Genomic DNA, 72,089 nt, shown 5'->3' on the forward strand with positions numbered 1-72,089 from the left:
TATTGTTAGTGTGTACTGTAGAGAGACAAGTCACCCGTTTGACATCGTGCCGTGCCACTGCCACCAAGTTTTCCGCCTGCATGAAAACCGGATTGTCATCTCTTTTCAACTTCAGCCTGTCTGGCTTCAACTGTGAAGGCCTGTGTCTCCTGTTCACCCTCACTGTGCCACAAGCTCCAATTCCTCTGCTCTGTAGCTCCATGAACAATTCTGGTTATGTATAAAAATTGTCCATATACACAACATGACCCAAATGTTCATAGCCCTGAAGCAGCTCCGGCACAACCTGACTTGTCAAGGGACAGTTTTATCTTTGAAAGAAATACTTTCCTGTATATGTAATTACTTTCAAGCAGAAACCAGTGTTTGCTTCTGCCAGTACAAAATCCTTTATGCCATACTTTGTGGGCTTGTCTGGCATATATTGGCAGAAATAAAGCGTCTCTTTTTATTTCATCATAGATTCATGCGCAGACAAATCACGGCCAGGCTGATAAAATTGTTTATATGTTGGTTCCACAATGTCAAGCAGGGACTTTATACATGGGGTTATAGCCTGGCTCACCCCTTGGGATTTGCTTCTAGTTATCACAGAAGTGAATAAAACTTTGCAGCAGCACATACCTATTACGCGGCATAACCTGTCCAAAGCCACAAGGGGACAAAGCACATTTGGACCCATGCTCCCTGAAGTTATATCACCTGTCTAGTCCCATCTCTATTTGTAATGCCACAAAGCCCTTCATCTCGTCTTTTGTTATGGGTTTCCACATTGAAAAACGAGAATGTGGTGCAAAGCGCAGTCCGCGATTCAAAAAATTGCTGCTGCATACCTCATCTGACAGTAGCTGAAAAGCAGCATCAGGAAAGAGCAGCCTGAAGTAATCCAGCGACTGGTAATCCTCCCACATGAACCTGGTGTCCGATCAGCTGATGCCAATTCCTCACTCTCTTGCTCGATCTCCTGATCACTGTCAACAAAATAAGATTCTTAAAAATCAGAGTCTGACTTGGCGATAATGCGCAGAACATCGTCTGCTGAGTATTTTCTTTTCTGCACTTGCTTCACTCCCTTGTGAGATGTCGATGCTATCTTGCCTTTGTTTACATTTCGTAACTCGTGCATACGCAAGGATTAGATGCCGAGTCAATGAGTCTAACATTCCTCCAAGCAGAGAGGGAATGCTTGTGACGTAACAGCTGATTGTCACCCTCTACCCCTGGATGTCGACATGCGCCCTCAACCCCTCCTGTCGACTAAAGTCGACATCCGCCCTTAGAGTTAAAATATTTTTTTATACAATGCACAGTTTTCATGACAGTGGAATAGGTTATCCTTAGCCAGTCTACTGCAGTAATTGCAGTGGAAAATGTGGTTAACATCCACTCATACAAGGGAAAAAAATACAGATGAATACCGTGAAACCGGTATAATTTTGAAAAATACCGTGATATAGAATTTTGGTCATACCGCCCAGCACTAGTTATAGTACTAATGACAAAATTTTGACATTAAATGTATAATGTGTGAAGACTGAAGTCCAAATATCAAATAAACACTTTCACAAAAGGTACACGTATAAAAAAACAAGTGTGCCTTTTTTCAAGAATACAGTATAACCGAAGAAAAAGAAATTGGGTTAGGGTACGATGCTGACATGACCGCTTGGGTGGTGCAGCAGTAAGAACTGCTTACTCATAATCAAGAGGTTGCGGTTTCGATTCCGGTCGCTTCCCAGAATTATCTCTTTGAATAGTGAGCTGCTCTTATTGTTACTATTATATAATAAATACATACATTTGATTGGAGCCTGTAACAGCTGGCGTAAATTTATGGTACTTGGAAAGGTTAGCGTTTTTTTTTTTTTCAGTTTTATTCTCTGTCATGTTCACGCTCCCCCCCGATCTGCACTGCTAGTTTTCAAGTAAAGATGTGCTATAACAGAGGTGAACTCAGATGAGGATGAGGGCTCTGTATCTGAGAAAGAGAACAGAAGCCCTCCCTGAAAGAAACGTCCACTCATTCTTAAGAACAGCGCAGCTACACCAGGCGTGAAAGTGAAAGATGGCACTGTTTGGATGCAGCAACATGTTGGCTGTCATCCTGCCAGTCAGTCACCACACGCATATCCTTCAACAAAACAGCAGGGCTTACAGAGCTCGCTAAGGTATCGTGCAAAGTTCAGTTTACGAGAAACATTTACATGTTTGATCAACATGGGAGTGGAGAGTCACTCGCATACTGAAGTGTCTATAGCTGCAGGTGGAAGCTGCTGTTACATTTTTCGTAACTGATCTTTTCCTGAATAAGGAGTGACATTGCAGATGTACTTTGTTAGCATACCGCTCTACAGTCTACTTGTGACTTTATGCTGTCGGAAGATAAGTAAATAAATATAGTTAAACAACATTCAAAGTGGCATTTATATAAATAACATATAAATGCTTTTCATTTATCCCATTTTCATGGGAAAGCAGGCTGCTTGCTGCTTGTGCTGATCAACACATTTACAAAACAAAAGATGCTAACGGAGAGGTGCGAAGGAATTTAAGGTGGCCCAGGATTACGAGTTTTTTTCATAGGCTTCAGGAATTCTCCTGTTTAAAAAAAAAAAAAAAGCTTATCAACAAAAATGTTTAGCTTACTTAGAGGACATACATGGCAGGTGAAATCTGAGCCTACAGTTTGGAAGTTAAATAGCTAAAATAAAAGAATAAATTTCATTATGTGAATAACCTGTTTTATTAATCAAATCCATATAGAGCTTTATTAACTTCATACAGTTTTCTATTTCTTTTTTTTGCTTTGTATTTATGTATTTATTTTAAACAAGTACAGTTGGTCAAAAAGGTACAGATGTGCAGGTTTGAATAAAATAACAAGTGCTCCAGAGAAAGAACGAGGAACTGTATTGATAATTTGAACTAAAGAGAACATTTCTCACCACCATTTAAATTTTCAGTGAATGGTTATTTATAGAACAGTTTGCCTCTTTGTGAAAAGCCAAATTTTATCAGAGAATTTCCTTTAACACATTTTATAGAACTGTCCAAAGTATAGGACTGACTTCTAGGTCACGTTTTATATTAAACTGAAAGGTTGTTTGTACATCCATCCATTTAAACCTGATTTTTTAGTACCGTACCACAGTAGTTCTAATGTATTTTGAATCTTGTAGATTCACTTGGATGTACTTGTCAACCAAATAAATAATACTTGACATATTTTCTTATTGCTGGTTTAATGGACCTCCCTAATGTAAAATAATAAATACAAAAGATTGTAAAAGATTCTGTTGGATACAAGGCTTTGATGTCAGTGTTTTTTGTTGACTGCAAACTGGTCATTGCAGAGAATGGGGAATCCGAAGGAATGGATTTGATCCATTAATGGCAGGCTCATTCATAACTCATGCATAGTTTTGCAGTGTATGCATCATATAAAATTTCTCTTAATTCTAGTTTGTCATATAAAATGCCTTTTTATATGAAGTTGTAGGCATTAATAGTGTTTTCAATACTGTTTCTTGCATATTTTTTGCCCATTACACAAATGCCATCTATAGTTGTTTTTCTTTTACTTTCTAATCTTTTACAGTGGTAAAAACAATGGTTCTATAATTTTAATATAAGACACAAATAAACAGAATGTCAAGAGTTGTGTTTTTCTTTCTTGACCAGGTCTGATTCCATCAAGTATCCGTGCATTTAGCTAATTAAAGAAAAATGAAAAGAAAATGCTAAACTCTGTTGCCAAGAAACAGAAATGCCTTCAGGGCAGTCTGAGATGAACAACCCCATCTCATCTGTCATTCATTACTATAGATAATATGCCACAAAGCATATTAAATATAGTCACTAGTGCTACCACGGATCAGTCTGCCAAGTATCCCTTTATTTTAAGCAGGCTGATTCTGAATCACTGCAGTCACAAAGTAGTTTAGATTTTCCTTGCGCCAAAGGTTTAAAAAAGTTATATGTATAAATACAGATAAATAAAATACTAAACATCACTCTTATTTGTGTCTGTCTTTGTGCATGTTTGTTTTAGTGTAAAATATTTTCTTTTAGGTTCTACCAGTTAAACTACTTTGTTACTAATTTTCTTTTAATTTGAAAGATCAGTTTACTGTAATCTTTGTAGACCTGGTTAAAATGTGATCATTCATCCATTTGTATGCTGATGTCCTCTTGGAAAAAGTCATGGGAGGTCAGAACAACAGCAGTAGTAACAGTGGAGGACTCAGGCCTGGGTGCAGTACGAGTCCATTGCTTGCCAGGCACACATTCTTATTTATACAAGGACAATTGTAGTCACCAATGGACCTAGCAGAATGTCTGTGAAGTGTAGGTGGAAAAACCAAGTCTTTTTGCAAGTAATGGTGGAATGCTCTAGCAGGAGTCTAGTTTCCTATGTACTGAAACAATTGTCTTGTTAACCATTATAGAATGTTTACAATCTTAGGCAATAAGCACACTACAATTTTGAGTTGGTGAGCATGTCAGGCTTGAACGACTACAGTTATGGTCTTACATTTGTCAGGTTAAACAACTAAGACTTGAAGATTACATGACTGCCTTAAGACTTTTCAGCATAGTTTTAACTTTCCTAAGTATTGTGAGCCTGGCACATTTTGACAGCCAATTAATATGTTGTCTGACCACACCAGTAGGAATGTCCTTTCAGTTTGGTGAGTTCAGCTGCAGTCTTCGACTAAATGGTAAATGGCAGGCTAAGTATGAAAAACATAAGACAGACATGCCCTTCTTTTGTATCCCACTTTATTTTTGTAGCTATATTATGTACATTGTACTTCCGGCTGAGCAATGTTTGGTTGTCAGCTTTTGCACACATAACAGTCCATGTCTACAACTTAAGTCAAAATAAAAGTCGTTGATTTTGCCGAGATGAGTCACAAATAACAGCAACTACGACTGAGTGTGACGTGTAGTCTGTAGTGCTGCCCTGATTTTAAATAAATAATTGCACCCTGTGTAGGTGCAGGCTTCAAGCAGGTATCAGGGTGCGTAAGTGTGTTTCGCTCTATGGTTATTGGAGGCATTGGCTGGCCATGCCGCATATATGTGCAAAGACAGGCACATCTGTCAGGTGCTGCGGTGGAAGCTTCTCCTCATACCTGCAGACAGTTAGACAGCAGATATAAAAAGAGCCGGCATGGGTCATAGGGGAAGAGAGAACAGAAGAAGGAACAAGACAGAAGAGAAATGGCATCGGAGGTTAAAGGAGAAAGAATCGAGAACATAAAAGTGAAGACCTGTGAGAGCAGGCTCAGGCAGGGCGAGCCGACCAGATAGGGAGGAAAGACAGCACGATCATGAGCCCTGTGAAGGAGTGTAGATTTTGGACTCTAGGGGCTGGTTCACCCCACTAATCATTTGGGTGGTGTGGGGCGGGCATAGCGGGAGACCTCCCCAGGGAGGTATGACTTGCGGGTGTGTGAAGGATGACGGGAAGATGGCCGACCCCAAGCAGTCTGGCAGGACCAATTGGAGGCAGCCAAGACGGGGATCAGGTACTGAAGGCGCAGCTGCTGAGTCCCTGCCTGCTGTGCAAGTAATGGGTGAGCTGGGGAGACGAAGAAAGAGATGAGTTGGGATCATCCTGTAGTAAAAAGAACATTAAGAATCTGATGACTGTGTGTTTTTAACCTCTGGTTGTAATGGATTTATTGATTATAACTTTTTAATCTGCACCAGTGCCTTCATTTTATTGGATTATTTATTTATTATGGATTACACACTGCACTATGAAAACTGTTGTTTTGGACTTGGTTGTTAATAAAAGCACCTGTTCACTTATACTCCTTCCCCTTGCCCCTTGCTTTGTGTATTGTGTCCTCATTCGCTGGCTCATCCTGGTCGTAACCATTGACGGTGTCGGGTTCATGAGGCTCCCAAACAAGAGTGGGAGCGTGAAACCGACCTGCACCGTCACATTGAGTTACTGGGGATGTTACACCCACAACTTATTCTCATAGGCATGTTTGGCAACTGCCCATGACTTGTTAAGTTTATACAAAATAAAGGCTATAACAGTATCTAGAAACGTCTTGTACTGTGATGCTGGCTTTATGAGCATTGATAATACTGAGTGAGAATGATGATTTTTCTTTGGTTCTTCAAATGTGAGTGATTTTCATTTATGGTTGTCATCAGCATTGGAACAATATGAGGGTAAGTTGTTAGATTAGACAACAAAAGCATGAAATTCTTGCATTTAAGATTGAAAGAAACTGAAACCAATCAGAAGTGGTCTGTAATAGAAACATTTTAATGCTAAACCCATAGATCTGTCCAATCATTGTACAGTATTAATCTATGCAGAAACTCAGTTTAGGCTTTAAACATTCATAGAGAAACATCTCTTTATATTTTTTATGATCTTTTATGCAGGTTGAAGAAACAACTAGAGAGAGAGAGGAGCGACTGAAAGGTTGGACATCATTCCTTGAAAGTGACGTTAAAGAATCTAGTACAGATAGTTCCCATACGTCTAAAGTAGAAACCCCGGCTGCACCCATGAAAAGTGAAGAATTACCTAGCAACAAGAAGGATCCATCATTATTAAAAGGTTCAGATCTGGACAATGGTAACAAAGAAGAAAAAGCACAAGGAAATGGTGAAAATATTTTGTTAACACATGGTGCAGATTCTACAGATAGCAGTCTGGCTGGGAGTGATGATGAACCAGATGAGGAAACATCTTAAGACCTAAAGGAATATTTAAGAAGGATTATTAGTACTTGACTTGAAGAAAAAGGTGATAGAAATGTCTTAAGGAGATTGTTGTTCTTAATTTAATATTGCAAAGCAATGGACTGCTAAACTAGGAAAACCGTTGCAGTAAAAGTGAAGCCTAAAGTAAGCTGCGGAACAGAAATGAACTTCTCTGTTTCTGTGGATGTTATTTCTTTTGCTGTTAATGAGCAAATTGATCATTGTAGTTAACATTGTAATGTTATCAATTGGAGTTTGAGTTGTATTTTATACATTTCTAAAAGTGTCAGTGGGAATTGAAATATATTTCCTGTGTCTAAGGAGGCTATTGAAAAGACCACATCAGTCTTTCTTTTTGATCATTGGTAAGTATCATAAACTAGAAGTCAAAGAAACTATTTTCTTTTTGAATTAACCTGATTCAACAAAGTTTTGAGTATATAGTTATACTATTTAATTTTTTTTTTGTTGTTTTAATATGTCTATTATAAATCTACATGCTGGGTTATATCAAAAAATGGAACATAAATGAATAACTTCTAACATCACTTCTAGGTCATGTTTGACAAAGGCTTAGTAAATAATACATCATGAAATACCATAGTGTTTTCTAACTTTTATGGTAGCTATTAAAAACTTAGCCAGTACTTGAATTAATTTTTTTTCCATTGTTAGATTATTTTCACAGTGTTGTAACAGTGCATTAGATTTACAAAATGCTTTATATATCTAATGTTTTGCATATTTTAAAAATTTGTGCTCAACAAATTAGCTAGACCAGTATAGTGGTGCAGTTCTTAGAGCTGTTGCTTCACAGTGTTAGGTGACTGGCTTCAAATCCCCTCTTGGACATTATTTATGTCAAATGTACATGTTATCCTCATGTGTACATTGTTTTTCCCTGGGTATTTCAATTTCCTTTTCATATGCTTAAAGGTGCATAATACATTAATTGCCCTACAATTTTCAGATTTGAGCGAGTATATGAGAGCATATCCTTATGCTGTACATGTACCCTGTCCTTGATCGTCTCCTGAATTGTTTGTGATGCTTCTTTGCATAGGTTTTAGTGGTGGTGATGCTAAGATGCACACACATAGTCGCAGGTTTGAGTCAATATATATACCAGTCATATGTAGTTTATTTATGTTGTGAGCACATTTTTGCTTAACACTCATGCATTGGGTTTATGTGCACACAGGTAATTGGATTCATGTGAATAACCTGATGAGGGCAGAAACCTGGTTTCTTAATAATCCATGTTTACATGTGCAAGTAATCCTCTGGAGTTCTGCTCTGGAAAAAAATTGCAAAGTAATTGAACTGCCCAAAAAGAGTTAAATGTCATTCTTGGCCACTGTGAATCCGAAAATAAGCTTGATGCCTGTGATAATGCACAGACCACAAAATCCCTTAACAGTAACCTGGTTATGGGTTTACCTCTTGCAATCAGGTTTTTCAGAGACCAATAACCCAATTTCTTTCATCAGAATAAGCAGTTTGCAGTGTCTTGAATTTATTCCTCTTTCCAGAGTTGTATTTTTCAGTGCTTGAATTCTTTTCCTCCATATTGCTAGTAGTGCAGTGGCAACATTTTTGCACTAGGTCAGAGTTGCATGGCTCGAGGCGTTTTTTTTCTCTTCTCTAATGTAACCAACACTTCCTGAACAGTGTTTACTGCATAACACCAATATGGTTCTATGCTTGTAAAATTACATGTATGTGGAGTGGATATTTTTAAATGAAAATCTATACTGATATTTTCAGAAGAGCACAATAAGAATTTTTTGGCAGCAACAATTACAACTTTTGTTGGATAAATCAATCTTGCATCCTTGAGAGTGACAGAATAGTTGACTGCCTTGAATGAGAAAGTATTTCAAGACTTGAAGACCATGATTATCATTTATAAAGTCCAAGTTTTATATGGATCACTTCAGACAGTCTCTTCATTTAATAAAAAAGCAGTTCATTTATGCAATTAGATAATTAAATTGTGATAGTAGCATTTTTTATTTTTAAAATTATTAGTTCTTTCTTATTAGATCTTTGAAGCTCCTAATATACAGTTTCTTCTTCCTGCAACCCAAAGATCTGCATGGTAGGGTTAAATGATGCTTTGGCCCTGTATGAGTGCATGTGAGGGCAGGCATAAGTGCACCCTGAAATGTACTGGTGTCCCATCCTAGGCATATCCATACCCTACACCTGATGCAGCTGAGATAGGCTGGATTATGCTTGTTTCATTATGAGTGGATTTTATTGAAAGTGAAATATAGGGATAAATAAACACACATATGAATGAGCATAATAAATGTTGAAAGTCAATAGTTGCAGATAACAAATAAGCAGGAGAACAAGGGTTGGTATTTTTTTTAATCAATACATTTTTCACCTTTATATTCCAAGGTAACTGTTTCTTTATGTTGATATTCTGAAAGTGATCTTAAAACATTGAAAATTATTTAAAATTTTGTTTTTATTTTAACCAAGCTTTAATGTTAATATTTTCAGCTGCAGGAATGTGGCAGAATTCTGCATACTGTATATACTGTATGCATTGCACAGAGCTGCAGTGAGAAAGTTTTGCACAAGTTAGAATTGTCAGACACCGTAAAGGAGAGTCTTTCTACTGTGGTGGGAGATGCACCGAGATTTAAGGAGAGCCAGGATTTACCAGTATGGAACCAGACTACAGCATTATATTGCTGAATATGTATAAGCTCCAGATAATGATTTTTCAGGGTAAAAAGCTACTATTATCGTGGTATTAAAGAAAAAAAAACTCATACACACTTAATCTATTACAGGATTTCAAGGGGCTAGAGTTTATCCTGGCAGGAACCAGCCCTGTATAAGTTATGAATTCATTACAGATGCTTTGAGTATTTATTAGTAAAATACTAATATTGATACAAGATTTTAAAATTCTAATACCCTGAATTTTTTCCACTTATGTAGTGACATGTAAAGGATATGCAGAGAGTGAATGGCCAAATATCCATTTTTTATACACATAAAAAGATTGAGATAATCAACTATCAATTTTAGTATGTTAAAAAATTAACTATTAGCCCCCAAAATATGCAGTTTAAAGTGGAAAGAAGAATACAACTTAAGAATACTACTCGGGTACTTTTTTTTATGTGTCCTTGCTCATATACATTTTAATACTTTTTCAGATTCTGCTCAACACATCCATATTGTCAGTGTGAAAAGCAGTTATTGAAGCATTACTCAGTCAGACAGCCAGGAGTAATTTTAGAAAATGTCTTCCATCTTTGCATATTTCTTGCCAAGAAGGATTTTGACAAGTCTTTATAGCAAGTTACCTCAAGATTGTTTGGATTTGTCCACTGCACTTTTATGTCTTGTCACAGATTCATTCATTTTTAGAATTTAGTACCATGAGTTGAAACAGATGCAGAATAGACGTTTGCATTTATTGTCAAATTATTAAAATGTCTACCAATGGCACTAGTATATTTTTGTTGCCCATGATGTTCCACCAAGTAGTATTTATCTTCAATTATTGCTAATGGAACAACAGAATAAGGAATTTTAATTAGCATTGTGGATTTCACAAAATTGTTTTTTTTTTTTTTTTTTTAAATGTATACATATAGTACAGTGTTTTTCTCTTCTGTGGTTACTTCTGTTACTGCACATTTATGATGGCAAGTTTCAGATCTTTAACCAAAATCCAATATTAGACAAAAGGACATGCAAGTGAATGAATCACACACTTCTTTTACTTCTGTCATTTCTTGAAATACCAAAGTTATCCATCACCACTAGCACTGTATAACAACTGCACCCTAATAACTGATTGCACCATCTTTAGCTGAAGTTTCTTAAACTATAAGCTTACCGTAAGCTTTGAAGTCAGTCTTTCAAATCAGTGTGGAGGAATTTTAGCCTCCCAGATTCTCCTTGAAGAACTACTTTAAATTAGAAACACTGGTGAAGTGTCTGAGCATGAACTGGTACAGAGCACGTCTATTGGATTTAGGTTTGCACTTCAACTAGGGTAACCAAAACTTAAAATTTTGCCTTTTTCTAGGCATTTTTCTGTTGGCTTGCTTTTGAATTTTGGATTATTGTCTTCTGGTTTGACCTAATTACGGTAAAACCTCAGGTTGGTTTCTTTACTTATTGTAAGTCAAACTCCTCACGCTAACATCACTATGTTTGACTTTTGATTTGATATTCTTAATGTAGTGTGATGTGTTTGTTTCATGGTAAGGCTTAATGGGACTCATGTTATCCAACGAATTCCACATTGATCTGATCTGTACAAAAGCATTTTTTCAGAAATGCTTTGGAGTTACCCAGGTGCTACCTGGCAAATGAGAGATGAGCATTTAAGATCTTAGCAGTGATTTTCATTTTGCTTCTTTCCAGTTAAATCTTTCTGATTATGGAGTCATGGACATTGACATTTGCTGAAGCAAGACATGCATTAAGATCTTTGGATATATTTTGGAATCCTTCAAGAATATCTTGGAAGATTTTACTTTTTGCCATTTGAATTAGTTTGGCTGGCCGACCACTCTTGGGAAGATTTGGTGCTGTTCCCAGTGTGTTTCATTTAAAGATTGTGCCTGTCACTATGGTTTGGAGGATTCCTAGAGCCTTAGAACTAACTAACTGATGCTTGATGAATTTTTGGACTGGCCACCCTGACTCTGGTGAAGTTTATATTAAGCATAAATGTCTGTAATCAATCAGCTTATTCAATGTATCCCTTTCACTAGAGTCATTTATATGGGGACAGTTAGTTTCTCACACAGAGTAAGCTGGTGTTCGATTGGGTGCCCTTTGTCTAAAATTAGATTTGGTGGAAGACCAGAACATACCTGGTGTGAAAAATTAGCAGTAATCAGGAAGAAGCAAATACTTCTTCACAGAGCTGTACTTCTACTGTGTATCTCAGACGTAAAAGTCTAGCAGTGTTAAGTGAGGAAGTTTCTTGTTCTAATTGTGTATCGCTGCAGATTGTCTGAATAGATGTTGGAAACCCACACAACATGCAGATCCTACACAAAGGGATGTGAATGTGAGGTGGCCATGTCTCCATGAAAAATACCTCATTGCTTGTTGTTTATAACCAGAATCTGCCAATGAACTGGGGATGTGCAAGATGGCAGACACTATGGGAGTTGTGTCCTGCTCAGGGCACACAGCAAGCATTGGCATTTGAGAAACTGTGCCATTCTGCCACTGGATACATTTTTCGCTAAGCAGAAAGCCAGCTATGAATTTCAAACTAAACTTGTTCTGTAAATATTAACAGTGTGATGTAGCAACACTACCAGCTGCTCCACCATGCCTCTTCTGATTAGAAATATATAAAAAAAATCAAGTAATTCAATTAAGATTTCTGAATTTCACGGTTAGTCCATTTTAGTAATTTGTCTTTTCTTTTGCTCATCCATTTACATTAATTTTATAGACCTACAGATATTATATATCTTGTTTCAGTGCACTTTGAATATTCAATTCCACATAAGCACGGCCCATTTTCTTCAATTATATACACTTACAATTTTTATAATGCACATTAAATTGCTTAGTGCAGAAAACCATTTAGCGAGATCTATGTATGGCTAAAAAGTATAAGGAAGTCCTAAAAGCGAAGCCCACAATAGATGTTTTCATAAGGTTCCTTAGAGAAATCATGCTGAAGAGAAAGGGGATCGTTTTTTTGGATATTTTGAAAGTGCTGCAAATAGAAACAGGTAACAAAGAGCTTCTTGTAATAAAAGTATTAAACATGATGGAATATTATTATTAAGACTCTTAACTGAAGGTCTATTTGCTCTTCTTAATGCAGTACGTTTCTTCTACGCTTTGCTCACCGGTTGCTCTTGCTGACTTGGACATTCCTCACGTGGTAATGGCTCTGCCATTATTATAAATTTAATTCGGTACTTTTTATGTTTTTTTATGTTTATAAGCTCTGTAAGGTTTGAGGCCTTTTATTTCCTTGTATGTATACACAATTAAGAATGCTAACAATTCTAAACATCTCAAACTTGTCAAAATGCTATTACTATAGTTACGGCTACAGAAAACACAAATAACCTGAGCTGTTCTTCGGAAGCACTTGTGTGTGAAGTCTAATGACGAGTCAGCCTTGTTATCAGCCCATGCTTGGTCTGAGAAAATGATCCTTTTTAATTCTGATGCAAATAGGACTCACTCAGAATTTCATTCAAAACATTTCCTGAAATCCCACATGCATTTTAGCATCTTGCTTAAAATGGTTACATTTTTATGCAGTTTGCACATCACACTGTTAGATCCACAAATGATGCCCTCACCTTGATCTTAGATACTGTATGGGCCCACCTAGACAACAGGAAAGGGAATTGTGTATGAATGCTATTTATGGACTATAGTTCTGCATTTAACACAATAAACCCTTCTAAGCTCATCATCATGCTGAGGGACTTGCGTCTGAGCACTTCATTGTGCAGCTGCGTTTCTAACATCTTGACAGGCAGACTCTACTGTGCTCCCTCTATACATATGATGGCATGGCTGCACGTGACTCTAACATCATCAAGTTTGCTGGTGATTCAGCTGTTGGTGGGCCGAATCTCTAATAACAATGAGCAGGCTTACATCTATGTAATGAAGTCTCTGACACACTTGTGTCAGGTCAACAGTCTACTCCTGAATGTCAGCAAGACAAAGGAGCTGATTTTGAACTTTGGGGGAGAAAACTGCAGAGACACTCCCACCCCCCTCCATGGTGAGGATGAACAGTTTTTAGATACCTTGGTGTCCACAAAAACAGAGGATCTGACCTGTCCAAGCACATCAGCAACTTAGTGAAGAAGGGCAGACAACGTCCTTACCACCTCAAGGATTTCAGGCTGCCTCCCAATTATTTCTACGCTTCCACCATTGAAAATATCCTGACAGGAAGTACTACTGCCTGATTTGGGGAACACTGCAAGACTGCTACAGTCAGCTGAACACATCGCTGGATGTGCAATCTCAGGCATCCGGGTCATCTACACCAAGTGACGTTGGACCAGGACAGAGAAAATTACCAGGAATCCCAGCCATCCCAACAATGGCCTCTTCTCTGTGCTGTGTTTAGGCAGCAGTGCCAGAGGAGGATCTTCTTTCTACAGTCCATCTGCATCCTAAATGAGGGACAGTGCCTAGCACTCATGATGTCCAATTGTTATCTCTCTTACATTAAGTTATGCAGTTATTTATTTAGTTATTATTTATCACATACTTTATATGGCGGTGCAGTGGTAACACTGCTGCCTCACAGTAAAAAGACCCGGGTTTGCATACTGTGTCCTCCCTGTGTGGAGTTCACATGCTCCCCCTGTGTCTGTATGGGTTTCCACCCACTGTCCAAAGACATGCAGGTCAAGTGAATTGGCACTACTAAACTGGCCCTAATGTGTGTGGTGTGTGCAAGCGTGTTTGCCCTGTGATGGATTGGCACCCTGGCCAGGGTTTGTTCCTGCCTTGTGTCCCATGCAATCTGGCATAGGCTTCAGCCCTGGTGTGGATTAAGTGGGGTAGAAAAAGGCATGACTTACTTTAGAATTTTATTATAATACATACTGTTGAACTCATTTATCATTATTTTTATTGATATAAGTCATGTACAGTATATGTTATTGTCCTTTTACTTTCTTCTTAAATACAGTCTTGTAGTTTAGCAACTAAGCATTTCACTACATATTGTACTGTATGTATAATGTTTATTTGTCAAATAAAAACGGACTTTTCACATTGTCATATTTGTGAATACACGGTATCTATCTATCTATCTATCTATCTATCTATCTATCTATCTATCTATCTATCTATCTATCTAGATATTTCCAATTAACTATCCAACACAATCTTTCATTATTTTTACATTCGTTTATTTTCTGTGTCTTAAGTCAATAATCTGATATTTCAGGTGAAGAGGATAAAAGTTTCACAATTATTTAGGTAATACATGTAGCCACATGTCGCATATTGAAATGGCACATGGAAGTAGAAATTTCCCTGACACGTGACAGTAGTGACCTTATAAATCTATCTAAATAGCTGTCTTGTATAATACTACTGGTACATAATAATAGACACTGATTTCGCCATCATCCCGCAATAAAAAAAAAAAAAAAAAGATTGTGCATCTTGGTTTAAAATCCTGTACTACAGAGTTTTCATGTTTTCCTAGAATCTGTGTTTTTTTTTTTTCTTTGTCCTCACGTTTTCCTCCACCGGGAGCAGAAATGTGCAGATTAGTTTCTTTATTCTATATTGCGACATAACAGTTATTGAAAACTCCAGGAGGTACTTTTAATAAGCACAACAGTTAAGTATGTGTGTATTTGCATGTGGTTATGCATACTACTCTTCTGCATGGCAGCACAGTACATGGATGTTGCATTTGTATGTGGTGGAGAGCACTTCCATTCTTGAATAAAGAAAGCCTCATGATTTTTTTAAAGGTCACTTTTTATATAAATGTAAGTATTAGTAAATCTTAATATAATAATATAGACCCGTTTCCATGCATATATTTACTAAGACATGTGTAGTTGTGGTGGCACGGTGGCGCAGTGGGTAGCGCTGCTGCCTCGCAGTTGGGAGACCTTCCCGGGTCCTCCCTGCGTGGAGTTTGCATGTTCTCCCCGTGTCTGCGTGGGTTTCCTCCGGGCGCTCCGGTTTCCTCCCACAGTCCAAAGACATGCAGGTTAGGTGAATTGGCGATTCTTAATTGGCCCTAGTGTGTGCTTGGTGTGTAGGTGTGTTTGTGTGTGTCCTGCGGTGGGTTGGCACCCTGCCCGTGATTGGTTCCCTGCCTTGTGCCCTGGGATTGGCTCCAGCAGACCCCCGTGACCCTGTGTTCGGATTCAGCGGGTTGGAAAATGGATGGATGGATGTGTAGTTGTGCAGTTCTGATTGTATACAGTAACTTCAGAAACAACAAAAATCACTGAAACTTCACAGATTTGTATACTCTTTAAAAGGGACGAAATTCCCCCTAAATAATAATTAAAAGGGGGATATTCTATACAATGGTTTTACCAACAAACACCATCCCAAACACCTTTATATGTAAAGTACATGGTCAAAAAGAGATGGCTTTATTTGAACAGAGTTATACATTTATTAAGCATAACGGGGAACTTGAACCTTATCAAGTTTCCAGTCTACCTCCAGTGTATGGAGACATATTGCATTTACTGCTGACATTCAAAACAAATCCAGAATGGTTAACATCTTATTGGTATTTAGTTGCATACAGATGAATGTATTGGTGCAGTCGTTAATAATCTATCTATCTATCTATCTATCTATCTATCTATCTATCTATCTATCTATCTATCTATCTATCTATCTATCTATCTATCTATCTATGTGTGATGTGTGTTCAGCACTGTTTTTTTTCTTTTTGCAACTTTGTATGTGGCAGAAATGTATAGCAGTTTTTTTAATGCATGCCGAATAATGTCAGTTGTTCCTTTGCTTATAAATAAAACCCTGAGATAAATATAAAAGATTATCAGGTCATTCGAACGGAATACTATGTTGAACCGAAGGTGTTAAAAGAGCTACAGTATGTATTCTTGGTTTTTTCTCGTGATTCCATTAAAGACAAACTGACTCTTTCACGGAGATTTACCCAACTCCAGCGCTTAAGGCGTGACTCCGGTTTGTCTTGACACCGCCGCAGCCAGACCGACCTGTCCGAGTGCATTCTGTTCATACCTGTCTGCAGGTTGAGGGGTGGAGCTTTGGTGAGCGAAGATAGCAGATTGGCTCGGAGAGAAAGGAATCGGCGTGCTCTTGCTTCCCGTCCAATAGAAAATGAGCTTTCGGATGCTCTCCAAACTGTCCTGAGAAACTAGAAATTCGACAGGTAGTGTTCAGAGGAAGACGCTTAACCGAGTTTGTACCTAATGTCGCAGGATGGCTAACGACGTTATGGGACAAATTTCAGCAGTGTGAGCAGAGAGAAGAAAGATTACCAGATAAGACTCGAGTAAGCGCATGTAAGTTCATATTTTGTCACTTTGTTAGCTATTAGGATTTAGGTGATATAAAGGCTGACTACCACGTTCAGCTGGTATCTTTCATTTGTTAAAATAAATAAATAAACATTTTCTATACTTTCTTTCAGAAGCTCAGTTACTAAAGAAAATTCGATTAAAATGACACGGTAAGTGAAGCGCGAGAAAATAAACGTGTACTGAAAATGCTTTGCAACGATCTAGTAGTGTAACCAGTATATTTAACTGGGCTTGAGGAAACACCAGTTCTTGCGACGGGACTGTAAATCACGACATGCCTAAAAAGAGAACAAGCATAATTTGCGATGAGACTTGTCGTTTGATTGACTTTTGCGTAGTGCGGTAAAGCCCGCATTTAAACTAATCTAACATCCTGGAAAAAATAAGCACAGTAAATTTCCTGTTGGTAATACACTATGGAGTCAAACCCATCACGAATATTGCACCTTGTTATACAAGCCTAGCGACTTTTCAGATTTACTTTTAGTCTTAAGCGTTATAGTGTTGAATGAATAAAATGACAATTACGGCAAGAATGAGTGTAAAGCAGGAGTCCGTCCCAGCCGGGACGCCTGGTTATTCTGGCGACACAATCGCACCACTCAAGCTAACACGCATTTTTTTTTAGGAAACCGGAGTGACCGATAGACACTACAAGAACACATGGAGAATGGGAAAATTCCACACAAGCATCGACCTATCAAGGAATCGAATCCGTGTTCCATTAGCACTTTGGCTGTATAGTCAATAAAAGTGTCGTCTATTTTACATTTAAATATTCGGAGTCAGATTGTTTCATATTTCCATATTTGTAATAATAACAACTCAGAGGAAATAAGATCCATCCACTTCTCCACAGATTTCACAGTCATTTAACCAAAGATTAAGGCGGCCGTGTATCAGATGTGCTAAGGCGTACTGCAGAATTCTTTATTAAAACAGTAAACCCATTATCTGCTGAAAATTTGGAAATGCTTATCCATCCACTTTGCCAATCCAGAATTGCCTTAGGACGAATCATTAAGAAGGGAAAACCCACCCTTGACGGGGCAGCAGGGGATCTGAACGGAGACATACCGTAATTTACACACATGAACTCTGACATTCACCCGGTACAGAGCCTCGTCACCACCTATACTCTGTCCTAAAACACGACCTTCGTTTTGCTGTGAAGGCTGCACGACCATTCTTCAAGATGTAAATGATCATTCACTGCTGCGAAACGGCTGTTTTATTATACTGCAATGTAGAATGACATTTCTTATTTCAATACTTAGTTCGACTACCATACATCAAGAACTTTTACCTCCTATATGGAGTAATTTGACAAAATTGTGTTGTGTCCTTTTGACTTGCGCTGGTTATCATCTTTTCTTATTCTCACTTATTTGAAAACATTATGAAACCAGTTATGTTTTTAATTGCACAATATCAGCTTGACAGATCAGCTTTTATCATTATTTCCAAATTTCTTTTTAAATTTCAACTTATTTTCAAAGTAACAGTAAAAACAAATTTAATAATCATAATATTATTAAAAAATATCCCATCCAGATTATGAGGGTCAACCAAGCAGATGGCTTGATTTTAGTAATTGTAACATTTATTTATTTCACCATGCTTAATTCTAAACACATATTAGTACTGTCAGGTTCTTCTAATTTAGCAGAAGTAAAAATTTCAACATAAACAAGTATACATGTCATTTACAACAATCTTATAAGTATTATAGACAATGTAACCATTAAAAAATATAATAAAGCACCCTTTTGCAATGACTCATCAGAGGCAGTGTGCTACAGTGATTAATATTGCTGCCTGACAGCTCCGGGGTGGTAGCTTCAGTTCTTGCCCTGAAGTTTACATGTTTTCTCTGTAGGTGTGCTCTTTGCTTCCTAGTTTTTCCTTCCACATTCTGAAGGTGTGCATGTAAACTGGTGGCTCAAAACTGGAGTGGGTAATTGTATTTGAGTGCCCTCTGCAATTGACTGGTGCCAGTTGCATGACTGTTTACTGCTGTGCATTCATTATGACTGGGATAGTCTTTCCACAACACTTTAATTTAAAAATGTGGGTTCCGAAAAAGGATGGATGTCATTTAAATGGGCTAATGGGGGAGAAAATATATTATGAATATGAAAGGGGGAAAGCAATATTAGCAATCTCATGCATATTTTGTTTTCAAAGACACTTGGTCTAATCATTGACCAGAGCTAACATGGAGTGCCCACCTCATTACATACACATTGAAGTTACCAATCAGTCTAACATATACATCTGAATATGAAAAGTAAAATACACACAAACACAGAGAGAACATGCAAACAGACAGGGTTTCAGCCCAGTCTCGTAATATTGTCAGGTAGACATATTAGCCACTATGCCATAAGACAAATATGACATGTCATTGTAATGTTTTAGCAGAGAAAAATTACAAACTCTGCAATTTGGATTTGTGTCCAACTGATGTGGGTACATAAAGTGACATGCACTTGGACTGTCACTATAAATCTGGAATAATATTTCAAACTTTTATGGAATAGTACAAAAACCTAATAGATGGATAGATGACAGCATCAGTTAAAATGACATAATGTTACTAATAATTTAATAAATATGATATGAAATGTTTTACTTAATTTGTACAGTTCTAAACTCAGACAAGAGTGAAATATGAATGATCTCTATAATTTCTTTGTCATACTGAATGGTAAAAACTATAACCTTTTCTGGCATAAACGGATTTATGGAAGTTGGTGAATTAGCAGAGTGTTTATCAACTTGCATTCTACATTACTGGAATGCTTCTTCAATTAAAGTTAAATATTTAAATAATCGTTGGGGTGACTGGGTCAGCAGACCCTCCATAGTAAGAGAAGGCTGTGTAAGCATCGGGTCCAGATAAGGCCTTGACATCTAGCTTGAGGGAGCCATAAGTCAAAATTTTAGCACATTTCCATAAAAGCTGTAAAATGATCTCTGATTCAGCTTTGAGGAGGTACAGTAGTTTGAACTCCATTTTTCATTCCACTTTATTAGCAAGTGGATGGCTCTAGTAACATTTTGTACTTCATTCTGTTGTTCTGTGCACAAACGGGGCTTGAAATGGGCTGATACACACCAGTACTTAGTATTGGCATTTCTGCACTTTTCACAGCAGTCTTTGTTTCTTATTGGCAGTGTTTCTTAGCTTATTAACATGCATCCCAGATATTTTGGTGCCTGCACTAATCTCAGATGAAATGTAGTGGTACAAACTCTAAGAGGGACCACATATGTTAGCATATTTCTGGGCTTAAAACTCTCAGGGTCTCCCCACCCTGCTCTCCAATTGAACTGAAGTATATATCAGCAGTCAAAATTCTAAGAGGACCAAATCTCCCCCTCTAACACTCACAGTATGTGTCTCCACTTCTGGTATGGTGCAAGAAAGCAAAACAAATCTAAATTGCAAACATTAAGATACCTTCTGGACATATGTAAGGGTAAATATAGTTATGATATTATTTAGCAGATGACAGGCACTACCATACAGAACATGAGCCTATAACCCCTGAAGGTGGAGGAGTATGAAATGTTACCCTCTCTGATCCAGCTTTAGAGGGAGCGAACAATGACTTTGTGACAGAAAGAATATAATGAAATAAGACCAGATAGTACAAGGAGAGCTTGGAACAGAGAACCAAACTTCATTGAAAGACTGTTGCAGTCAGGGTACGAGGAGCCTGTTCATTCATATATTAACAGAAGAAGATTGATATTTACTGGCTTCATGTGAAGACTGCTTGTACTCCCTTCTGTATGTGCTTCGATTTACAGTCACATGTGCATTTGGAAAAGGAGAAAAGGCCTAGGTTCTGAAATTTATATCTTGAGGTCATCCTGAAAGACGTGCAGGTTAGGTCAATGAGTGTGTCTTTATTGGTTCATTATGTGTGTTACGGTGTGCCTGCCTATGACTTACACCCTGTCAATGGTTCAAATTCAGGTTTATTGTCAGAGAGCCACTGGGTTAGGCTGTGGACACCAACTCTAAATTAGATTTAGCATGTTTGAAAATATATGTGTATATTTATTTTCAGTTTATATATTTTAAAAGATTATTTTGAATGCAGGGACACTATTTTTTTTGTCTTTGGTATCTTGAGGCCACCTAAAGCACAAATGCAAGTTGCCCGTTTTGAATACCTGAATAGAGCTCTCCCAATGCAATCGTGTCATACTGAAGTTATGGAAATGGAACACAATGCTTTACATTGCAATAATCGTTATATACAGCACACAGTCCCAATTGTGGCTTTATGCTGTGCTTGCTTAGGCTGGGACAGATGTCCTCAAAGTGAGTGAAAATGATGAGTGGCATGTGATTTGCTTCATACTGACTTGCATGCTTAATATCATACTTTTCAAAGAGTGTTACTTTTTACAGTGTGAATGTACCAAATGAAAATTCTATGGAAGATTATTTTCTTTGTTTTCATCCCCGGAACAGTAGCATCAGTATACTTGAGTAACCGACAGAGACTTCATAAAGAGTTACTGTGATGGAGGAAGACCTGCGACCATCTCCTAGTGGAGTTGAACAACTGGCAGACGCCAGTGGACAGTCCCGCAGTGTCCTCTTCACCTATTTCCAGGGAGACATCAATAGTGTGGTGGATGAACATTTCTCCCGTGCGCTCAACAAAGTCAACAAGCCCAAAGACCTCAGTATCAAGGGCAAGAACAGCAAGATGCCAGGAAAGGAAAGTACAAGTATGTGACATTTTCTCCTCTCCTTCTTTTCACTGAGCGGAAAATAATAATAGAGTGATGGTTCTTAATTGACCTCCTTCTGGCCCTAAATGTGTTTCTAAAGATTTTGAGGCGTTTTTCTAAACATAGTTCTGTCCTTTCACATTATTTATCATAGCTTTAGAAAAAACAAAGAATTTACTTATAATATTTGGTTTTACATTTAAACACATATTTTCAACAGGAAGAGGGGAAAACAGCAGTGTCAAACAGAATAATTTATTTAGGAATAAGGTGTTGAAAAGGGAACATTCCTTCTTTTTTGATGTATGGCTCCTTCGGACACTCTACAGCAGGGGTGTCAAACGCCAGGCCTGGTGGGCCGCAGTTGCTGCAGGTTTTCATTCTCACCCTTTTCCTAATCAGTGACCAGTTTTCACTGCTAATTAACTCCTCTTCCCTTCATTTTAATAGCTCTGTTTTTAAGGAGTCAATCCTCTGAATTGATTCTTTTCTTCATTAAATGGCAGCCAAATAGAAATGAGACATGAGACGAGCCGACAGATGACCAGCTTAATTGGAACTTCAAACTCCAACCAATTCCACTCTAACCAGTTTCTTAATGAGAAGCCCATTCTTGCTGTTAATTAAATTCGTTATTTAATTTTGTGGCCTATTGCTGCTCTCATTCTGCCACAGCAGACATTTCCAAAACTGTTGATTTTCTGTTTTTCTAAGAACACCGACCAAAATGTTTTAGTGACCTGAGAAGAATCAACCTTGCTGAGACCTCCACCTTTCTTTATTTTCAGATATAGTGCAATGAGCACAGGTAAGCTGGCCATGTGGTGGCTTGTTTTGGGTCTCATTATTGTTTGGCTGCTAATTAAGTAAAAAGAAACAAATAAGGGGCCTGAGTCGAGTGAATTAAAACAAAAGGAGTCAATTAGCAGCAAAACTAGTCACTAATGAAGAAGATGGTTAGAATGAAAACCTGTGGTCACTGCGGCCCTCCAGGACCAGAGTTTGACACCCCTGCTCTACAGGATCAGTATCATTATTATAAAATGTTTATATATCTGCTCCTTGTCTAAAAAGATATGTTTTGGCTTATATACCCCCACCTTCTTCATGATCTTCCTTTCCGTTAAATGGAGTTGCCCTGATGGAAGTGTCTATCTCTTTTCTTTACTGCATTCTGTTTCTGGTCATTTCCTGATTACATCCTACGTCTTGCAAATCGTCCTCTAGTGCATTTTTCCCTCTGTGTTTCTCTTCTTCTTTTAACTGGCAACTCTCATCTCTATTACACTTCTTAGCACACTGCTTTTCTCTTGTCCTTAAACATGTCTGATTGGAGTTTCCTCTCCATTATTTTCAACAGTATCCATTTTACTTTTAGGTTTCCCCTAATATGCCAATTTTGTACCTAATTTTGTTTTGTTCACTCCTGCATAACAATTGCAGAATTTTCAGCTCTTGATCTTCCATTCTTTCAATCTATCGTCTAGTAGTCCCCAAAGTGTCTGCACTAGGCAACATTTTTGGTCTCAGTTCTGTCTTGTATATTTATTTTTCTTTTGTCTTTGCAGCTATTCTTTTGTCACAGATTATTCTGCTACACTTTGTTCATTTTTGTACCCTGCTTGGATTGTCTAATTTCTTCCACTAATTCTCTGCCCCTTTTAATCATTGATCTTAAGTACCAAAAGACCTCCACTCTAGAGGCTAGAACCTCCACCTTCCATATCATCTGCTCCAAACTTCACTTTTCTGTTCTTCTTTTCACCAGTGTAGGAGCAGAATGTATATCAATTTACTGATATGGTTCCCTTCATCCTAGGCTTTTCTAATCTACAGCATCTCTCCACTTCCAGTTTCTCCCATGTACCTTTGCATAACTCAACATCATCAAAAATTAGCACGAATTTCCTTAAATTAGTTGAGGAGCTCAAAATGTTTTAGTAATATCTAATATCTACATTTTTGAAATTAGGAAGTAATGCAATGTCACATTCAAAAGCGGGAGAGTTATTGAAGGGTTACACTTTAACATTCTGATTCTTATTTAATTTATTATGCAAATATAATAAACAATATGGCCTTTGCTGTCCTCCTCTGAGTATGACAGCGAAATACAGAAATCTGATAGACTTGTGGAACCAAAAATAGGTCTCTGTCTTAAAAATAAATCAAGTGAGAGCATAATGTCAAAATTTCAGCCACTAATAGTGACATGATAAATTATAGACATTTTTATTACATTTAAAGCACTTTTCGGGTTTTGGAGGAAAAATACAGATGATCAAATATTCAAGCAACAGGTATGAAAACAATATGGATACAGACACAAGCGTCCATAAAAATGAGTGCGAATATCAAAAACTGCCCCTTTAAAGACTAGAACTAATTTAAATGGGGTTCATTGTTATTCTTATGATTTTTCTTATAAAAATCAAAAAAATACAATAAAATCGACTTCTTTGAATTGGTAAGTTTTTTTTGTCTGCACTAATACATTTTTAATGAGTCAGTTGGATATAGAGAATTTTCAAGTGTTCAAGGAAGTTGTCCTATTGTAGTTTTTCTTATTACTGGGCCAGACATTTAGCGTCAGTTACAGTATCTTTTGTTTCTGTGATGTGTAACACCTTCTAGAGCATAAGACAGTCAAAAGAAAAATATGTAAAAAATGTAAATAAGAAAAACATCAAATGATACTTTATCTTCTAGGTGACCCCTCAGTACCTGTCCCTTGGAGCTTCCCTGTACAATCTTGGATAGATAATTCTTATCCACCTCCCAGCTCTTCTCGAATTCACTTTTCTTCTCCAGCCAATCTGCATCCACATTCAGAAGGGTTGCCCAGCACTCCTAATCAACCCCCAGGCCTATGGGCCTTGCCTGGCAGGAGTAGCAGCAACAGTACCTTTGGAGTCCCACCAAGTGTGTATGCACAGGCCATTGGGCAAGACCACCCCGCGGGAGTCTCTGAGCGACAGTACGCTAGCTCCTTCCTCAATCTTCTTCATAGTGAGAAGGTGCCAGTGGCAAACAATCTCGACGCAGCTTCTAAGTCACAGGTTTTACCATCCTGGGAAGGAAACAAACCATCTGCTCTTGGGTCTGGCTTGACCCTTGATTCAGGTAGTAATAAATATTTTATTGTTCTGGGGGGAAATCTGCTAATGCTATAAAATATGCATCTCAGATAAGTGGTTCTTTACTGTTATAGTATTTGCTGAATTTATAAGCAACAATCTGTAGAATTGTATCTGATATGCCCAAATTTTTTGCATTTGAAAACTGATAAATGGCTGCGTTTTTCAAAATAATGTAAAACAGTAAAGTTATGGTATGTATTTGAGTTATAATTTGATTTTTTTGTTTGTGTGAGTGTAGGAATGAATGTGTGAATGTTGGAAAGTAGTACACTGTCAAGGGATGTATCCTGCCTTATGTCAGATGCTGCCAGGATTCTCGGTCAGAGTACGTGGGTTTGAGTTCTTTTATATCTAATTTGATACTTTCTGCAGTCCGACAGAAGGATTCCTTAATGATTATCACTCATGATATATTTACTTTCTTCTGATAATGTTTTGTCTTTCGCACTTAAAATTTCTAACTTTTGTGGAAGGTAAGTGCATTCTTGGTCAAGAAAGCTTTTAAAATTACAAGTTACATATAAATATATTTGGAGCTTTGTAATATTTCTTTGAACAAAAAGTACTGTAATGATGTTATAAATGGAGTTTTATTAAAAAAAATATAACCAGCTAGTTGATAAGCAATCAATCACAAGTTAATGTTGCCCCATTAATATCATAGAATATTACAATTCAATATCAATTATTTTAAATGAGCCATACAATAAAAATAAAACAAGAAAAATGCAGAAAATTGAGGAGATGCACCAATGGGAGATAGCTAGCAGGACCATGAAAGTGTTCTGATAGATTTCAAAAAGCAAGTGTGGAAAGGAGCTATACGAGTTGAGGACAGCAGTAATATAAGAAGAATCACAAACAAGAAGAGAGCATTTAATCTGTCAAGCATGGTTGTTTTCTAATACCCAAGTAGTCCCAATATCTATTTCTGGTATTATTATAACATTACCAAATGAGAATCACAGCAATATTGATAAACAAAAAGTGTTTTAGAAAAAAAAAAGATTTTACAGATCAAGCCCAACTACAATATTAAAGAACAAACATGGTACAAAAAATAATCAAGGTAGGAGCAGCAACGGTGAAATAACTTCTGCTGAGAAATTCAAAACTTGGTTTATGAACAATAGGAACGTAAATGTCGGATGTTAATTATGTGATTAAATTTAGAGGTCTGCATTAATAGAGACCACTTAACTAACTTTTTTACATTCATTATCATATATAATCTAATCTAACATATGAAGCAAAGCTGAAGTGGAGTGAAACCAGGTAATTACAAATGTACATTATTTTATATAAAATACTTATTCTATTGTATGAGTAAACAGTTTTATATGCCAGCTGGTTTCTAGTTCATTATTCTGTTTCTTGCCTGCCAGTCAAATAATCCCATAAAAAGCATGACTTCTTCTATTTTTGTGTAAACTGTTTCTTAAAACCTTAACTTTTTTTTTCAATATTTTTAAAGTGTCCACTTTGTTATAAACATACACCATTACAATTGATTCTCAATTAGCTGCTTCTCTATAAGATTCATTGTTATCTACACCAAAGCATTCATTGTAAGAATTTAATATATCAAAATCTTATACAATGAATGCCTTGTGCACAAAAAGCCCAGACAACAATAAACAACAGCGCTCATTTGTTTAGAAACGTAGAGAACTGTTAGGTGTTCCTGAATCTACAGAGTAAATTCAAGGACTAGGAAACATGATGCATAATAAATAGTAATGTTTATTTAAAGGCATCAGCTAAGGCAAGCAAAAAAATGGAAGGTCAAGAGCAGGGTTCTCCTTGATTATGGATGGTTAGCCCAGCATATGTCTTAAAGCTCAGCACAACAGGACATGCTAAACACGTACCCAATATGGACTGGCAGACAGCTCTCTGTCAAATGCGGGTCAAGGTTTCAGTGCTGGTCTAGATGGAGACTAAATAAGCACCATTTGAGACAACTGAGTAGTGTGTTGCTGCTGGTTATAGTGCACCCTGTGCTATTGTACTTACTTACCATTAAAATAGAAACTTAAATGATTTTAAAGTCTTCTAAATAGCTAAACTAGTTTCCAGTACTTATTTCATATTTAACAGTAAATCAATAGTAAGTAGCAACAGAAACATATAGAGTGCTATTCATCCGTCCACCTAGCCATTTGTTTTTACCCCACTCTTTCAGGAAATCCCAGCTTTTTTGAAAAGCCACTAGATGGATATCAAGAAACATAGTTGGTAGACTTCCCATCTCCTTTTAATGCCCCTCAGTCCTACCTTACTGTAGAGCAGATTATACAAAACTTGAATTTAGGTTTTGACAGAAAGGACACTAAGACTGAAAGGGAATATTTACTTATTTGACGCATTGTCCTTGTAACCGAATCTTTACAGGACTGTGTCCTTTCCCCTTTTTATGATTCAATCCACATAGAGGTTCTCCTCACAAATATAAGAATAATTACATTTAAAAATATGATAAAGATTCACTGAGAATACTTTATGAGAATTACATATCTCATGATGTAGGGTTCAAGGATAATATTAACTAGTATGAGAAATGTTTTCTATTGTGAGAAAAACTAAAGAAATGATAATCGATTTTATATGTGACATCATACTCCCACAAGTAACAGTCATTGGATTGTTGAACATTGTTAAATGAAACAGACACCAAGAAGAGGAAGCAACACATTAAGTGTCTACAGAAACAGAACCAGTTTTGACTTTATTCTAGACTTCTGACGCTTTCAATAGAATTTATATTGAGCAGATTTAAACTTATACATTGCTAGCTTGGTTTGGAAATCTTAAATACAAAAAGAAGAAAGCTGTGAGAGTGAGCTGCGCAATTGTAAGCAACCAAGAGACAACAAAGTACAAGTAGTGCAGAAGGCCCTTTAATTGTGATTGCACTTTTTGCCATTAAAGTTAGGTGTTAAAGACCTAAAATAAAAATGAATGGGTTCAAAACTTTCATCCAAACAGCTGTTACCCTTCTTTAAAATATTTATTTTATTAGGTAAGTGCAGGAGTCACTTCTGGTTTTGGAGAATTGATTTGTGTTGATAATTAAAAAGCTTTTGTTTGAGTTTTCAAGGAAATTTATTCCTGGATCTGAAACTCATTCTTATCAGTGATAACTTCCAAAATTTTATTGTAAGCTGGTTAATTGTTAAGAAGGAAATATTCTAGTTAAGAGATAAAAACTTTACAGTGATTGAGATCATCAGCATCTCTCTGTTTTATACAGTGTGATTCACACTTACGTTAAAACATGGATGTACACTGAATATAGGGAGTATTTGGAGATAAGAGTAAAATCCTGAGGAGGCCACAAACTAAATACATACAGTACATAAAGATAAAAAAAACACCTTTCAAGGTAAACAATATAAACATATACATAAAAATAAAATTAATTATGAATATAAACAGCTGGTACTCCAGCTCCCTTCCACAGTCCAAAGACATGCAGATTAGGTGCATTGGCGATTCTAAATTGTCCCTTGTGTGTGCTTGGTGTGTGTGTGTGCCCTGTGGTGGGCTGGCGCCCTGCCCAGGGTTTGTTCCCTGTCTTGCACCCTGTGTTGGCTGGGATTGGCTCCAGCAGACCCCCGTGACCCTGTAGTTAGGATATAGCAGGTTTGATAATGGATGGTTGGATATAAACAGCTGATAAAGAATTATATTAAAAACAAGTCACAGAAAAAACATGTGCCTGTCATGTCAGGGTCACTTGCTGCTTCCTCTACATGTCAGGACTCACTAAGAAGTATTTTGTTTTTTTCTTGTTTATTTTCTATTTTAGCCATTGCTTTAGTTCTTTGTTTCTGTTGCTACGATGCCACTCACTGGTTGGTGTGTGGTCTACAGGCATACATCAGTATTTGTAGCTTTTCCATACCTCTAGCCCTGCCCTGTTATGGTTCATTCTGCTTGCACCACCACCTTGGCTGTGTTTCAGTTTTTGCACTATAGAGGTTGACACCAGAAGGTCATGTTGGGTGGACGACTGTCTCTCAGGGTGCACTCAGCCTGCTGGAGCCCCACATTAAATATTTACACTAAAACAACATTCTCATCTAACAAGTAATGTGCAGAAGCAATTTAAAATATTTTAAAATGTTTGGGATATATCATATAAACTACTCAACTATGTTCAAGCTCAGTGCTGTTATGGCTAGTGAGCTCACATCTGGAATACTGTGTGGAGTTCTGGTCAGCACAATGTTTAAAAGACTGAAACACCAGAAGCTGTCAGAGGAAGAGCAGCCAAGTGTACACCTGGAAGGAGGGACATGCCTTACCCAGACAAGCAAAAGGAGGCTGCATGTAGACCTACTCCAGCTCTCCAAGAAACATTCAAAAAACAAATCTGGCAAATTTTTCCACATAAATAATGAAATATTTCCTCAAGGACAGTGGCAAAATGCACTGAAGATGAAAATCAGTCAGAAAGTCTTCACACAATAGGAATTTTGTAACAAATTACAGTTAGGTAGTCAAATAAATCTGAAGGAGAGAGTGGTCCGCTTTTGTTAAGCTTTTGTGTCAACTTTCCAACATTTTGTATGTTCTTTTTGGGCTTTTTCCAATTCAACGGAATGCTGCCAGGTTAATTGTTGACTGAAATGTAGAATTTTCTGTGTACACTGTTATAGACTGACATGCCATCCGAGTGTTTTTGAGAGTGGCATGCATTATGGCCAGTATGTAGAGTAGTCTAGACCCACCACCGTTCACTCTGTATTTAAGATGTTATGAAATAAGGGATTCATGGATTGCTTACTACATTTCATCTCAGGGCTTATAATTCCTCAAGATGGTAGTTTTACTTTTTTCCTCATCACATGATCTTTGTAGTTTTGTAGTTTTTCACTGAAACATTTTTTTCTGAAAGTCTTCATTGCCATATGTCATCACAAATATTCATCTCCACATAGCCTTGATAGAAGTAAAGCATACTAATTTTGAAGTTGTGTTTATAAAGGATTCATCAAGTTCATTTTAAGGTGAAATTAAATTAATTCTGAACTGCTATTACAAGAAATCCTTAAGATTATTCATTGTGCTTGAGCATTCAAGGTGTTACCTTTGAGAAATTCTGTGTTAGTTATTGAACAATGGTTTAAATAACTTTTTGAAAATTTAATCTTACAGTGCATCCGGAAAGTATTCACAGCGCATCACTTTTTCCACATTTTGTTATGTTACAGCCTTATTCCAAAATGGATTAAATTCATTTTTTTCCTCAGAATTCTACACACAACACCCCATAATGACAACGTGAAAAAAGTTTACTTGAGGTTTTTGCAAATTTATTAAAAATTAAAAAATTGAGAAAGCACATGTACATAAGTATTCACAGCCTTTGCCATGAAGCTCAAATTGAGCTCAGGTGCATCCTGTTTCCCCCGATCATCCTTGAGATGTTTCTGCAGCTTAATTGGAGTCCACCTGTGGTAAATTCAGTTGATTGGACATGATTTGGAAAGGCACACACCTGTCTATATAAGGTCCCACAGTTGACAGTTCATGTCAGAGCACAAACCAAGCATGAAGTCAAAGGAATTGTCTGTAGACCTCCGAGACAGGATTGTCTCGAGGCACAAATCTGGGGAAAGTTACAGAAAATTTTTTGCTGCTTTGAAGGTCCCAATGAGCACAGTGGCCTCCATCATCCGTAAGTGGAAAAGGTTCGAAACCACCAGGACTCTTCCTAGAGCTGGCCGGCCATCTAAACTGAGCGATCGGGGGAGAAGGGCCTTAGTCAGGGAGGTGACCAAGAACCCGATGGTCACTCTGTCAGAGCTCCAGAGGTCCTCTGTGGAGAGAGGAGAACCTTCCAGAAGGACAACCATCTCTGCAGCAATCCACCAATCAGGCCTGTATGGTAGAGTGGCCAGACGGAAGCCACTCCTTAGTAAAAGGCACATGGCAGCCCGCCTGGAGTTTGCTAAAAGGCACCTGAAGGACTCTCAGACCATGAGAAAGAAAATTCTCTGGTCTGATGAGACAAAGATTGAACTCTTTGGTGTGAATGCCAGGCGTCACGTTTGGAGGAAACCTGGTACCATCCCTACAGTGAAGCATGGTGGTGGCAGCATCATGCTATGGGGATGTTTTTCAGCGGCAGGAACTGGGAGACTAGTCAGGATAAAGGGAAAGATGACTGCAGCAATGTACAGCGACATCCTGGATGAAAACCTGCTCCAGAGTGCTCTTGACCTCAGACTGGGGCGATGGTTCATCTTTCAGCAGGACAACGACCCTAAGCACACAGCCAAGACATCAAAGGAGTGGCTTCAGGACAACTCTGTGAATGTCCTTGAGTGGCCCAGCCACAGCCCAGACTTGAATCCGATTGAACATCTCTGGAGAGATCTTAAAATGGCTGTGCACCGACGCTTCCCATCCAACCTGATGGAGCTTGAGAGGTGCTGCAAAGAGGAATGGGCGAAACTGGCCAAGGATAGGTGTGCCAAGCTTGTGGCCTCATATTCAACAAGACTTGAGGCTGTAATTGCTGCCAAAGGTGCATCGACAAAGTATTGAGCAAAGGCTGTGAATACTTATGTACATGGGATTTCTCAGTTTTTTTATTTTTAATAAATTTGCAAAAACCTCAAGTAAACTTTTTTCATGTTGTCATTATGGGGTGTTGTGTGCAGAATTCTGAGGAAAAAAATGAATTTAATCCATTTTGGAATAAGGCTGTAACATAACAAAATGTGGAAAAAGTGATGCGCTATGAATACTTTCCGGATGCACTGTAGATGGGTTATTTCTTAATAGTAAATACTATTATTGATGTACTAAGTTATAGCTAATTTATCCAGACTGAATAACCTGTGTTTGAGATACCTTACTATATTAACTCTATTGATGCTTTCCTTAAAAGAATTATTTAACAAATGTATTAATTTTTTTAGCTCAACCATGAAATAGTCACATATATTTTAAAATAATATGTCCTTTATTGTAGAATTGCATTCCATGCTTAAATCAGATCAAGTAAAGGCAATTCCAACAGTAACCTATCCTGGATGGGCCTGAGGTCCACTGCATTAAGTTAGCTTTGCCAGTAGTCTTAACAGAATGTCTTTGACCTATAGAAGGATATTTCTTTAAGAAGAACCCACTCCAATGCACAAAACTCCACAAACAAGGCACTCCAGACTGCAATCAATACAAGGATCCACATGTACAGTAGCTCCAATACTTTTCTATGCAATATCACATCCTGTTTTAGAATTTTTGGTGATGTCTGTTGCTTTTTGTATAAACTGATAAGGTGACAGCAACCAAAAATCCAAACTGTTTTAGCATTTTCTGCAAATGAAAAAATTGAGCTAAAAGATTAAAATATGATTGATGCCTAACACAAAAAATGTGCTAAAAGTTTTAGCAATATTTCTGCCTGTAGCCAATGCCAAAAATGTCATGGGGTCAATGCCTGAACCTAAGAGTGACAAGAGAATGACGTTTAAAAGCCACAGAGACTGAGCTTTGGAAGCAGACAGTCACCTCCCAACCTCAGACTCAAAATGGCTTTAAATCTAAATTGTTGTTCCCAAACTCCGAGTTATGAAACTCCCAAACCAGTCTCAAGGATGTCAGGTCAGACAGACCTCTAGTCCATTCCTACGTTTCTTAAGAAGTATTCTTAAATCAGCACTGAGAGCCAGCCTTACCTGATGAAGTTTCTAGAGACCTTGATGAAGGCCAGACATTTTCTTTTACTTGAGGTCATGGGAAGAAACAAATTTACAGTGTATCCCTTGAGATATCATTAAACACAGAAATTTCAGAATTATATTTGTAATGATGGTTACATGGTATACTGCTCGCTGGAAGCTGCTTTCTGCCCTCAGTGACCAGGAAATAGGATTGTTAGTTTTAGTAAATGTTGCTAGGCCCTTAAATGAGTGGCTGTTAAATCCACTGCATAACATAAAGATTAGCTGAATTTGTTCTACAGTTGATGTGGAGCTTCATCCAGATGGTGTGTTAAGGATAAGACCCATAATATTAACATGTTAAGTTTGAGCAGAAAGATCTAATATACATATTTTATGTTGTTTTTTCTTTTGTTTTTCAGGAATACACTCTCAAGACAAGGGCAAAAATATTTATTGGTACTGAGTTTAGAAGTATGCTTTTTATCAAAACTGAAAATCCTAAAATTCATCTAATATGTACCATTCTACAATATAGAATTCAGTCAATGGTTGTGAATCATTCTGCACAACTGTTTCCTGTACTGAGTATCGAATTTTGGAATGTTCTTGCACCCCTGTGCATTTAGCACATTTTGAACTCACAGCCTTTGTGGAACTGGCTCTACGGCAAGAAAACTGTGAATTTCTTTTGATATAGAGATCAAACACTAGGAAATGATTTTACTGGAACATCTGGATATAGAACAAAATTATGGAGCTCAGCAGCAAGATGTAGCTCAAAACAACACTGTCACCAAAATGCTTGGTTGTCAAGCAAGAGTCTTGTCACTAGTGGTGAGAATGGCCTGAAACTAAATGCACTGTTTCTGACAACAAGACTTAATTTTAATTGTATAAGTATAAATTACTGGTGTAATCAGTTTTTCTTTAATTTCTTGGAAAAAAAATCTGTTTCTGATCAAAAGACAATTGCAACCTCATGAGGCTGCATATAACCAAGTACAATATTGTGAAATGTAATTTGGGAAGAAGCTATCTGAAGTAGTAACGTGTGTATGGTACCTTATGTGTATTTAGCATGTGCTTGTAAATAAAAATGCATTTAAATTTGTATTCATATACTGTATACTGTATTAGCTGTTCGAATTACCCAAGAGCCTTTAAGTTCAATATGTATATCTTGATTTTTATTTTTTATTATTATTGTTGGTATTATTGGTTTGAAATTATTTGTTGAAACATTAAATGCTCTATATGCACTTAACAGCTTCTGTTGTCCAAATGTATGTTGCCTTTAAGGTGTTTTGTTTAGGAGCCATAAATAGTTGTACTCTTGTTATAACCAGCGTTTTAGAAGATGCTATCCTTACTCTAGACTCGAGCACAATAGAGCAATGTAAAGATGGCGGTGACACGGAGAGACAATTTACATTCTGTATGTGGTCAGGAAATATATTCAAGCCCCTGGAAAATGAATTTATGTTACGCACATAATGTAGAACAGGGAGCCTGGAGGGCTACCATTGCTGCAAGTTTTCAGTCTAACCTTTTTCTTTATTAGTGACCAGCTTTGTCTGCTAATTAACGTGTTTTACTTTAATTATAACTGATTTACTATTTAATTATTTCTTTTTTCCTTAATTTACAGCCCAACAATAATGAGATATAAAACGAGCCAACACATGACTAGCTAATCTGTGTTTATCTGGCAATATTTGATCATAAAAAAAAGGCGAAGGTCTCGATAATGTTTATTGGCTCAGGTCCACGAAACATTTTGACAGACTGCTTAGAAAAAAGAAAAATCAACAGTTTTAAAAATGTCTGCTGTGGCAGAATAAGAACACCAATAAGCTATGGAATTACAACATACATAATGGGATAATTAACAACAAGAATAGGATTGTAATTAAATAACTGGTTGGAGCAAAACTGATTGGAGTTTGAGGCCCCGCTGGTCATCAGTTGGGTCACTTCACAACTCATCTTTGTTTGGCTGCCATTTAAAGAAATAAGAACCAATTCACAAGACCAAGTCTTAAAAAACAAGATAAATAAAATGAAGGGGGAAAAAAGTTAATTAACTAATGAAGAAAATGGCAGGAAGGAAAACATGCAGCCACAATAGCCCTTCAGGATAGGAGTTGGACCCCCCTGATGTGGAGTGAAACGCATACACTATAAATCCCATGTTGGTACTGCTTCTTCACAGCTCCAGGAGACTGGGTACAATTTGTGGCCTGGTCACTGCCTGTGTCTGTCCATGTCAGAGAGGATTTCATTTTTTTTTTCTCTAACGTATCCAAGATGTGAAGATTACATTGATTGGTGACTCTAAACTGGGCTCAGTGTGTGTGTGAGTGTGAACTCTGTAATGGACTGGTACCAGTTAGACTCTAGCTCCCCATGACCATCATTGGGTTAAGGGTGTTTGAAAGTGTGTATATGAACAGATGTGAGACAAAATACTGTGATTGTTCTATGACTGATTTTTATAAACTGTTTATATAATAGAAGTTGACTCTTTAAAACTATGCAGTTCTTCAAATATACCAACACATGTTTTATAGACAGCAATCTGCCTGAACACATTGCCACAACAGGAAGATGAGATGCATATACCAAAAATATCACAGGATTGCCTTTCTCTTCATGAGAAATTGTTTTGTAAAGATATATCAGCTTCATATTATTAATTGATACAACCAAAAATTGACATTAAATCAAAAAAGACTCCAACTGGCCTTCCTAGAATAATGAAAGTTTATGATATTTTCACGACAATTAAGTGACGAGGCAGTGTTGCTACAAAGGCACCAAATTAAAGCACAGCTTTAGTTAAATTGAGGAGAAAGTTGGAACGAAATCAGCAGTCATCAGTGTCAAGAAAACAGGACCTTAAGTGGGGTGACCTGTTTTTATTTTCTATGTTGTTTCTATGTTGTTAACTATACAAAATACTTCATTAAACTGGGAGCCCACTTAAAGGCAGGACATGGCTCTGATTAATTCATTTGTTGGAATGAAAACTAGGAGACTGAACACTACTGCAAAACTGAGTTTGGGAGAGGCTGCACTTTCTGAACCGCCTTATTCCAGTTCAGGACTGGAGCCCACCACCACAGAATTAAGTGAATAGCAGGAGTCCCCCGAGGTAGGCTACTTTCCTTTGAGTGGCACACTCATCTATACTGGGCCAGTTTGGAGTCACCAGGTTTTCTATCCAGTACATCTATGGTATTTAGAAGGAAACCAAAATATTTTGACTTAAAAAAACACAAAAACAGATGTGTAGGATTAAGAGGTGCAGATTCCGCACAGGCAAAGATTAGGGTGGAGAGTTAAACCCTCAGCCCAAGTGCCGCTTCTCAGCACTGCAAAACATTTTTCCATTGTGCTGCTTTAATAGCATTCAGTTTATACAAATGTATGTTTTGTTTGAATGCATGGTGTCCTGAAGATGGTTTAGCTAGTGGAATCATCCAAATAATTAATCAGGGATAGGAGTCAGTCTTGACTTATTGGCAATTCATTTAAATGTTTAATTGTGTAGCAATAGGAAAATACCTTAAATGTGGCACTGGTTTGAGAAGTGGGACTTTTCCTTGTCAAAAGTAAATAATATGCAGGAAACTGATCATCCTAAATAGACGTACTGGTAGCCACTGAGGTGTATAGTCACTCCTTCCATGACTTTACTAATCCAACCTTTAGGGCTGGAGGAGTGTATTTAAGGAATTCTGGTATAAAATGAGTGAAAGTCATGTAAGCAGTACAGATGTCATAATTTAGAGCAAATCTACAATCGGTGTGTTTACATGTGCCTCAATACCCTGGATATTCACAGAAACCTGATCTCTAAAATGCCATGTAAACCTTTGGTCTCTACAGAACCTGATTAACAAAGGTACAGTTGATCTCTCTGTGAATAATCTGATTATGTGACATGTAAACCCTTAACCAGGTTACTGTTAAAGATTTTGTAGTCTGTGCATATCCGCTGCACTCTGTCAGCCTCCACATGTATTAGCTGTACACACGCTTTCAGCAGCCATGGGTAGAAGCGTCCACAAAATACATTTCCAGAGGAAAATGTTCAGGCGATCGCTTTATTCCTTCTTCTCTCTGAAATTTATCTGTCTCAGTATTCAGAAAAAGCTACATTTATGTTATGTTATTGAGTTTTACGTTGAGAACGTATAGATAGATAGATAGATAGATAGATAGATAAAAACAAAAACGCACTTAGCACAATTAGACAATACCATTGTAGCTGGTGTTTTAAATGGTGCAACATACGCTTCTAATGTGATTTATGAATAGTTATGAATTTTTCTTTTTTTTCTACTCTTTTTCTCTATTAATATGACAGAAGTGTACAGCAGCCCTGATAAAGATGGGTGAAAAAGTCAAAAGGTAAGCAGCACACATAATGACACACAAAACTGGAGATTGGCTGAGAAAACACAGTCCTCTAAATTTCCCCAACAATGAACCTCCCTTGGTGAAAGTCAGGTGATCCAGCAGCTCAAATACATCAGTAAAAATTGTTACAAATTATTTTAAAAAATGGAAAAAATGGAGAAAAAGGAGAACAAAACATAAATGAACATTAAAAAGTACAAATGGTCAATTGTTATAATAGTGTCAGAAGGTAGAGTTGGTGACCAGGTCATACATCACTTGTGTTGACAACAGTTATAAAATCTCATGGCAGTAGGAACAAATGATCTTCTAAAGCGCTCTGTTCTACAGTACAGCGCAGTGAGAGAAGACAGTAGCCACATTTGCTTCTCTGACCTGCCATAATGCTGTAGAAAAAGTGACTGCTATTGTCAAGGATGACCTGTACCTTCCTCCCCATACACCTTTCCACCACCCTTGCCACTGAGTCCACAGTCCAGCACCGAGCCGGTGTTCTTTACCAGCTTGTCCGCTTTTTTTTTGTTCGTATCTGTCATACTGCCTTCCCATCACACAACTGCAAAGAAGAGGACACTGGCAACTGGCTAATAGAACAAAGACAGCATTTCACTACATATGCTGAATGATCCAAGTCTTCTGTAGAAAAAAAGCCTAGTCTGTAGTGGACATCTGTGTTCGCAGACCGGTCCAGTCTGTCATCAAGATGGACACCTAGATATTTATATGTCTGCACCACCTCAATGTCCTCCCCTCAGATGTTAAGAGGCTGAATGGGGAGCTCAGACACGTGAATATCCACAGTCATCTCCTTGGTCTTCATCGTGTTCAGAAGCAGACAGTTCTTATAGCTCCAGTCACTGAAAGCTCCAATCAGATCCCTTCCTGCATATTCCTTATACACACCGCAATAGCAGTATCATCAGAGTACTTCTGAAGGTGGCAAAAGTCTGACTTATATTTAAAGTCTGCTGTGTATAATGTGAACAGGAATGGAGCCAGAACAGTCCCTTGTGGGGCCCCAACGTTACTCACTACTGTCCTGGACACAAAGTTTCCCAGTTTGACAAACTGCTGTCGTCAAGTCGGGTAGTTTTAAATCCAGGAGATGAAGGTGGAATCCACACCCATCCTCTACAGTTTATCTTTAGGAATGGAGGGTTGGGTGGTGTTGAATGCACTTGAAAAATCAAAAAACATAATCCTCACATTACCACCCGGTTGATCCAAAAAGGAGTATCACGTAGAGGACTGCATTCTCAACACCCATGTGCTCCTGGTATGCAAACTGTAGGGGATCCAGTGCATGCTGGACTTGTGGTCTGAGGTGACGCAAAAGCAGCCGCTCCAGTGTCTTCATGTTTTGTGATGTGAGGGCCACCTGTCTGTAGTTATTTATTTCAGTCGGTCACCCAACTATGGGAACCGGAACAAGACATAAATACTACTGACATCAAACTTCAGGGTATAGTTCTTAACATCCTGGTTTTGAATCCCATGTTCAAGGGGGTGTTCCATACGCGTCCACAGTGGTGTGCAGATTAAGGTTATTGGTAGGCCTCTTTGCAAGTCTGTGAGTGGGTGGGTTGGTGAGTGAGTGAGCCCTCCCATTTCCACTTCTCTCAACTCCCCAGTACCCCAACCCCGGGACCCTGAATGGTATAAAGCAGGTTTGGGAGAGTATTATGTAAACCATCTCAGAACAAAAAAAAAGTTCAAATCTCATTTCTTATTGCAGGCTACCAGCTTACTGAAGGCTCTCCGAGCTGAACGTGGCACTGGACGGGACATGAGCTGCGCAAACTCACACCAACACGAAAACAAAAGTGTAATTATACTGCCGCACACCTACACCTACCTCAAGAATTCAGTGCCGTGTCGGCTGCTTGTGTTTCAAAAGACATTTTATTTGCAGTTACTTCGCCCAGCTAGAAAACAATCTATTAATCAGCAATTAAAGTAACGAAAAAATATACTTAGTTTCAAAAGCATACGCTTCTGTAAATTTATGAAAAGGTATTTCTACTTTCAGTTCTTGAATTTCCAGTATTTCCTTTTAACGCCCCCGTATCTTCATGCGCTATTAAATCTGGTCTTTGGCAGTGACCTGCCTTTTGTGATGTTTGATCAGACCCTCCAGCGAGCTTACATTAAGCATGGATGGGTTATTCAGATCTCTTTCTTACTCGCAAAAGACGAGGACTGGAACCCGTCCATCACAGGACAAAGGCAGTAATGTGAGTTTTGAGGATTTATTTTACTTTTTTTCTATATTAAAATGAAGCCTTGGCATAGCTTTACCAGATCCTGAAATGTATCATGAGGATGTTTCGTTTACTCGTCCGCAATACTTTCACGGTTTAGAAAAAAGATTCAGCAGCAGTGATTTTTAACAAGAGCCCAGCATGATTAATTAAAAAGAAGTGGCTTAACGCAGCTACGATGTCCACTTTTTTTTCTGCTCACCGATGTGTATTTTTAACTTGCGTTAACCCAGCTGCGTCCCTGCTTCTTCATAGCCAAATTTCTCGTATCTGAATGAATTATGGGAAAAGTGCGTTTGAGAATGTGAAATATGTCTCATGTCTCCATCTAGTGGTAAACATCGGAACAGCATTGCTTCACAGAGCACAGTGGAGCGCTAGATATTAAAATTGAGAAATAAGCCCCACTGTATTTTGGTGATTGGAAGAAGGAAGTAAGAATTTGATACTGGTTTCTAGCCATATACTCAAAAGACAACTGGCATTCTTTTTATGTTCTAATAATTTCTCCATCACCCTGATCTGTGAGCCACGCATTTTATAACATAAATAAGTATCTTCTTACTTTCTCGTATACGAAGTACAGTATAGGGAAAGTGTTGTAATCGTCCAAAGATTCGATGTCGAGATTTTGATGAATCTCGACGTTTAAGACCACCCTGAGTCCGACAATACCATTTTTGGAATTATGCCTGTGTGTCTGACACGATAACGTGAGTACGCTTTCACTTAGGTCAGCCAAATTTTGCATACAAGTATTAGGTACAAAACACAGATTTTTATCAACTTTCGAGAAATTTCCGTTAGTCGGAAGTAATACTTTACCTTTTACTCATGCAACTGCAGAATCCGATTTATTCAACTTTACTTTTATAATAATTGTTCAATGCATTATTAATTTGATTTGATGGTTCTTTGATGTACATAATATAAAAATGTAATCATTGTCTTGCGGTTTACTCCTCAAATATCCATCCCCATATCTGAGCATATGAGAAAGTCTAGGGGAGATCACGCCCGATTTTTTATCCTTATTTCTGCTCCAAATTTACAACTTAGTTTTAAAATCTGATTCTCAATTAACCCTTCTTCTTCCAGAATTGCACTGACAGCTTGATGAAATGTGTTTTTTTCTGTTGTGTTATCATGCCCAAAGTGAACATAAGAGAAATTCTACCCCGCTTTATTTGTTTAAATTCGTTTTGTAAAGTAAAAGGTTTTCAGATGATCCCTGTAGCTCTGTTAAGTTTGCCACATGTTCGTTGTGGCCAGTGAGCTTTGCTGTTAGATCTGAAACCCCAATGCTGCAGTGTATGATTTACCGTTTGTACCCAGCAAACAACAACAACATAGTGGAGCCAATGTGGACTGAAAACGGTGGCCTCACTTACAGGATGACACTGTGGCCAACTGTGGGGCTCAATATTAGCAGGCAGCATGGGCAGCCCATCAGACCCAAAATTTGTATGTTTTTTGATTTTTTTGGAAGCCCACAGTGAGCCTACATTTTGTGGGTTTATTTTGAGCAGCTCACAGGGGCCCCACATTTTCTACATCTTTTGGGAAGTGCAATGAGCCCACATTTTGTGGGTCTTGGGGGTTGTCACAGTTAGGAGTCCCCCGTGGGTGGACCTTATGTTTTACCACATTAAAAACAAAATTGTAACTATTTAAAAAACTTTATTTGTAAAATGACAAACTTTTAAATAATACACGAATATATAAAAACTGGGCAAGCATGTGTTCAAAATAAACTCTATAAACCTACACAATATAAAATGTCAGTCATTTTCTAACCCACTTAGTCCTGAACAGGGTCACAGAGGCCTATACCAGCTAGCAGGTGGCACAAGGCAGGAGCAAACCCTGAACAGGCTGCCAGTCCATCGCAGGGCGAACAGAAACACACAACCCCAACAACACACCAGGGCCAGCTTTCGATCACCAATCCACCTAACCTACGTGTCTTTGGAAGGAAACTGAAATACACCAGGGAAACACAGGGAGAACATGCAAACTCCACACAGGGAGGACCAGGGAAGCGAAATCTAACTGCAAGGCAGCACTGCACCAATCTATATGAAATGTTACAAACATAATTCTATAAATATAATATCTGCAATTAAAATTTTAACAAGTGTAAACTGTATTCATCTGTTGCTTTAAAGGTAGTGTTTTTTTTTCTTCCTCTTTTCATGTCCTTTGCATTTTTCACAGAAAGTTTAAAGACTATACACTCCACTTGAAAAAAATCAGTTCATTTGTATTGTTCTAATGTGTCACAGCTTATACACTTCAGGTCATTTCTTATTTTTGATTGTGCTGTTTTCTCACTTACAGCCCCAAATACCTCATGCTTTGGTCTGTTATCATTGGAACTACACTCACACACACACACTCTCTCTCACACACACACACACACACACACACACACACACACACACACTCTCCTATGCATTTACCATACTAAGTAGGAACTATCATTGCACATATGCAAAGAGAGAACCACAGATTTCAGACACTTTCATGAAACAAGGCCAATAGAAAATCTAGTTTTAAGCTCAGGGTTGATACGATTTGTTAAAGTAATTTTTTAATGTTTACGAAAAAAAAGCCAAGTGAGGACCTAAATGATGTCTGCCTCACTAAGTGTGGACCTGTAAAGCCTGAAGCAACATTCTCCCTTTACACTCTGTTTTACATTAAATATCTCTCTATTATAATAAAAAAATCTTGGGATGAGACGTGACTTTTTGAAGAGACTTTTTGGAAGGGAGTCCCATGAGATTCTTTCAAGTCACACCATACTTACAACTATTTTCAAACAAGACCACGGTCATCAGGTGCATTCTGGCACTTAACCTGGACAGACACCAATCCATTAAAGGGCTTACTTATGAACACACACACACACACACACACACGCTTACAAAGACCCAGTTTAGAATCACCCATTCATCTAAATATGGCAGCGAGAAACAAGGAAGTCAAACGATTTAACGCGAAAATTGTCGATCAGTTACACGGAAAATTGGTTAAATACGTATCAATAGACTATACTGAAGCAGTTGGTGGTGATGGTGCAGAAGATGAAAACATCAATTTACAATATCCCAAAGAATAACTACAACTGTTAACACTGTCCAGTCTTCCACTGGCCAAATTACTGTTGAAAGAAGGATGTAATGTTATTGCATTATTTATGCATGCGTGATGGACTATGAAAAGCAACAAGATTAGTTGTATTCAAAATTGGTCGAATAATTCTAACATGTAAAATTTTAACAGGCGACAAGAAAGGTAATGTAGTACATATTCCGCGAATAACAGACACAAAAGGAGATCTTGAGATGCCATTCATATTAAAACGTTTACAGTTTCCCGTGAGAAGAGTTTTTGCTATGACAAATAACAAAACACAGGGACAAACATTCAAAAAAGTCAGTTTACTTATTAGAGAGAAAGAAACGATATTCACTCACGGGCAGTTATATGTTGCCATGTCACAATGTAAATCCAAACACGGAATCAAAATTCAATACGATCTTGAAGAAAAGTTGATTCCAAATATTGCTTTAACTAAAGTTTTAAGGTAAAAGTGAAAATAATGCATACATAACAATTCCCTTGAAAAAAACAATCTCTTTAAATTGTATATCTAGTTAACCAAACCCGGGGGTTGGCAAGCAAAGTGAGCAGGGGGAGGAGCCCCCTAGTAAATATAAATAGAAAACTGCAGTATTTTCTTTTACTTAATGTTGTTATTTTATTCTTATTGCTTCTCTTACACAAGTGTTTATTATTATGTATCGGCATAAATAAAAATGAAACCCTTTACAGAAGAATGAAAAAATTTACATTTGCCACTCATTTATAAAAAAAAAAATTGATATTCACATTTAACACTGACTCTAAAAGAGTGATTTTCATCCTACTAAATAGTTTATTTTTTGTATTCTACTGTTATATTATGTAACAATTTTAAATAATTTAATCTGATGTGCAGGTATTACTTTTTCACTATCTTACTGGAAAGGTGTGCCATTCCACCCTACGTAACTGTGGACATTATTTTATAAAGATACTTTACATTTTGTTGGTGAAGTAGCCATGTATTTTGTTCTTAAGGAACATTTTATTGGTTTAGAAAAAAAAAACCCAATTGTTTCATTGTTTGTTTGTACAGACAGTATTGTATTAATGCGACTCTACACTTTCTAACTTATTTCCAGGGTCATACAGCGCTATCCAAATGTGGTTCATCGGTTTTCTGCCCCTCTAATGGGGGCTTTGAGTCCCAATTGGGACTAACTGTGCTCAGGAATTCCAAGTTCATGGCAGTCAGGTGTTGAAGAAATACTCCTCTTACTAAATATTTCAATTTTAATTTGTTGACAAAGAAAAGAAATATTTTTACTACTGATTCATTAATTTACTAGTGTGTTGATGTTGAATGCTGTGTTAATAATGAACTGTGCCATCCTGTGTTATCTAAATGATGATTATTGTGATTGTGTAAGAAATTAAGGAAAGTATTTGGTAAATATTGATTATGTGTTTGATTCATTTTAATTCTTCATTTAAAAAGACCACATATTCAGACACCAACTGGTATAAAGACTTGGCACCACTGGTAAAATGTTTATGCAGCAGCAGAATTTTAATATTCAAAAAAAGTCATTATTCATGTTTTACAAATTTACAAATTGGAGACTTCCAAACATTAATTTTGAAAAAAAAGAAGAATTACAGAGATTTGCCCATTAAAAGAAAACACTTTCCAAGCACTCAGCTACTTAGACCAAATGTAAAGTGTGTGAATGACTATCATGTGACACGCTGCAGTACTCTGACTGATCTTCAGGGTCAACATGGAGTGAAATAATCACACAACATTGGGACTTCTTTGGTCTGCACTTGGCAAAACTGTAGAAAACTTTGTTAAATCACTCCTGAACAACATTGTATGATTTTTATTTTATTATTCAAGTAACTTCTTTAGACATAGATTTTTTTAAAAACTCATTCACAATACGATCAATATTTAACAATAGTTTTAATAGGATATAAAAGCTTTGCTAAGTGGTCCCCACTTTGTTACAAGCTTCACACCTGGTGGAAGTGTTACCACAGTAGAGTCTACATATAGATATATATATTCAAGAACGCACACACTGCCTAAAAAGCTTGTGCACCAATCAGACGCTGCTTATTCTCCTTCTTCACCAATGAGATTCTGTTACATAACGATATGACTGCTGCACCGCTCTAACTCCCTCGTTTCATATAACAGAATATGAGCAGGGCAGCTGGATAAAAATCCCAATGATCAGTCCAAATTAAAAAAAGAACAATAGAAAAGGGCGGCACGGTGACGCAGTGGGTAGCGCTGCTGCCTCACAGTTGGGAGACCTGGGGACCTGAGTTTGCTTCCCGGGTCCTCCCTGCGTGGAGTTTGCATGTTCTCCCCGTGTTTGCATGGGTTTCCTCCGGGCGCTCCGGTTTCCTCCCACAGTCCAAAGACATGCAGGTTAGGTGGATTGGCGATTCTAAATTGGCCCTAGTGTGTGCTTGGTGTGTGCTTGGTGTTTGTGTGTGTCCTGCGGTGGGTTGGCACCCTGTCCAGGATTGGTTCCTGCCTTGTGCCCTGTGTTGGCTGGGATTGGCTCCAGCAGACCCCTGTGTTCGGATTTAGTGGGTTGGAAAATGGATGGATGGACAATAGAAAAGGGGATTAGAGGCCCACCCTCTCTAATCAAGTCAATACATCTGGAATATATCACTGACCTTCTTTGAAACAATTTCATTGTGGGAATAACTTTTGTGTAATTCAATTTAACCGACCAATTTCAAAGATTATGAGTCTGAATTGGAATAAACAGGTTTGATGAAGGATGGAAATGTTTATTTAACTTCTTATACAAAACTCTAGTTCAAACTAATTCCATATTTGACTTCTTTATCATGACTGGTATGCTCTGTTCAGTATCCTTTTGCTCATTCTTCTGGGTGCAATGCATTTTCTTTTTTCTTTTGAAATTTTGATGCTGTTTTTCTCTCACATTCTACAGACTTACATGTTTGGTTAACTGGACACTGGTTCTAAGCACTCCATCTGGTGTTGGCTCCTTGCCCCCCGAGGATAGGCATTGACTCTCCTGAATGCTGGAATTAAACTGAGTTCTGAAAATGGATGGATGGAAGAAGAGCGCAATGCATAAAGAAAACTTCTACATTTTCTGATAAGTTGAATAAACAAGGATTTATGAAGAAGGTGGCACCTAATACAGCTCTAAAAGAATGCTACATGATCTGTGTCGAAATCAGTCAAGCTGGTAACCAACCATCGGGGGCTTCCAAACCTAAAGGGCCCACTCACCATACCTTCACACAGTCAGCTATAAAAACTATTTTTTATTTTTTTTTTTGTTCTAATTTCAGGATGTTTTTTTCTTCTGTTTTTCCAATATATTGAAATACGAATTTAGTTTTGCAGACTGATTAAATGCTTCCAGGGCATGATGTCCTTACTGTCACAACCTGACCTAAGTATCACTGAAGCACGTAGAGAGAAAGAAAGAAAAAAACATGTTAAATACATAATTTATTATAGTGACAGTGGTACAGGTAATCCTCTTTATGCATTTCCAATGAAACAAAAAATGTCATATTTTATTAACTTGATGCAATTACTAAACCTGGTTTAATAGAGTTTCCTATTTGTGGAGGACATGGAGTTAGGGATTAGTAATTTGTTAAAACTCACATAAATATGGGGAAAAAAGTCAAATGTTATGAAAAATGCTGTAGCTGGGATTTGAACCCAGGAGTCTGGAAGTGAGAGGCCACAGAACTAGCCACCACCAGTCATGCTGTTAAAGTCAAGCAGTTAATCATTTTTTTATTGCTTGTTTGCCATGTGACAATAAATTTGAACTTTAAAACTGGTGATGTACTAAATGTGCATTTTATTGCTCATGTAAAACATAATCTCATGTGTTATATTTTTTTCTTGTTATTTGCTAACACTGACAATGTCAATGTCATATATCCACTGTCACAAACTTGACAATGAGCTACAAAAAGGTTTGGGGCAGCCACCCGTATATAATTTCCCAACTGCAAATTCAGAAAATAATTGTACTGAAGTGTATAGGTTGGAGTCCAGAACAGAACTGATTTGCTTGTAAAAAGATGGCGGTTTTAAATTAGAGCAGAGGAAGTGATGTCATCAGAAGAGCCCGAACCTGAACTGGTATCACTGGGGCCGGGGCCGGAAGTGACATCATCAACAGGGCCGGCACTGGACATAGTGTCACTGGGGCCGCGAGTGGAAATGACGTCATCAGGGCCAGGCGGAATTTCCCGTAACAGGTCTGCAGAGAAGTGAGAGAAAGAGTTAGCGCACTCTGCCACCCCCTGGTCTGGCATGAAATTGCTCTCATTCAGGCCCTTTAGCTACCTCCCATGCTCATGTATGTGACACCACCCATTTTCCAAACCCTGAAAGTGTATTTTTTAACATACAATTCTATTAACACAATACTATTGTCAAATAGAACAATAATTCTTGCAAAATATTTCTTTTTGTGAGTAGCAGGAAAAAGATTCTGCAGTTTTCTTTAAATAAAATTCTGCTTTTAACTTAATTTGTCTCCTTAGTGCATGTTATTTATAACATTTTATCTAATAATATATATAATGATCAACATCTAGCCCAGAAAAAGCTTGGAAATTACTGAATGTGATATTTTTTTACCACAAATTTCGATTCTGGAAAAAAACACTCATGATATGTGCAGAATCAAAACCCCCATTAATTTGCAAACTGCAACAAACTAGGAATCACACACCATTGAAAAGGCCAGCAAAACAGTGTTCCTTATCGACATTGTTCGACTCAGTCTCATGCTTGCATGTTATTCCAAACAATCACGAATGCACAAGCCCACACTTTGCACATGACCTTCTGTGGCAGATAGGCAAACAAATCTGGTCATTGTGTGACTTACAAATTTAACACAGGTCCCAGTTGTTGTTTGGAAAAAATATTTAAGATATAATACTTGTAATTAACACTGACCAGAAAGCAGGAGACTGGAGGTGGTGGTGATAGAGTTAAAGATATTAAGATTTGCATTGGATGTGATGAGGATGGACAGGATTATAAATGAGGACATTAGAGGGTCAGCTCAGGTTGGATGGTTGGGAGACAAAGTCAGAGAGGCGAGATTGCGTTCGTTTGGTCATGTGCAGAGGACAGATGCTGAGTATATTGGGAGAAGGATGCTAAGGATAGAGCTGCCAGGCAAGAGGAGAAGTGGAAGGCCTAAGAGAAGGTTTATGGATGTGGTGAGAGAAGACATGCAGGTGGAAGGTGTAACAGAACAAGATGCAGAGGACAGAAAGATATGGAAGAAGATGATCTGCTGTGGCAACCCCTAATGGGAGCAGCTGAAAGAAGAAGTTTTAACATGGCCTAGTGAGCACATCAACCCTGCTGACACTCTTCAGGCTTAGTGCCATAAAGTTATGTCTAGCATCTTAATCAATAAGCTGCAGTTTGTGTCACTAATTTACAGCATCCAAAAATCACACAGTAGAAAAATCCAAGATCATTAAAAACAAACTTTAGGAGCAATAGTAAGAAAAATTCAGTTTTTTTAAACCAGACTTTAAACTGTTTTCTCAGTGATAATAAAACAATTTGCAAATCCTTGACATTTTCTAAATCTCTGTTGATAGTTTTTAAAAGATTGTACATGTTATAGGACTTCTTAAAACAATGTTTTTGGTAAAGTGCACACTGAAACTAATGTTCTTGGCTGACAGCAAAGTTTATCATTCCTTGCTTCTGTCAAGGAAGCAAATGAGCAGAAAAAAAACTCACTGGCCTTTCCCTAAGTGTGAAAAGGCAATGCTAAGATAGATAGATAGATAGATAGATAGATAGATAGATAGATAGATAGATAGATAGATAGATAGATAGATAGATAGATAGATAGATAGATAGATAGATAGATAGATAGATAGATAGATAGATACTTTATTAATCCCAAGGGGAAATTCACATTCTCCAGCAGCAGCATACTGATAAAAAAAAAAAACAATATTAAATTAAGGATTGATAATAATGCAGGTAAAAACAGACAATAACTTTTTATAATGTTAACGTTTACCCCCCTGGGTGGAATTGAAGAGTTGCATAGTTTGGGGGAGGAATGATCTTTTCAGTCTGTCCGTGGAGCAGGACAGTGACAGCAGTCTGTCGCTGAAGCTGCTCCTCTGTCTGGAGATGACACTGTTTAGTGGATGCAGTGGATTCTCCATGATTGATAGGAGCCTGCTCAGTGCCCGTTGCTCTGCCACAGATATTAAACTGTCCAGCTCCATGCCAACAATAGAGCCTGCCTTCCTCACCAGTTTGTCCAGCCATGAGCCGTCTTTCTTCTTAATGCTGCCTCCACAGCACACCACCGCGTAGAAGAGGGCGCTCGCCACAACCGTCTGATAGAACATCTGCAGCATCTTATTGCAGATGTTGAAGGACGCCAGCCTTCTAAGGAAGTATAACTGGCTCTGTCCTTTCTTACACAGAGCATCAGTATTGGCAGTCCAGTCTAATTTATCATACAGCTGCACTCCCAAATTTTTATAGGTCTGCACCCTCTGCACACAGTCACCTCTGATGATCACGGGGTCCATGAGGGGTCTGGGCCTCCTAAAATCCACCACCAGCTCCTTGGTTTTGCTGGTGTTCAGGTGTAGGTGGTTTGAGTCGCACCATTTAACAAAGTCATTGATTAGGTCCCTATACTCCTCCTTCTGCCCACTCCTGATGCAGCCCATGATAGCAGTGTCGTCAGCGAACTTTTGCACATGGCAGGACTCCGAGTTGTATTGGAAGTCCGATGTATATAGGCTGAACAGGACCGGAGAAAGTACAGTCCCCTGTGGCGCTCCTGTGTTGCTGACCACAACGTCAGATGTGCAATTCCCAAGACACACATACTGAGGTCTGTCTTTAAGATAGTAAGAGAACACAACTTTAAGGGGCATCTTGAAAAACTATTGTATACAACAGGACATGTCTTTATTTATATTCATATGAATATAATACTTCTCTAGTTGTTTAAATTATTATTAGGAGGCATCCTGGCTGTACAGGAACACTCTGGTGAGTTTATTATTTGGGAGTTTCCAGATCATACCTAATTTTGCTGGTGTTTCATTTTTGAGTGAACTCCAATATGCCTCCATTAAACAGCAAATGTAGAAAATAAATTTCTACCTTTCCAAGACAATGCAACTGCATCTTTTATGAAATAGCAAAAATCACTAATAACATAGTGTAAAAGAGGGGTTTCAGGGACCTCTGGGAATGTGGTAATTTGAGGGTTTAGCTAACAGAAAGCTGAGTGCAGGAGTCACGGTCAGATGACTGGAGATGAGAGACTGGTGAATTCCAGTATTTTATATTTTATTTAACGTAACAAATAATTGATAACAATAAACAAACAAACACCCTCGAAGAAAACCAATATGGTGGAAAATCAAAGTCTGTTGGGAACAGGCAACAAATTCTGGTCGAGGGCGTAACCTTATTAAACTTTCTTACACATTGTCTTGTTAATGTCAAGGAAGTAATGATACCATGCCTATAAAAAGTAGCTTGGTCTTTTTAATCACTGCTCAGCTAAAGGATTTATAACTGGAACTTAATTACAAATTAAAATATGCAGTAACATATTCTATATTTTATCACAGCCATTTAGTTTTATTTAATAGAATCATATAAACCACCAATCACAGCTCTGAGACTATTCTTGTTACTATTAGACTATTTGTCTTGCCTCTTTTGCTCTTCCATGTCCCCAACATGCTGCAAAATCTAACATATAACAGCTATAACTGAACAGAATCTGAGATAGTAGGAATACTTTTTTCCCACTTTTCAAATAAAAAAATAAACATTTTGGTCATATCTGACCAAGCACATCTCAAAATGCAGTATACACTTACTCAGAAATGAACGTCACAATAAGAGAGAAGTATAATCTTACTTTTTAAACCTATACTGTATCTTTAAACTCCAGCGATTAGATTAAATCGGGTCAGTCAAGAGAAACCCACTAGTACAATTATTAATATCAATATCATAAACCCTTTTCTCAATATCATAATTACACCTCCACAATACAATACACACCAGTAAAATCAGTCCCACATGTAAATACTGTGGAAGGAGCACTTTACGCAGTATGCCAAAATCAAAGAATGAGCCAAAGAGGACAAATGATCCTTTGCCGTAAAGTGTACCTCCTGATCCACAGTGTTTGATTAAACGAAGTTCAAAGTCTGTACTCCGTTTCGTTTGTTTTTTCCCTTCCTACACATTTCATAACCAGTTTGGTACCTTTGTCAAGGATTACTTTCACATTGGAAATGAAGCACTATAACTTAAAGAACATATTATGAAAACATAATGACCTTTACACATCATAAACCACTACACACATATAATGAAAACACTCTTACCACTAAGACCTTTCAGAAAAATCAAACCAAGAAGTTATTAGAAATTAAGCTGAACAATACAAAAAATAAAATTGAAAAAGTTAGGGTTCTAATATCCACACTGATATCTGCAAGTTGTAAAGTATCGGATTAGATTTCACCGGTAATGCTACCAATTAAATGGTTAACAGCTAGAATAAAAAAAAATAATAATAAATAAACAACAGATATGTGAGTCAAACATATACAAATATCAAAACAGTATTGAATAAGGCTAAAACAGAAACATACATACTTTAGTATGTGACAAATGATACATTTAAGAGAACCCTATAAATTCAGTAATTATCATAACTGGTATAGTTGCAGATTATTGTACCCACTAATTCCTATCTTGCACTGAAGCAATGTGAAAAAAAAACTTGGGTCCAAGTAAGTGCATAAATATTAAAGGAAGCATCTCAAGTCAAATGATTAATTTAAAGCAATTGGTTTGAGTGTTGTTAAATGAAAGATCCAAAAAGCTTCTCTATGCAGTAGAGCTTTCTCATAGTCGTTGCCCCTTGGATACAGTTTGACTATCTCCAGGAAGGTGTATTTCAAATCCATAACTGAGTGATTGCATTCTTTAAAATGTCTGGAGACAGGTTGTTCTTCTAACAACCTTGTGATATTGGTCTTATGTTCAACTATATGCCTTTGGACCACCCATTTTGTTTTTCCACATAAAATAAAGAGCAGAGACAAAAAAGTAAATAAATGGCACCCTTAGTTCCACAATCGGATCAATGTTTCAATGTGTTATTAAGATTAGCACCCTTTATCTGATCCCCTTTATACACATTGCTACGTCACAGACAGGGGAATTGTCCAAGTTTACTAAATCTACTAGGCAAAACCAGATGACTGTTCTGCTTCAAGTCAGAATCCATCATATCCTTAATATTACGATTATGTGCGAAGGAGAACACAAGCGGTAATCTAAACAATGGAAATAATTGTAACACATGTTAATGTTTAAGAATACTCCATCTGATTGCACTGGAATGTACAGTACAGACTAGGTAAGAGTACACTTCATATTGTCAATACATTGTCAGGACTTGGTGAAGGACAACAGTATATCCTGATGGGTATAAAGGGTCCTTTTGTATGCTTCTTTAATATTGTTTTTCTTATAACCCCTATCCACAAATCTTTTGTACAGATCTCTAGCATGAGAGGAGAAGGGCAACTTGTGAGAACAGATCTTACGATATCTCAAAAACTGCGAAGTAGGAAGATTATTAATCAAGGCTATGGGATGATAACTTGATGCCAGAGGAAGAGTATTCCTGTCAGTAGGTTTCCAATAAACTTTGCAAATAAATTTGGTATCTACATCAAGAAAAGCAATCTGCTGTTTACTGTAGTTTAGTATAAATTTCAGATTTGTATTGCACTCATTTAAAAAGGTGTGGAATGTGGTCAGTTGTTCAATCAATCATTCCCATACTGAAAATATGTCCATAACCCAGAGCGTAACATGCGAGGGAAAAGGGCTAGAATCTGTGTACACATGCATATCTTCAAAATTATCATACAGGTTAGCAATACTAGGGCTAAACCCCTCTCCCATTGCTACACTGTTATGCGTGTTGTAAAAATTTTTATTGAAATAAAAAAAGTTTCATTTCAGAGTCACATCAGCCAATTGCAGAATGAGGTTACAATAAGATAGAATAAAAGCAGACCCACCCTGTGGTGGACTGGCACCCTGCCTGGGGTTTATTTCCTGCCTTGCGCCCTGTGTTGGTTGGGATTGGCTCCAGCAGACCCCCATGACCCTGTAGTTAGGATATAGCGGGTTGGATAATGGATGGATGGATAAAAGCAGACCACTTGTACAGTGACTCCCGAAACATATCAATAGCCACCTCTTGTGGTATATTAGTGTATAAAGATTCTATATCTAAAGTGGCCAATAGGTAGTCTTATATGAAAACATTCTGAATCTATTAATAAAGTCTGCTGTGTCTTTAATGAATGATGGTCCCAGAGGGACTAAATGACATTTGTTAAATTCCGCAAATTGGACCAACTGTTGTAGTATTGAATTTTTTTTAATAGAATTTATTAAAAGTAAGTAACATTCAATACAAACACGTCAAATTTAACAAAACTAAATTCAATTCAACCCCTGCCAACCGAGAGGAAGGCCAACAGCCAGAATAAAACTTTAAGAGTAGAAAAGAGGGATGAGAATCCTTTTCCCCAATATACAAGATTATTCTAAAATGTTATTGATTAGATCCTGCCAGGTTTTTTAAAAGTTTTAAACAGATCAATTAAGTGAGAATTTGAATTTTTCCAATTTTAAATAGTACAGGTATATAACATCAGTTACTCAGTGACTTAAAAAAGGTCGGCTAGGATTCTTCCAGTTAAGCAAGATAAGTCTACATGCTAATAGTGTAGTAAAGGCAATTACAGTTTGTTTGTCCTTCTCCACTTTAAGCCCATCTAGGAGTACACCATAAACAGCTGTTAATGGATTAGGAGTGATTGTGACACCAAGCCTGTCTGATAGGCATTTAAAAACTTTGGTTTAGCACTGGAAACATTATGGAAAATTTTAAACAATATAAATGTGCTTGATAAAAGATTTTATGTTGAATAATTGTATATTTTGCACATACGGAGGTAGAGTGAATTCTGTGCATGGTTACCTTCCATTCCTTTACTGAAATGTTGAGTAAGAGATCCTTTTCCCACAGTACTCTGGGATCTTTGGGAGACAGGGACTAAAATGTTGTTATATATTATAGAAATGCTGTTTGAGTCCTCAAGACTCATCAATAATTCTTGTGGAATACAAATAAGTGGGCGGTGAGGAAAATTGGACAGATTTTGTTTAGCAAAGTTTCTAATTTTGAAATAGTGGAAAAATTGTGTTGATGGGAAGCTAAACTTGTTCGTAGGATGCAAAGACATTATCTATGCACAAATCTCTTAGTGATTTAATCCTGTACGTTTTCCAAACATTCAAAACTGTGTAATTATTGAGAGGGTGGAAAAAGGTGGTTATTATGTAGAGGTGCCACATAAAAAAACTTCTCTATCTTGATGTGCTTGATTCATTGGTTCTATTTTCTGAGTGAATGAAGGACAATTGGGTTGTTAGTATATTGACAATGATATGTATTTTCTGGGGCATAGAGCAAGCAATATAAATAAGTACTGCAGGATTTTATTTCTATTGCGGACTAAGCCTATGTGTGTTCATTTACTTGTGTCTATGTCCAGGTTTTTATAACTTGTATACTTGCCACCCAATAATAAATTTGAAAGTTAGGTAGAGCCAGGCCACTTTCTGCTTTAGGTCGTTGTAGGGTCGCCCTCTAGATGTGTGGATGTTTTGAATTCCAAATAAATTAGGTTATAATTGAATCTAATTTCTTAAAAAATTACTTCTTCAGGATGCTTTAAAATAGAAAAAGAAGCTTAGGAAGGATATTCCTCTTGATAGTGTCAATTATCCCTGCTAAAGTGAGATGGAGGGTAGACCAACTATTCATGCATTGTTTAAGTTTTTTCATGCAGACAGCAAACTTTTGTTGAAAAAGAGCTTTATGTTTACTTGTGATGTTTACCCCTAAGTATTTAAACTAATCTGCGATGATATAGGGAAGGTGTCCAATATAATGTTGTGTGCTAGTGAGTTCACAGGGAGAAGCACATTTTTATTCAGATCAATTTTGAGGCCAGATATCTTTTGAAATTTTACTAATGCTGTTAAGACTGCAGGCACAGCATTTTGTGAATCTGAGATATATAGTACAATATCATCTGTATATAGTGATATTTTCTGTTCAAATCCTTGTCTGATAATCCCCTTAATCTCAGAAGCATTTCAAAAGTAAACAGTCAATGGCTCAGGGGTGATTAAAAATAGTAGTGGTGACAGGGGGCATCCTTGTCTAGTACCACATTCTAGTTTGAAGTAGTCTGAAATAATGTTGTTAATACAAAATGAAGCTTCTGGACTGGTATATAGTACTTTGATCCATGAACATATGTTTGGGCCAAACCCAAATTTGCACAATGTAGTGAATAGGTAGTCCCATTCAACCAAATTGAATGCTTTTTCTGGATCCAGAGATAATACGATTTCCGGGGTGTTAGAGTTTGTGGGTAAATACATTACATGAAACAGGCATTGAAGATTGGAAGCTAAGTGTCTGCCTTTAATAAATCCAGTTTGGTCTTTTGATATTACTGAAGGAAACACCTTCTCAATCCTTCTAGCTAGAACTTTGGAGAATATCTTAATATCATTATTTAGAAGTGAGATTGGACTGTATGATGCACATTGTAATAAGTCCTTATTTTTCTTAGTAAAGACAGTAATTAATGCTTTGTGAAATGTTTAGGGTAGAACTTTATCGTCTCTGGTTCTATAAATGTTGCTAATGAAAAGGAAGCTTACTTAATTGAATTTTTTTTTATAAAATTCGACAGTGTAGCCATCAGAGCCTGCTGCTTTCCCACTCTGAAGTGAGTTTATAGTGTCTAGTAATTCTGAAAGTGTCAGAGCCTTATCCAGTTCCTCTGCACTGAGAGTATCTGTAATTGTAATTGTAGTATCTGTAATGCATTGAAAAATGCATTAGATTCTATCTTGTCTTCTTTAAACTGAGTACGATATAAAGGCATATAGTAGTCTCTAAATGTGTGCATTATATTTTTATGGTCAATAATTTTGTCTCCATCTCTACTGGTAATTACTGGTATTGCATTGCAAACTTCCTGCTTGTGGATTTTTTGAGCTAAGATCTTATTAGCCTTCTCTCCATTTTCATAGTAATGATGTTGTGATTTAAAAGTGAGTTGTTCCATTTCTTTTGTTGTCAAGTGGTTGAGCTCTTATCACAAAGCCTGTCTTTTCCTAAAAAGTGCCTAATATGGGAACCTAGTGTGTTCTTGATCTATTCTGGCAATTTCACTGATTAACTCTGATGCCTTCTTGATTTCCGTTTTTTTTTTTGTAGGAGAGCTATGAAATTATCTATTCCTGCAGAGACCTCTGAGGATGTATTTGTCTCGTCAGCTAATAACACGGGGTTAAGACGTCAGCTGCGAGATGAGTATATGGGGCATAATGATTTGAGCTCCATTATCAGAGGGGCGTGGTTAGAGATAACAATTGTGTGTACTTGCAAGATTTGATTATCTATAAAGAAATAGTCAATTCTTGAGTAAACAATGATATGCTGGTGAGAAGAAGGGATATGCTGTTGAGTTTGGATTTAGAAATTTCCAAGGGTCTGATAAGTTATGATCAACTACAAACTGTGTAATTGTTTTTACCGTGTTAGATGTTATCACTTTTATGGCTGAAGACCTATCCAGGTCTGGATTTAAAACATAGTTAAAGTCTCCAGCCATTATAATTATATGAGTGTTCACATTAGGAATGGATGCAAATATGTTTTGGATGGAGTCTCTATCATCTACATTAGGTGCATAGATATTTATCAAAATCACTTTACAATTAAATATATTACCCATAAAGATCTCATATCGCCCTTCAGAATCAGATAGTACATCTGATACTACCAATGAATTCTTCTATGTATTAAGATTCCCACATCTCAAGTTTACTTTGTATAGCTGGAGTGGAATATTTGGTCAGTCCAATCTCTTTGCAACCGAAACTGATCCTTGCTTAATAAGTGGCTCTCCTGTAAAAATACTATGTTGGCGTTTAGACCTGTTAGGTGAGAGAATACTTTCTCTTTAATTTGTAATTGAGACCATTGACATTCTAGCTCACAAAGTTCACTGTTTGGTGATAGAGACATTGCTTCTGAACTGTTGTTGACATTTTGTAGTTTTAAATTGTTTAAGGTTGTACATTATTACATAAGATACCCTTAACCTCAATTTCCAATTTTGCCAAGAATTATTGCAATTAGGCCTATTGTTATGTTGGCACTTAAAATTATGGGGTAAAAAGGACATAATAGAAATAGCTTCCTCTCTTTCTCTTCCCCCTCAGCCTCCCCATTTTGCCTCTCCACATGAGGCTAGATCACACTTCATGAAGTCCCAGTCCTCTGACATACCTAGAGACAGTCCACGTCCAAAACAAAACAAGCCCCCCAGCAGCAGTGTAATTACGTCAAAAGTCTCATTACAAATGGACCAAATTGCAGGTAAAAGCTTATTTGCCTTGCCAGGACATGATGTGACTCACAATTGAATTTCAAAAAGTGTCGGAATCAATTTCTTAGTTCTTTTTCTGCTTCATCCGGATAACTAAAAATGTAGAACATGACCTTGAACATCTACTCTCAATTTAGCAGGATACAAGAGGCTGTATCTGATTTTGGCTTTGCATAAGCGTTGTTTAATGCTGTAACATATGGCACGACCTTCAATTCTGATATTATTCCTTCTGTATCCATATTCCAGTGCAGCTAGTCTGTCTCCATGCACTTTGCATTTGGAATTTGCAGTCATTGCTTTTTTGTCAGTGGTAGATACCTATCAAATAACTATTTCAATACAAGTCGTGAATGTTTGCTTGTTGTAGTATTGAATTACGAGCTGAAACAATGGGATGGCGGGTGGTTAATCAAATATTTATGTATCTTGTGAAATAAACAAAAAATTGGAATACATGGATGTGGATTCTATAAAAAAAAATTGCACTTGTCAGTGATCTCAAAATGCATAACCTTATCAATAATTTCTTTTACTAGATTGTGATGTGGGATTCTCACCCAATTTTTCATAACAGGTTGTATCAGATAATTGCTGTAGCCCTTCACTTGTGTACTTATCTACGTCCATGACCACTAGATTGCTGTAATTCTATTTCCTCAATATCTCTATTTACTAATCTCATAAATGTCTCCACCTCACGGTTAATCTGGCCAGTCGGATGAAAAGTGGATTTAAAAGGGAGGGTTGGTGCCTAATCATCCCCACCATCTTTAAATAATGTTTGCAACCATAACTTTCTAAAAAATTAAAACAGATGAACCCCAGCATTGAAGGGCTGATACCTCAGTGTAGGGACAAAGGACAGATGTTTCGACAAAACATTTAGTTCTGAGGTAGAAAGTGGTTGAGAGGAAATATGTATGATTGGAACCTCACCTTTCTTGGTTTTCCTCTTTTCGAATGAATTAGATCCTGGCAGAGCGGCCCCCTGTTTCTTAACTCTAAAAAAAGATGAATTTGAATCAGAGGTGGACAATAAGGTTGTAGAGACAGAAAATCTATCTAATTGTTCACTCCATGTATGTCCTTTGTAGATGTGAAAGTTCGTGTCTCCCCTTTGAGTTTAGCTAACCATTTGTATACAAAACCTGAAGTATAATTATTATAATCACGTCAAAACCGAAGAATATTGACCTCAGGATAATAATGAGGGTGGCACGGTGGCGCAGTGGGTAGCGCTGCTGCCTCGCAGTTGGGAGACCTGAGGACCTGCGTGGAGTTTGCATGTTCTCCCAGTGTCTGGCGTGGGTTTCCTCCGGGCGCTCCGGTTTCCTCCCACAGTCCAAAGACATGCAGGTTAGGTGGATTGGTGATTCTAAATTGGCCCTAGTGTGTGCTTGGTGTGTGGGTGTGTTTGTGTGTGTCCTGCGGTGGGTTGGCACCCTGCCCGGGATTGATTCCTGCCTTGTGCCCTGTGTTGGCTGGGATTGGCTCCAGCAGACCCTCGTGACCCTGTGTTCGGATTCAGCGGGTTGGAAAATGGGTGGATGGATGGATAATAATGAGTTCTACATTCTACAAAAAAATTATGTAGTCCTGCAAAGCAGTAAGTGCTTAATTTGATTGAGTTTTAAAGGAAATTCCAAACTTTTTTTGCATGTTTTTATCAAAAGCAGTCTTTCTAACTCATTCTTTGCTTTGACAACCTTGCCAATGACTGATTGTCATCCTCATAACAGCCATGAATCCCTAGGAGTGAAGTGTGAGAGTGGTGGGCCAACAAATTGTATAATGCAGAGTGCAGAGACAGTGTTTGTCAGAAGCAAGGCACTCATTGGAGTAACAATTAGTTTAATTTGCAAAAACCCATGTTTGCGCTCACTTGATGAAACTGGAATATAACTGTAACTCAGAACATAATTGCTTATACAATAATTTAATATGTAATTGATTCCATGACCAATTGTCATGGTCGGGGTACTGTCACAAAAAAAAAATCACTTTATCATAGACTACTATGACCTTCCAATGCACTGCATTAAGCACATTACAAGGCTACATTAAGCATTACATTCATAGTCTATGCTACTGCATTCGTGTAGACATTTCTGGAGATAGCAAAATTTGTTTTTATCTGTGTTTCTGCCAGGACCATGGGCTGGGCCAGTTGGCCAATCAGAAGTTGCTTCTGGGTTGCACATGGCCCGCGGGCTGTGATTTGAATACACTGGGTCTAGACAATCTAAACAGTACAGTAGGCTGCTATGATCCTCTTTATTTTCTTTGATTTTTGTTTTGAGTCCAATTTAATGGCAAACATTACATATGGTGGAGTAATGCTGTTTGAATTCAGGAGATAAAAAGCTATGTGTTGTAGTGGCACCTGGACTTATGTTATTAATTAACCTGGATATTTTAATGAGAATCCTGTGTAATTAGGGTGCCCATAGAGCACCTCAGCACGGTGCTATGGAATGTGTGGCCTCTAAGCTGAAGTGCAAGGCAAGCCCATTGGCCCTGAGCACATGACACTGTTCTGTGATACAATCCCATCAGCGTACACCACTGTCATGTGCCACTTTCTTGTGCGTGCGTGCCACTGTCTCCTGCATGCCTGCCATTAACCTATGAGTTGCGTGTCACTGTCCTGTGAAAACGTAAAAGTAATGTGATCTCCTGAACTCCTGCTGAAAAATTATTCAGTACTGTATATTAAAATCGCTACTCGAGATATAGAATATTTACTTTATATTTAAAACGAGATTTATGTGTGATGTAAATAAAATGGATACATTATCAAGGAGATGTTTCTTTTACTGAGACAATTGAACCAGCATTGATCGCCTTTATCACATCAACTTCACGATTAACATTATGTACTGTAATAAGAGTGAAGAAACAAAAAATGACACCAAAAAAATTTTTAAATAGCGAAAAGAGTAACATGTGGCATTTCAAAACTGGACAGCAATTCACTAAGTTTCTGGTAGACACCTTTATTAATGAACCTGGATAAAAATCTTGCCCAACAAATGCCTTCAGATTAAAGAGTTCTCTTCGAATTTCACAGGTATATTTGGAAAAAAATGTTTTGATAATTTCAGGTGATCTTTATATATTCTTGGGTGCTGAAATCAAAAATGGAAACCTTTTATCTCCATCAAGTACCTTTTTTAAATAAACACATTTTTTACCTGTAAATTCTAAACATATACTGTATACATATATTTGTCTTCACAGTATACTTAATTAAATATCAATACTTTAATAATTTGCTTGAATTTAATATTTCCTCATATTAAAACCTGAATTTTAAACAAAACAGTTTCTTCTTCTTTTTTTTAACAGTTTTAAGTACAATGACCACCTTTGGCTCATATGCACGGACCTTAATGTTGTGTGTGTCTCCCTGTGTCAGTAGCCAAGGCATATAAAATTCCCACTTTCCCTCTGTGAGTGGGATAGCAAGGCCAAGAACTGACTTTGGGTTCAGGAGGAATGGCCAGCTACAAAAAAGCCACAGTTTAGTGCCTAAAACATCATCAGACCTAACTTGGTGGTTCCATATAAAGCACTCCTTCAACCCCTTCATTTTGAGCTTGGTTTAATGAAGTGGGTTGTCAAAGCGCTACTAAAAGATGGAGCCTGATTGATGTATTTGTGCCTAAAGTTTCTGGGTTTGTTGGAGGCTAAATTCAAAGAGGGCATTTTACCCAAACTGAAATTGGAAAACTGATTTCTGATGCAGAGTCTGATGGTGCTGTGAACGAGCCTGGAAAAAGAGGCTGGGGTATCATTCAAAGAAGTCATTTGAAAGCCTGTGGGTAACCTATGAAGATCCAAATAGGAACAAAACTGAAAAAATGCACTTTTAACGTAGAGCAACTGGGTTGCTACACGAGTGTCAAAGTTTACGTTTTGGATTCGCATTTGGAATTTTTTCTGTAGAATCTTGCAGCGATGAGTGAAGGGCAAGGTGAAAGATTCCATCAGGATGTCAAGGACATGGGAAGAATGCACCAGGGATATTGCAATATCATATAGATGGGAAACTGCTGCAGAATGGTTCATAGGGACGCTCAGAATGAGTAGGCAAAGACAGGCTGACATTTAAGGTTTGGAAAAAACCATTTGGTAAATGGGTTTAGAAGTATATTTCATACATAGATAAAGTGTTAAAATTGTTCAATTTTAATTATATTTCTTTTCAATTTCGTACTTTAATGTGACTTGATGGAAACATTTTAATTATGTGATTATTGTGGAATTCATGAAAGCAAGCAGCCGCAACTATTAACAATTAAAACAATTTTTCTAAGCTTAATTATACTGACCTGTGGTTTCTGTCGACTATTAAACTGCAAGTTTGCCTGAATGCCTGCAAAAGCATATTCGAACTGGCACACCTTCAGGTTTGATTTAATTTCATGAGGGACAGCCGCTGTGTGGAAAATTATTTTGATGCACACTCAAACAAACACAAGCCTTTAAGCTTTGTGTATTGTGATGATGTGCCCACTGTGTCATGTTTGTCTTCATTGCCAAATGGCCACTGTCAATACTGATGGATGTGTCCTTCTTGAGACATTTTGTGAAAGATTGATGATAACATGGCATTACACTTTGGACACAAGGGCACAAGTAGGGGTTATGCAGAATCTGTGTTGCATGGGGGTTTAAGGGTGTTTTTATGCAGAAGCATCCTTCATCTGTGGAGGATTAAAGTGATTTCCAACCCCTGTGTGCTGGCTGTATGATCAATGGAAGAAAAATGTTCCAATGATAAAACTGTTTGAAGGGTTCACACATGCTGCACTGGAGCCTACGTTTGTGTTGCTACAGCCTACAAAGGCTGCATTAAAACTGTAGAAAAAGGTGACTAAATTTAGTGATTTGTCTCATATCCCATTTTTGTTTTTTGACTGTTGAAATTAATGTTGCAAGCGATTCATTTCGGGGGCATTTTATGATATCTGTCCTGAATCCCCTAAATCAATTAAAAATGAATGCAGACTTCAGACTGTTTGTCAGTATGCTGCTGCTGGAGTATGTGAATTTCCCCTTGGGATTAATAAAGTATCTATCTATCTATCTATCTATCTATCTATCTATCTATCTATCTATCTATCTATCTATCTATCTATCTATCTATCTATCTATCTATCTATCTATCTATCTATCTATCTATCTATCTATCTATCTATCTATCTATCTATCTATCTATCTATCTATCTATCTATCTATTACCAAAATCTGCTTGCATGTTCTTAAAGATGCTTTGAGAAGGATGATTGTTGCTATCTGTCGATAGAAACCCAAGGACAGAACAGATGAGATGTGCAGTGGTTTAAGACAAAGTACCGATTTGGCAATCTCAGAATGTGGAGCAAGAAATTTCAGAATGTATTTGCACGCCTCGTTCATAATAATTCACACTTGAGGAGCAACGAACAAGTAGGAAATGGGTATATTTGTCAGGCTACCTATTTTCATCTTTGAAATCTATGTCACATTTTTTTCTGCTTGTTCTTATTCAGTTTTATTTCATGTTTGATTTAAAACATATAAATCTACAATGTAAAATTTACTCAGAATTGTTCGTTTGGTTTTCTTCATTTCTTTGTGTATATTAATGTGAGAGAGATTGGGATGAACCAAATTTATTTTAGTTTTAAAAAATCCTAAAACTATTTTCCTGAAAAGGACATAATCGTACTTCTCTGTCCATGGTCATTGCATGGAGTACTTCTGTTCTTTAATGCATTTCTCTGCAATGTGTAAAACTCTTAGAAGTGGCAACTTTTTCATGAATTGCTCCCTGTCTTCTCAACTCCCGTATTATGCTTTTATTAATGTTTACTCCTACCCAGTACTGGTTTCTTTCCTAGGAATTTTCCATACAGAACTTTTTCTTTGTTGATTTGTACACCACTGAACAAGGTTTTTGAAGCTTTAATCCACACCTTTTGGTCATAGTTACATCCCCACATTAGAGGCTTTGTGTCTTCCACATCTTTGCAGTTGAATGTTGGCCATTTGTCACTCCAACTGACTTTCTCTTTAACTCAGTGTTTCTTAGTCTCCAGGATGTTGGGTGTCGTTTCCAATGCAAGATTAAATAACCTGTTGGGTAGTTCTTAGCCATTGTCCAAATGTTTTTAGATTTGCTTTGAATATTTCTTGATTCCATGTTGGTTGTTGTTTGACGTCTAGGATTTTCCTTAGGGAATTTCCAGTTATTCTCTGTCTTTCTTTCTTTCTGGTCTAAGATTACATAATTCAATCCATCTTTCAATTCTGTTTTGCTTTTTGGTGCTTGGAAAGAAGGAAGTTCATCGTTGGGGAAATTTAGGGGACTGTGTTTTCTCAGCCAAGCTCTAGTTTTTATGTGTCATTATTTGTGCTCCTTGCCTTTTGACTTTTTCAGCCATCTTTGTCAAGGCTACTGTATACTTCTGTTACTTCAAAATAGAAAGAAGCAAAAAAAAAATAAATTAATAACTTTTCCCAAATCACATTAGAAGTACATGGTGCAGCTTTTAAACAATGAGCTACAATGGTATTTTCTAGTTATACTGAGAGCATTTTTGTTTTTTTCTATAAATGTATTTATTTTTAATCAAGTAACTCCATAAGGCATAAATATTTTAAATGCATTAAGGTCTGTGAAGTAAAGTTGCAATCCTAACACAAAATTCAAGCAGACACAAGCAAACACTTAAATAATTAGTTATGACTCTTGTTAACCAACCCTTCTCAATACATGGAAATGAATAATGTATGGCATTAGGGATATTCTGCTGCACAACCCAGCCCCCAGGCGATCAATATTTTAAATGCATTAAAGTCTTTGAAGTAAACTGACAATCTTATTTTTTTTTAATGAAGTAACTCTGTAAGGCATTAAGGTGTCTTAAATGAACTTGCAGTCCTAACACAATCGGAATATTCAGTCAAACACAAGTATACTTAAACAGTTACTTATGAGTCCTGTTAACTGACCCTTCTCAACGCATGTAGATTATGAAAAGTCAACAACCAATGGGTGCGCAGCATTAGGGAGATTTTTCTTCTTCGTTTTTTTTTTTTCTCTCCAGCAATAGACCTGCAATGTAGAATGTTTCTTTTTGTGTCCCAGGAGCAAAGAGTGCATCACTCACTCATCAGTCATATATGTTGATGACGCTCATTATATAAGCAAGTGCAGTTGCTATTGTAACACATAACCTTTTTTTCTCCTGAATTCAAACAGCGTTATACCAAAGAATGTAATGTTTGCAATCAAACTGAATGCAATGCAGAATCAAAGGAAAATAAAGAGAGTTATAGCAGCATATTGTACATATCCAACCGCAAGTGCCTGCAAAGGATAGTGAAGACAGCAGAGAACATTATTGGGGTGCCTCTCCCTTCAATACAGGACATATTTTACAAACGCAGTGTCCGCAAGGCCTGCAGCATTGTGCAGGACCCCTTACGCCCCTCACATGGACTTTTCACACTTCTGCCATCCAAGAGAAGATACTGCAGCATCAAAGCCAGATCTGCCAGGATGCAGGAGAGTTTTTACCCCTAAGCTGTTAGACTCCTTAACACCAGGCTGCCCCCTGGACCTTCCACACGGCCTCAACCACCTCTAAAAACAGAACTTTTATACATGCGAGCCACTGTCCTGCAAAGACGAGTGTGCATGTAGAAAAAGAACTGAAAATCTCATACTGACCTTTAAGTATTTTGACACTCTTGATATCCTTCTGCTGTGAAACATTCTGACCTGTCATTGTTTACACATGTCTTAAACAACTTATCATACACTGATAATTTCTGTATGATCTATCTCTATTATTTACTATTTAATTTATTATATTACATATCTTACACATCAATATTGCTGCTACTTCTTTGTCTTGTCTTTGCACAAGGTCTTGTCTTGTTTGTGTTTTAATTTTAAATTTAAATTTTAATTCTACTTTTAATTTATTATTTGCACGTCATGTTGTTACACTGTGGACGCTGAGCTTCGCAATTTCGTCTATCTGTATACTTGTATATGGCTGAGATGACAATAAAGTTCACTTTGACTTTGACTTTGTATTAGTAGATAGTTGTAGAAAATTGCTAGATTGCTTACTGACAAGCTGACATATCAAAGTTTTCCTTGCCTGGTGAATTATAAGCAATGGTGAGTGTTGGGTGTTAATTCTGTATGGCAGTTAATTAAATTATAACTTTTACTCTAAATCGTTCTTTGTTTTACCTTCTAAAGGGCTGTTTAGGACATTTTTGCAGCAATTTCTCTCCCTTTAGAAGTATATTTAATATTTTTTCACTTTGGACGTGAGTAAAGATGAGTGTTTAAAGACCAAATGAAAAGTAATTGTCTTCATATTTTGCAGCGTGTTAGAGGTTCAAGCATTGAGTGTACAATACTGTATTGTTACGTTTGACTCTCACAGGCCAGTGTCACATGCTTACAGACCAGTAATATGAGACAAGGTAAAAAAAATAATAATTCATGAAACTAGTGGGATAATACTTCAGAAATGCAAAATAACATAATTTATTTTTGTATTTTCTCATGATTCAGTAAACTTTATGAACCAATTAATTATTTTTTAATAAACTGATGCTAAGAAAAGACAGCAGTTTCTGAAAACAGAAACTTTTCACTGCAGACATTTATTTATTTAATTATTTAATATTTAATGTCATGCCACTACAAGCGGTTCACTTAGGGCTATTGGGGTCTACGGACAGACCCCTCTTACCTAAAGGTCTCCCTACAAACAGATTCTGTAGAAGAATGATCAAAGTTCAGGGAGACTGAAAACACCTTTGCAAAGATTAATTCGAAAATCAAAGTGATTCAATTATTAGAGTCAAGGTTGTAAAGAAAATATTGTAGATATATCAGTAATCAGTAATTTTATTCTATATAATTCATTTTACATTGTGTAACATTATAGAAAACTATAATACAACATAATACAATCTCCTAACAAATAAGATCTGTATTGAGAGGTTTAGAAAATGTGCAATAAAAAACAAAAATGGAAGTAATGGACATTCATATAAGAACTGTTGCACAATTTTTTTCCTGCATTCTTTTCTAATATATCCATGATTTTCACTAAATGGCTTTGAACTCGTCTAGTCTGCTTCTTGCATGTGGCACCCAGCAATGGTGTGTGAAGGGCAGGTGAGGCTAACTGGGCCCTTCTGGAGACATAACATAAATGCATATTTTATTATTTGTTTTCAAACCAAAGACTCTTTCAATATGTGTAAAATGTCACAAGGGGATCTTTGAGCCCATGTAGGCTGTTCCTGTATATTATTAAGTGTGACAATGACCCTTAGAGACCATAATGGCTCCTCTTTTATATTATTTTGTGCTATAGACATCTCAAAGTCTTTTTAAAGATTAATATATATACATATATGTCTTTTACACAAGATAAATAAATTTAGTAATATCCCAAATATTGTATTACAAATGTTTTTATGACTTATGCTGGGAATTGTCAGGTTTCTGTATTTCTAAACTTATCACCTTTCTTCAATCGTACTTAAAACCCAATAGATCAGTGGTGTAAACACTTCCTACCCCTACCCCCAATGAATTTACTATGTGCATCAAAATTTTGTTGTGCTTCACATATACCACATATATAGACAATAATATATGGACTATAAAAACAAAAAAAGCTGAGTGAAAATATTTTATGAATAACTCTCAGAAAATATTAAATAAAAACAACTTTGATGCAGAGAGCTCAATGCAGAGCACAAGCAAACCAAAATACTTTATAAACTGCAAATGTTTTACACTGAATACTATCAGTAATCTTGCAGGTCATAGTTCACTACTGCATTATACATTAACCTGAAATAATGGAAGGAATTCAAATCAAGGCCATTTCGACAACAATGATAAATATGGACATATAATTATTTTTGTGATTAATTACCAGAACAGAGCTTTTGCAGTTTGGGACATACGTTGGTCCACAGTATCTTACATTCTATATAAAGAAATGCCCATGGATACTGAGGGTGTCATTTGTTTTAAAGGTCTTAGGAGTGCCCCTTATTCCAACCCAATGAGCATAAAAGCAAACCTTCAGCTGTGTCTGGAGTTAGTGTGTACAAGGCTGATGCTTCACGGGAGTCTTCAAGGGAAAAATGGCAAAAGAATATAGACATGGGAACAATTTTGTAGAATAAAATTTGTTAAGCAGTGCCACAGACTAATCTAATTTTTAACAAGGAAGCAATGGACTGCTCTGTTACATTAGGTCAAGAGATAACATAGAGGGAAGCACTTCTTTGTGTTTTGGATTGGTTCTGTCTGCAAGATCTGTTTTGTTTATAAGATAAAGATGTGTAAGAGAATCTTGCCACATGTTTCATTATGCTATTCATTGTTCCATGTTCCATGACTTGTCTGGACCCTCAAATACACAGCAAGCCAAAAGCTCTGGCTAAAGTAGGATCTTCATGGCAAATGATTGCATTCTGAGAAGGATAGGCAACTTGCAGGCCCTTTAAATAGATTGTACCTGACTTTCTTTTTAAAACATTTCCATCACACAAAGTCTTACCTTTATTCAGTGCCCATTCCCAGACATATTGATTTCCCTTGTAATTCATACAATATCTGTATTTTGACTGGGTTTTGAGGTGGCTGTCATGGTGAGTAATGAACTATCAAAACCGTATGTCTTAGTGAAGACCCTTTGGTGAACTGTTGCTTTTCAGAAGAAAGTGGGATTGCAGTGTCAAGGTTGTCCAGCTCAATGCTGGTTTGCTGAGAATTACCATTTGTGTCCATCTGAGAGTTGGACTGTATGGCACATTTCAGGAAAGATATCAAGTACCTGTAAAACTGAAACAGTCATAGACAAAACAGGTTAGTTTTGAAGTTTTTCCTTGTTCTATTTCAAATGCCATTCTATTGTGGCTACCACTGAATGACTGGTGCTTCCAGGATTTGTTCTGATATACATAGTCAGACGCTGCCTATTGGTAGGATATTGAAACATACTTCTCTTTTCTAAACAACATTAAAATTCATTTTTAAAATTTAAATCTTTAATGAAATATTGATGGATCTATAAAAAAAGTCAATAATGTTGCGTCCTTTCAAGTGCAGTTAGCTTTGGCAAGTGTTGCCACATTTTAGGACAATGTCCTGTAGTAAAAATAACTTGATATTAAATTATTTATTTTTGGTAATATGGTGAGTAGACTGTCTGGAAAAAAAAATGACTGGAAATTAATACTTTCATGAGTGGCTACATAACAAAGATGGGGATGAGTACAACATAGAGGGATATACATCATTTAGGAAGGATAGACAAAAGAGAAAAGGAGGTGTGGTTGCTTTTTATGTCAAACAGAGTTTAAAAGTCCTATTCAGTGGGATGATGAGTCTCATCTTAATGAGGATATGTGGCTTCCCCCGGAAAGCAATAGGGAAAGATATCTTATTTTAAGAGTGTGTTGTAGGTGGCCCAATGCAGACAGTAATTTCAATGCACATATTTTTAGTAATATTATAAAGGCAAGTTTACAGGGGGATATTATAGCCATGGAGGATTTTAACTACCGAAACATTAACTGGGAGTATTAACTTGCAAATAGTAGAGCACTAGAACAGGAGTTTTTAGAAGTAATCAGTGACTGTTGTTTAACACTTGTTAAAGCACCAATGAGGGATGAAGCCTTTCTAGATTTAGTATTTTGTAATACTCAGAATAGAATTGAGAGTGTAGAGGTGATTGAACCACTAGGGTCAAGTGATCATAATATGGTACAATTCTCAGTGTTTTGGAAGAGTGCAGTTGCAAAGACTAAAACTGTTAAGTTTAACTTTGGGAGGGCAAATTTGGAACAGATGCGGCAAAGTCTAAGGAGGATAGACTGTGATAATCTTTTAAGTGTGGAGACAGTCGAGGGGTAGTGGAACAGGTTTAAAAATGTTTTACATGTAATGCAGGAAAGGTACATATCTAAGATAGAATTAGTAGGAAATTTTAACAGTGGGTTAATAAAGAGTTAAAGAAATGGTGAATGATGCTAATAACTGCAATGTGAATTGTAGGGCGTATGAGATCATGAGGGCAACCATTAAGGATATTAGGAAGGCTAAAAGACAGTTAGAGAGGAATATAGCAGATAAGGCGAAAGAGGACCCAAAGTGATTCTTTCAGCATTTTAGTAGCAAAAGAACAGTCAAGGAAAGGTGAAGTGCATCAGGAATAGTAAAGGGAAATTAAAAATACAATGAAATAATGGATGCTGTAAACTCACATTTTTCTGAGGTCTTCACAAGTGAGGCAGTAGATAACCTCCCAGTGGTAAAAGGGACTACTAAGGAGGTGCAGAGTGACTTAGAAACTGTAGAGGAAGAAGTACTGCTTGAATTAAATAGGCTGAAATCAAGCAAATCTCCAGGACCAGAAATATTTACCCTCGAGTTTCTTAAGGAGGTTAACGAGTACATATATATAAACCCTTGACACATATTTTTAGGAAGTCACTGCGCACTGGAGAAATTCTGAAGGGCTGGAAAATGGCAAATATTATCTTGTTATATAAAAAGGGTGATTGGGCAGATTTAAGAAACTATAGGCCAGTAAGCTTAACTTGCATCATAGGAAAATTAATGGAAGATATTATTAAGGATAAGATTGAGCAACACAGCATGGGATTCAGAAGAGGGAGGTCATATTTTACTAACATGCTGGAATTCTGTCACTAATCAAGAAAAGAGTATGATCAAAGTGAAACATATGATATTATTTATCCTGACCTTCAGAAAGCATTTGATAAGGTGCCACATGAGAGTTTGGCCATCAAACTAAAAGAAGTCGGAGTTCAGGGTGATGTTTGTGGATGGGTTCAAAATTGGCTCAGAGACAGGAAGCAGAGGGTGATGGTGCAAGGAACTTTATCAGAATTGTCTGATGTTAAGACTGGTGTTCCACAGGGGTCAGTGCTAGGGCTGCTGATATTTTTAATAAATACAAATGAGTTGGATAAGAACATAAGTAACAAGCTGGTTAAGTTTGCAGATGATACCAAGATAGGTGGATTGACAGATAATCTGGAATCTGTTGAATCTTTACAGAAGGACAGCATACAGGCTTGGTCAGATTTGTAGTAGATGAAATTTAATGTCAATAAATGTAAAGTATTACATATAGGAAGTAAAAATATTAGGTTTGACTACAGAATGGGAAGTTTGAAAATCGAAAGTAGTCCTTATGAGAAGTATTTAGGAGTCGTAGTGGACTCCACACTATTAACTTCCCGACAGTGTTCATAAGCCATTAAGAAGGCTAACAGAATGTTAGGTTATATAGCAGAATGTGTGGAGTACAAGCCCAAGGAGGTTATGCTGAAGCTTTATAATGTATTAGTAAGGACTCATCTGGAGAACTGTGTGCAGTTTTGGTTTCCAGGGTACAAAAAAGACATAGCAGTGCTAGAAAAAGTCCAGAGAATAACAACTAGGTTGATTCCAGTGCAACAGGGGATGAATTATGAAGAAAGATTTAAAGAAAGTTTAAACAAAAGAAGATTAAGAGGAGACATAATTGAAGTGTTCAAAATTTTGAAGGAAATTAGTACAGTGGATCCAGACTCTTATTTTAAAATAAGTTCATCAAGAACACGGGGAAACAGTTGGAAAGTATCACAGGATGCACCCACCCTGCCAGGCCGGGTTAGAGTCAAAGGGCTTTTGTGACTCTCAGGGAGGCTAGAGATGCTGGATAACATATTATTGTGAAAATCATATACATTGTGCTTAGCTTAGCAAATGAAAGTTATAATAAAGATTTGTTACTAAAATTAAAATCAAATGTTAAAAGATGTTTTCTTACATGTAAGAAGCATATGAAACTGGAAAAAGACACAGAGTAGCTAATTGTTTCAGTGTGGTGGACTCCTGTTCCAGGATGTACTTTTGTTCCCTTCAACCCATTAAACCAGCGGTTCTCAAACTGTGGGGCACGCCCCCCTACAAAAGGGGGCGAGAATGTTGCCATATGTGGTGTAATTTCGCTATTCGTAGGGAAATTTGAAACTTGTAGCGGTGTATTGGCAGCAAAAAATATAATAATAAATTTTATTAGGGTTTCAAAAAAAAAGAGTTAGGGTTAGGGGTTAGGCCTTCATACTTGAGGTAAACGAGAACTCCTTTATTGAGTGAGAGAGTATTCAGACTTTTGACTATAAACAGGTCACACATACACTTGTATGCTTACTTACTTGTAACAACCACACTCATACGAGCCCTCTCATGCATGCTGCCTCAAAGGTTGTTTCTTGCTGAGCACAATACGTGCTGTCTTTTTATGAAATACAACTTCTTCTTCCTCGTACCAACCCCACCTTCCTCAGAAGCAGATCTCCAGTTGTCTAATTTAAACTTTCATCTCTATTTCCACTGTACTAGTTATTTATTTCTTATTTGGCATGTACATTAGCTGGAGATTTTCTGTTAATTAGATTTTAACATATCATTTTTCTGTTATTTTTAACAGAGATCCTCAGGTGAACATTTACAGAACTTTCCATTTTTTGCAGGATTTCTTATATTTCACATGTCTGGAACATGGTAGTGGCATTGGTCCTCTCAGATCTTTCAGTTAATTCTTTTCTGTTTCATAGTCTTCTGCAAATCTGTATAATCTTTCATTTGAATTTGATGTTATGTAGTTCCACCATGCCCACAGCCTACTTCTTACCACAACTGGCTTCCTGGTCCATCTGAGAACTTCCCATATGAGCTTGACATCATTCTGCTGTGTTATTATTCTTTTTTGTTACTTTGTTGCTCTTTTTGGGATTCCACAACTTTTCTGACTTTCTTACTCTCCTCTTCTTATCCCCTTCTTATATTTCTACCTTCGGATTTTTTCCTCCTTTTACACATCTTCTGTTGATGTCCCATTATTCCATTGTCTCCTGTTTAGCATGCCACTCTCCTCCTCCTCTTTCTTGATTTTGGGAACTGTGGTACAGATGAAAATTTACTGGAGGAAGAAAAAGCATAGATTTCACCTTGGACAATATTTTCTTCTTTACCATCCGCCTTCTTTCCAGACAGGAAATTGTTTTTCCAACAATCGTTAAATAAGAACTAAATTTTTGCCTTCATGGTTCAATCTTAAATCCATCCATTATCCCACCCGCTACATCCTAACTACAGGGTCACGGGGGTCTGCTGGAGCCAATCCCAGCCAACACAGGGCGCAAGGCAGGAAACAAACCCCGGGCAGGGTGCCAGCCCAC

At 37.2% G+C, this 72,089-nt stretch overlaps 2 protein-coding genes across 4 annotated transcripts in view; both read left to right on the forward strand.

Annotated features, from left to right (window-relative positions):
* The window catches only part of htatsf1 (HIV-1 Tat specific factor 1), a 76,229-nt gene extending 69,167 nt beyond the window's left edge, over positions 1–7,062 (forward strand). For both annotated transcript variants that reach the window (XM_028815793.2, XM_028815795.2), the window contains exon 10: positions 6,415–7,062. In XM_028815793.2, the coding sequence (XP_028671626.2) occupies positions 6,415–6,729 (315 nt within the window). In that variant the 3' untranslated portion in view covers positions 6,730–7,062. The remainder of the gene's footprint in view (positions 1–6,414) is intronic.
* Positions 7,063–16,628: 9,566 nt separating this feature from the next.
* LOC114662376 (transcription cofactor vestigial-like protein 1) lies at positions 16,629–33,634 on the forward strand. Of its 2 annotated transcripts, XM_028815796.2 has the most exons (5): positions 16,629–16,769; positions 16,898–16,936; positions 21,280–21,542; positions 24,255–24,668; positions 32,790–33,634. In XM_028815796.2, exons 3-5 carry the CDS (start codon positions 21,332–21,334, stop codon positions 32,831–32,833), a joined length of 669 nt encoding a protein of 222 aa, XP_028671629.2. In that variant the 5' UTR covers positions 16,629–16,769; positions 16,898–16,936; positions 21,280–21,331; the 3' UTR covers positions 32,834–33,634. The 2 variants fall into 2 exon arrangements, with proteins under 2 accessions (XP_028671629.2, XP_028671630.2); XM_028815797.2 differs by lacking the exon at positions 16,898–16,936.
* Positions 33,635–72,089: the final 38,455 nt, after the last annotated feature.

Source organism: Erpetoichthys calabaricus, chromosome 12 (assembly GCF_900747795.2).
Source record: "Erpetoichthys calabaricus chromosome 12, fErpCal1.3, whole genome shotgun sequence".
NCBI classification, from domain to species: domain Eukaryota; kingdom Metazoa; phylum Chordata; class Cladistia; order Polypteriformes; family Polypteridae; genus Erpetoichthys; species Erpetoichthys calabaricus.

Excerpts from the sequence above, each read along its gene's own strand:
- LOC114662376 (XM_028815796.2), top strand. The coding sequence starts at position 21,332 with ATGGAGGAAGACCTGCGACCATCTCCTAGTGGAGTTGAACAACTGGCA. Across the intron at positions 21,543-24,254 it reads GCCAGGAAAGGAAAGTACAA|GTGACCCCTCAGTACCTGTC; the intron begins GTATGTGACATT and ends TTTATCTTCTAG. Across the intron at positions 24,669-32,789 it reads TGGCTTGACCCTTGATTCAG|GAATACACTCTCAAGACAAG; the intron begins GTAGTAATAAAT and ends TTTGTTTTTCAG.